This window comes from Euleptes europaea, chromosome 1 (genome assembly GCF_029931775.1).
Source record: "Euleptes europaea isolate rEulEur1 chromosome 1, rEulEur1.hap1, whole genome shotgun sequence".
NCBI classification, from domain to species: Eukaryota; Metazoa; Chordata; class Lepidosauria; order Squamata; family Sphaerodactylidae; genus Euleptes; species Euleptes europaea.
The window spans coordinates 128492330-128563198 of record NC_079312.1 but is presented as its reverse complement, the minus strand read 5'-3'; the positions used below and the strand labels follow the sequence as shown (position 1 = coordinate 128563198).

General features: G+C 44.7%; 4 protein-coding genes across 4 annotated transcripts in view; 3 read left to right on the top strand and 1 right to left on the bottom strand.

The window, feature by feature from the left end:
- The window catches only part of LOC130476475 (E3 ubiquitin/ISG15 ligase TRIM25-like), a 22594-nt gene extending 18659 nt beyond the window's left edge, over window positions 1-3935 (top strand). Inside the window, exon 6 of the mRNA XM_056848423.1 lies at window positions 3397-3935. Within this exon, the coding sequence (XP_056704401.1) occupies window positions 3397-3935 (539 nt within the window). The remainder of the gene's footprint in view (window positions 1-3396) is intronic.
- A 21304-nt stretch (window positions 3936-25239) lies between these two features.
- SLC16A5 (solute carrier family 16 member 5) lies at window positions 25240-44379 on the top strand. Its single transcript, XM_056861746.1, has 4 exons — window positions 25240-25459; window positions 34611-34754; window positions 36438-37292; window positions 44138-44379. The coding sequence occupies exons 1-4, from the start codon at window positions 25240-25242 to the stop codon at window positions 44377-44379; spliced, it is 1461 nt and encodes a 486-aa protein (XP_056717724.1).
- Window positions 44380-60785: 16406 nt separating this feature from the next.
- ARMC7 (armadillo repeat containing 7) lies at window positions 60786-62907 on the top strand. The gene is made up of 3 exons (XM_056863025.1): window positions 60786-60877; window positions 60996-61139; window positions 62521-62907. The coding sequence occupies exons 1-3, from the start codon at window positions 60787-60789 to the stop codon at window positions 62856-62858; spliced, it is 573 nt and encodes a 190-aa protein (XP_056719003.1). The 5' UTR covers window position 60786; the 3' UTR covers window positions 62859-62907.
- Window positions 62908-64224: 1317 nt separating this feature from the next.
- NT5C (5', 3'-nucleotidase, cytosolic) lies at window positions 64225-67995 on the bottom strand. Its single transcript, XM_056863374.1, has 5 exons — window positions 67810-67995; window positions 66798-66898; window positions 66658-66718; window positions 64498-64612; window positions 64225-64400 (listed from the first exon to the last, which is right to left on the bottom strand). The coding sequence occupies exons 1-5, from the start codon at window positions 67993-67995 to the stop codon at window positions 64258-64260; spliced, it is 606 nt and encodes a 201-aa protein (XP_056719352.1). The 3' UTR covers window positions 64225-64257.
- Window positions 67996-70869: the final 2874 nt, after the last annotated feature.

Below are 70869 nucleotides of genomic sequence, written 5' to 3'. Positions count from 1 at the left end.
AGGGGAGCGTTTTATCTTGCGGCAACGCACTACTGTCTTGCAAGATCTGGCTGAGCTGGATACAAGAAAAGGAAGAAGGAAAGGATTGGCTACTGGAGATGAACTTGTTAGCGGGCTGCAGGCTGACAATTACCGTAGCAGCCGTCAGGTGTAGCGGCGTGTCTTGCTCCGGTGCTGGCTTGGTTGGTGGGCTTAGCGCGATCTGTTAGGAAAGTTTGCTGCTATAGTGACTCAGAGGTCATTTTTGATACATGCCACCACTGCTGCAAGACTGGTTTATGCAATGAAATGGAAAACTTCTGAGATACCAGATAAGACCGTTTGGATAGACAAAATGATGGAGCTGGCCGAAATGGCAAAATTAACTGCATTAATAAATCAAAAAGAAAATACTGAATTTTTGCGAGAATGGGAGGCATGGACAACATATTGTGCAACTGAACTTAAATTGGGAAACATCAAGGGATATGAATTAATCTAATTCAACATGTTAGGAGTAATTAAACTACCAAAGTTAAAAAAATGTATTGTAGGATTGACAGATTTGGTTTATTATAATGAATTAGAACTGAACACAAAGAGAGAAACATGGATAAAAGGAAAGGGAAAAAAAGGATATTAAATGGACTGAGGAGGGGAGAAGGGAAGTTATATATACTTGCTTAGAGATAAGATAGAAATCTTTTATAGTATGTACTTTGTGAATTGAAAAATAATTAAGATTGTAAATCAATTTGAAAATAATAAAAAAAAGTTTTTTTTTAAAAAGGAAAGTTTGCTGCTTCAGTCTTGCAGAAAGGCGAGTATAGCCGGTCGTCTAAGTGCCTGCCATTTCCTGTGCTCAGACTTCCCTGCGCCCCCAGCGGCTCCAGCCAGGACAGCATTAAAAGGGAAACAGCTGGAAAAGGCGAGATGCAGCATGCCGCTGGCCCCAGGGGCCGTCCAGCTGACTTGGGCCCCCTGCCTTTTGTCCCCCTAGTCCCCGCCACGCATGCTGTACTGACCTCTTTTTCTAGGCACTTTTGTCATAGGTCACTTTATTTTGCTGCTGCTGTTTGCTTGCAGCACAAATTACAAAGAGCCAACGGGATGTACTAAATCAGGGATGGGGAACCTCAGGCCCGGGGGCCGTATGTGGCCCCCGAGGACATTTTTGTGGCCCTCGGGAGCTCAGGGCCCCTGCTGCGGAGACGGGGCGCAGGGCGGCCCTCCCCAAGGGTGTTCCTGGGGCCACAGCTTATAGGGGCGCTGCGGCGCCCTTTGGACCTCCTCTTGCCAACTGTCAGCTGTTGGTCGGCGAGAGGGGAGGGGGAGGGATGCTTCCCCCAAGGCTGCCCCCTGCAGCCGCGGCATGCAGGAACGCCGCGGCACATTGTAAGCCCCTCTCGCTGCCTGTCGGCTGTTTAGCAGCAAGGGGAGGGAAGAGGCCGGCGGCAGAGCATGCATGCGGGAGCCGATTCGGCTGGGGGGGGCTTTTGTGGACTTGGGGGAGAGGGTATGGGGACTGGGGCCCAGCCGCGTGGGGCTCTGTGCACCACTGGCTGCCCTCCTGCCTGGGAGCGGGGGAGCCCTACAGACCTTCTCTGTGTGGTCTCCCCTGGGGTTGCCAACCTCCAGGTGGTGGCTGGAGACCTGGCAACCCTAGCCTCTCCCCCCCACTGGGAGATCTACACCTGGTATGGCCCCTGAATGATATCATAAATGTGCAAATGGCCCTTGGCAGGAAAAAGGTTCCCCACCCCTGTACTAAATAAAGCACTGGGCTTAAACTAGGAAGAGAAGACACGGGTGGGGGGTTGAGCCAATCGCCATCCATAAGCCTCACAAAGTTGTTGCTGTTGTGATCATAAAAACTGTAAAACTCTATGCTACCCTAGGGTCTCTGACCTCCAGGGTTTCCAACCTCCAGAGATCCGTCCACCTGGAGAAAATGGCCGCTTTGGCAATTGGACTCTATGGCATTGAAGTCTCTTCCCCAACCCCTCCCCAAAAATCTCCAGGTATTTTCCAACCTGGAGCTGGCAACCCTATGCTACCCTGAGCTTCTTGGATAGAGGATAGAAATTAGGTATAAGTGATGAGCAGCTGCCTATGTTGTTCCATAGAGTGACTGATGTATAGACTGGATGTGGTACACTTTGTGGAGCATTTTGCCTCTGGGGAAGGGGTGTGTTACTTTCATATGCTCTTCTAGCCCAGTAACACTATGATTTTTAACACACTTTGTCCATGTCCACTGTAATTAGGGTTGCCAACCTCCAGGTACTGGCTGAGGAAACAATAGTACAAGGCTCAAGCAATCAAATGCAACACGTATATTGGACAATTACAATAGTGAAAGTGCAGTAAGTGTAAAAAAGGAAACTTAACAAATTATCTATCTACAACAATCTTAAAAATTGATGGGTTCATGTCAATAAATATGTTTCAATATAAGGTCAGATGGACTCTATCACAGTTCATAAATAACGTATCCTATGCTTGCGTCAGAAGACCAGTAGACGGGGAGAAGACGGAACGCCGTCCGGATGCTTTGCGTTTTTTGCCGCCCCCGCGGGCGGCTTCTTCAGCTCTCCGTTCAAAACAGAAACAGTACTCCTTCAGTTGTTACTTAACTGGTTCTTATATGAAAACTTCTCAAACAGACTTTTCTTGCTCCCGGCAGGGTTGCTCAGTGAAAATGCATTGCCGGGAGCAAGAAAAGTCTGTTTGAGAAGTTTCCATATAAGAACCAGTTAAGTAACAACTGAAGGAGTACTGTTTCTGTTTTGAACGGAGAGCTGAAGAAGCCGCCCGAGGGGGCGGCGAAAACGCAAAGCATCCGGACGGCGTTCCGTCTTCTCCCGTCTACTGGTCTTCTGACGCAAGCATAGGATACGTTATTTATGAACTGTGATAGAGTCCATCTGACCTTATATTGAAACATATTTATTGACTTGAACCCATCAATTTTTAAGATTGTTGTAGGTAGATAATTTGTTAAGTTTCCTTTTTTACACTTACTGCACTTTCACTATTGTAATTGTCCAATATACGTGTTGCATTTGATTGCTTGAGCCTTGTACTATTGTTTCCTCAGCCAGACTTTTGTTAGTACCAGTGCATATTTATCTCAACCTCCAGGTACTAGCTGGAGATCTCCTGCTATTACAATTGACTTCCAGCCAATAGAGATCAGTTCACCTGGACAAAAATGGCCGCTTTGGCAATTGGACTCTGGTGTTGAAGACCCTCCCCTCTCCAAACCCTACCCTCCTCAGGCTCCGCCCCCAAAAAATCTCCAGGTATTTCCCAACCCGGAGCTGGCAACCCTAACTGTAATATGTGGCATCTTCACTCCTGAACAGAGAGAGATGGGCTTATTTTGACACTTTTTCTTTTTGTCCCATGAAACAGACTACCATAACCTGAATTTTGACGCTGGCACAGCCAACCCAGAGCTCTTCCTGTTTAAGGAGACCCACTCCGTGTTGAACATGGGCATCCTGCTGGAGAACTACTCAAAACCCAGCCAAGGGTTCAACCACTGGCCGCAGCTCTTGTGCAGCCGTAGCCTTTGCGAGGGCTGCCATTACTGGGAGGCTGATATTTCCAGTGCCTGGCTGTGCTTGGGAGTCACCTACAACTACAGGCATAGAACCGAAAAAGGGTATATGTTCTACCTGATTGGCAGGAACAACAGTTCGTGGTGCCTGGAGTGGGATTCTATGAAATTCTCTGTTTGGAACAATAACATCCAAACCGTGGTAAAAGGCAGCTTCTACAAAACCGTCGGGGTCCTGCTAGACTACGCGGGTGGCTCCTTGACATTCTACGGCATCAGCAACACCATGAACCTCATCTACCGCTTCCTCACCACGTTCACGGAGCCGCTGTACCCAGCTGCTATGGTAAGCAGTGGGGCCTCTGTTACGTTGAAGCAGCACCCAGAGTAGAGACCAAAATACCTCATTCCTTATAGAAGGCTTTGCTGTTGCTGATAAATTAACTTCTGCCTCATTACTGGTAATGCAAGGGTCCTTTTCATTTTTCTCCTAAAAAAAATCCCATCCTCACAAGCAGAAATGAAGGATGCACTCGTTGCAGTTACCTGTTTTCTGGGTCTGCTCGGCGTGCCCGTATGAGACATCGGGTGGCCACTACACACTCTTGGACCATAAAATACCTTTTCAGTATTTCCTGCCACCATGTACAGCTTGTAAATATATTAGTAGGCTGCTCTCAGCCAGCCGGTAATTCTCCTCTTTGAACACAGTCTGCATGTTTGAGGGCGGTTTTTCAGTGTGCTTTAGCAATCATTTACAAGTGGATTTTGCCATTTCACACAGTAAAATTGAAAGTACATCACTCAGTGTGTGTAAAAGTGCCTTGAGATAGGGGAAAGGATCCTATCTCACCCTTTTCTCCAGAAATTGGTAGTGTGTGCTTGAGCAGCAGGCTCATGAGGCAAAATAATTCAGAGTATCTCTCAGGCTCAAAGAACAAACTAGCGTTGTCAGGTCCCTTGTTGCCACCAGCAGGAGGTTTGGGGGACAGAGCTTGAGGAGGGTGGGGTTTGGGGAGGGGAGGGACTTCAATGCCATAGAGTCCAATTGCCAAAGCCACCATTTTCTCCAGGTGAACTGATCTCTATTGGCTGGAGATAAGTTGTAACAGCAGGAGATCTCCAGACGCCACCTGGAGGTTGGCAACCCTAGAACAAACGGAAAGGAAAGGTTTGCTTCTTCTTTTTTTAAATAAATTTTTATTGCGTTTTTATAATAAAAACATACAAAGAATACATGAAAGAAAGAAAAAAAAGGTTTGCTTCTATATAGGTAAGCTGATGGGGAAATCTAAGTAGTGAAGCTACAGAATGCACAAAAATAAAAGGGCAGTTTTCTTGCTACCTAAAATAAAAGACGTCTCTCCCCTTTAGAGGCTGATCACCTTTTGCACATCGGCACCTGGAAGAGGGTGTGGCAAAGGAATGACAAAGACTTGCTCCTGGCCAGCACCTGTTTCAAGGAGACCCTACTTGGGAGCAGGGAGTTTCTCTGTGGCCCAATCAGAAAGTGGGATGCTCATTCAAACCTCCCACAAAGAGAGGATTTGGCCAGTGAACTATTTCCCCATGCTCATGTGACACTTTGAATATAGTATCTGTAGTGCAGAGCACACAGGAAGTGGGTGGGGTGCAAAGGAGAATTAATGGGTGTCAGATCAGAGGAAATTCTCCATTGGTTCCCCCGGGTTGACATTTGTCTAGCCATTGGTGGCAGTGGCCACATGGTACGGCTTTATGCTGATTCCACCCCACCCCATAATCTGGGATGCTTGCATGTTTTGCTCATCTCAGTATAAATGAGTTTGTGGTTCAACTGAAAACTCACACAAGACTTGGCCCATTTTCCTTCCCAAAACTTAGGTGTACCATAACAACATCTAACTGTGTTTACAGTTGATATCAACAATGGGAGAGATCTTGACTTGCAGCTCAGGGTTCTTTGAAGGTGGCAGGGGAACCTGCCACCCACCAGTTCATTCTAGCCTTCCCCAGTCATCTTCCCTTTACCCCAGCAAGCTGGGTACTCATTTTACCGACCTTGGAAGGATGGAAGGCTGAGCCAACCTTGAGCCAGCTACCTGAAACCAACTTCCGTCAGGATCAAACTCAGGTCATGAGCAGAGCTTGGACTGCAGTACTGCAGATTACCACTCTGCACCACAGGGCTCCTCACTCTACCTACCCTCCCCCTTTTCATTCTCAGCCAAGTGAGAATTTTAAGATCCCCATCTCAACAGGTTTCTTCTATCTCTAAACCCAAGGGCTTTATCTCATAGTTGATGAAAATTACATATGGCTGTGTGTATTCTGCCATCATCCTGCATCATTGTGGGTTTCACCACTGGATATGGAGAACTATGTCAGTTTACTTGATTTTACTTGTTTATAAAGTTCACTGTTTATACATTTTAGCTTCCTTGTTGTGGAATTTGGACTGTCAGCATCACATATCCATGGATGGGGGAAACCCTAAAATATTCTTTAGTCTCCTGGTTCCCAGTATTATATGTCTAGAAGAGGAATAGGATAAGTCTTGGGACAACACATAAGCCTCTGAATCTTAAAAGCTCAGTTCTGTGTGCAGGAGGATGAGAGGTCTCTGTTTACCACCAAAAAGGCTATCCTGGGGGTCATGGGACCTGCATGGATAGAACTTATGTGAGATGGGGGCTGTAGTAAGGAGGAGCATTGGGTAAGTCTGATTGAGAAAGCTGGCTGGATCCAACTGCTTGCCTATATAACTTACTACTATTAGATTCATTCTGCAAACCCATTCCTTTTCGTTGCGTACTGGACACCTAATGAATAAATTTACCTCCTCTTCATTTTGATCTGCCATGCTCATATATTGCACTGTAGTGGCTGGCACCAGGTTGGGGGGGCACTAAATCCTCAGCTTGAAAAAAGATACCTCAAGCCTGCCAATGAAATCTGGCACTCCACTGCTTGATAGCCCTGTCCTCTAAATCTATGTGAATGGTGGCTGACTATGGAGATTCAGTATTGTAGGATCTGCATTCTGCACATGCTCAGAAACACCCTTCCTTCCTGCCATCCTGAACATTTACAGAGAGAATGCACCAGAATGCACAACATAGGAAATTTCACTTGGAGAAGTGCAGCACTGGTTTCTAAAACACATTTTATATTCTAATAGTGAAGTCGGCCAAATCTGAAGATACTTAAATCTTGTGATTGGAGCTGTGCATAGGCAAGGCAGATCTTTCCACAAACCTGTAAAACACCCCAGGTTTGCAATAAATAAATAAATATTCCCTCAGTGGCTGTTGCTAGGCAACTACAGCATTCCAGGCTGGGTTTCAGTGAGTAAAAGGCAGGAGGAGCAGTCAGGGCCCTTTCCAGGGGTGTTTTGGGCTTTGAGGGAGGACTCACTGGGGCCAGGCCCCTGCCAGAAACCTCTGAATAATTTGATACCACCCGATTTACATGACTCAGCTAGGCCTAGCTGCCTACTACTCTTCAAAAGCAGCCACTCTATGAAAACTAGCGTGGTGTAGTGGTTAGAGCTTCAGACTGGGAGACCCAGGATTGAATTTCCATCTTCCTGTGGAAGCTTACTGGGTGATATGGGGCCAGTCACATACTTTCAGCCTAACCTACCTCAAAGGGTTGTTGTGAGGAGAAAAAAGGAGGAGAGGAGAATAGTGTAAGTTGCTTTGGTCCCCACTGTGGAGAAAGGTGGGGTATAAATGGAGTACGTAGCCAAAGGTGGGAAGTCGATAAAAGGTAGGTTAGAGAATGGATGAGAAGGAGAGAATGAGGAAGGGAGAGGGTATGAGGGTTGCCAGGAGGAGTGAAAGAAGAAATAGTACAGGGAGGAGGATACAGAGGGAAGTGAGGTGCCCGCTCACAAGTCCTTGAGGGTTCCCTACCATGTAAGTGGGCCTGGCCCACTGGTCACCACCATACAGCTGCGTCATAGTTTTCCTAGGTAGAGGCTGCAGGAAGGGGATAGGGAAAGCTGAGGACAAAGGAGCAGATAAACGTGAATTGGCTGATTGATGGGAAGGAGAGAAAGAAACCGGACAGAGGAGAGTATGAAAGCTTTCAGGAAAGGGAAAGAAGAAATAGTAGGGGAGGGGGAAATGAGATGCATCCTGCAAGTCCTTGTGGGTTCCCACTTGTATAATCTAACACCAATTAACCCAGCAATGGAGCACTGTTTGCACTTGAATTTTGTCCTCCCCCAAACATTTTGGTTTGAATCTTTAATGTGAAGGCACACTGCCATGGAGCAAGCCACCCTCTGCAGGCCAGAGAATGCAGTAATTTGCTTATCTTTTGAAAACACAACAGCACCTCCTACTAGATTCTGCCCAGCATTTCCTAATTTACGTCGATACAAGCATATTTGTGCAAATGACACGATACAGAGTTTGAAAGGAAAGGCAAAGACCATCCCCATTCCTAGGGAAAGTCATTGTGCTTCACACCTGTGAAGACATTATTTTCTTGTTGTTCCAATGGCATATTTGATTCGTGTAAGAGAGCTGATCCACCCATTGTGCAATGAAGTCAGCAACATAAGTGGCATTTTGCAGCAGTTGCAATCCTAAGGGCACTTTCCTGGGGCCAGGCCCCATTGATTAAATGGGTCTTACTTCTGAGCAGACTCACTTAGGCTTGCTCTTTAAATGTTCTAGATTGTTACCTGCCTCATTTTGGAGTTGATGCAACACCCATATTTCAAAGATATGTCATGATGTTGTATCACAATTATGGTGTCACACGTTCATTTGTGTCCACTACATAGACAACAAGATAATATATTTTGTTCTTTTTTTCAGCCTCCCCCACCCATGGCCGCTTCAAAAAAAATAAGTGTAACAGCCAGTGTGGTGTAGAAGAAGGATAAGAAGAGTTGGTTTTTATATGCTGACTTTCTCTGCCACTTAAGGAAGAATCCAACTGGCTTACAATCACCTTCCGGTCCCCACAACAGACACCCTGTGAGGTAGGTGGGGCTGAGAGAGCTCTAAGAGAACTGTGACTAGCCCAAGGTCACCCAGCTGGCTTCATGTGTAGGAGTGGGGAAACTAACCCTGTTTTCCAGATTAGAGTCCACCGCTCCAAACTACTGCTCTTAACCACTACACCATGCTGGCTCTGGTAGTAGTTAAGAGTGGCAGACTTTTATCTGGAGAACTGGGTTTGATTCCCCACTCCTGCACATGAAGCCTGCTTAGTGACCTTGGGCTAATCCCAGTTCTCTCAGAACTCTCTCAGCCTCACTTATCTGATAAGGTGTCGTGGGGAGGGGAAGGGAAGGTGATTGTAAGCTGCTTTGAGACTTCTTAAAGGTAGAGAAAAAGCAGGGTCTAAAAACCAACTCTTCTTCTTATCTATAGTGGAGTACACCTGTGTGATCCCCTTTCCATGGACTACAGTATAATGATGAGAGGCCATGGCTCAGTGGTAGAGCATCTTACTGGCATGCAGAAGGTCCCAGGTTCAATCCCTAGTGTCTCCAGTTAAAAGGATCAGGTAGGAGGCAAACCTCTGCTTGAGACCTAGGGTCGCCAGCTCTGGGATGGGAAATACCTGGAGATTTTGGGAGGTGGAGCCTGAGGTGGGCAGGGTTTGGAGAGGGGAGGGACTTCAATGCCATAGAGTCAAATTCCAAAGCGGCCATTTTCTCCAGGTGAACTAATCTCTGTTGCCTGGAGATCAGCTGTAATAGCGGGAAATCTCCAGCCACTACCTGGAGGCTGGCAACCCTACTGAGACCCACTGCCGGTCTGAGTAGACAGTACTAACCTTGATGGACTAATGGTCTGGTTCAGGATAAGGCAGCCTTATGTGATCATGTGAATTCAGACACCAGCTTGCCAAGAACCTGTGGCTACTTCAGAGCCAAGGGCTTGTATCTTCAAAGGCCTTTTAAACTAGCCACAGACTCCCAACTGGTTCCTTGCACTGCTGGATTAGCTTTACATGTCATTACGATCTTCTGACAGGCTCCTTAAGTTAAGCTTTAAGAACTTCTGGATGTTAAATTGCCTTTGTTGGCAGCGATTGCCAGCAATTTGCTTCGCTTGACTGCCCTGGCTGCTTCCCAGTGTCTCCATGGCTGCATCCAAAGGCGCTCCCAAGGCACACTCTATTGCAAATCAGTTTCTACTTTACCATTTAATTACTGAGGGTGGAGTCCTCTGTTGCTTGACAAAACATTTATTAATTTCAGTAGGTGTTCATGTCGAGTACTAACCATATCTTGCTGTTCTGGAAGACAGGGTAGTGATTGGGAGGGTGTCTCCTCTCAGACAGGATCCCTCTTTGCTGTTCTGCAGTACTATCAGACCAGTGTTTTGGACCAAGGACTATTGCCAGAACCATTGTGTAGTTTGCAATGAGATGCAGCATGACTGTTCAAGACCCAGATGGATCTGGATCGTACATTTAGAACCATACTGGGACTGGTTTTGTGAAATGTGTGTCTGATAACCATACAACTAACTTATGGAAATAGTGTGGGTGGGTGCATATGGGCTGATGGGAATGCCATAATCATCGAGTGCTTATGTGAGCCATTTGGAGATGTTGCTTTGTAGCTACCAAATGCAGTATAACAGTCCCCCAGGGGTAACTGGGATCACATTTTGCTATGTGAATGTTCTCCATGTCACCTTTTACTCACTGGAAGGAGCTGTCCTACAGCAAGCTCATGCCCTTTGTATGTGGAACCTAGGGCTAAATTCCTTGCTGGTTTGGTTTCTGGTTTAAATACTAGCTCTAGTGTAAATAAATAAATATTTTTGTTAACAGACTCTGATGGGTCTGTTTCCTATAAGACCTCCCTGTTTGCCTTGGCAGCAAAGAAAATAAGGTCCAACATAGCTGCTAAGAGAGTCGATCCTGTGAGCTGATTTTAAATGGTTGATAACTCTTACTGGTTTGTCGGGATTGTGTTGTAATATTTAGCTAACATTATTTTGCATTTCACTAATTTAGCTAACATAGCTCTGCATTTTACTAATTTGGAATGTTTTCCTTTTTTAATTATGCATATTTATAACTATTAGAGGTAACTGTTGACATGTTTGTAATGGCCTATGGCTACATGCAAATAAAACCTCATTCATTCATTCATTCATTCATTCATTTTTCACAGAAAGCTCAAGCTTTCTTTGATCACCATGTATTCTTGTTCAGTTTTTAGTACTTCCAAAAACAAAGTGCTCCTTGCCCCATCTATGCTGTTAACCAAGTCGTAAATGGCCACTGGATCAGATGCCACTAGTCCTTCTACTATTACTGTGGTACTGTATAGAGCACAATAGAGCTGGAACACAGGCCATCTTGGAATGCGTCCCTTGCCGCAGATTTTCCATGCGGTCGATCTGCGAGGCTTGGAATCGATTTCCCCAACAACAACACCTTTATTGGCATATGTTCACAATAAGTGCAAAGACTATTAGAGTGCAAAACTACGACTAAACAAAGACAAAATTTAAATTCTCAGAGCCTCAGAGCCAGTTGCAAAAATTTTGCTACCCTGTCTATCGTTGCAGGATTTTGTCCGGAAAGAAATAGTTGTACCTTGCACTTGTCCGAAACACCATTCCAATGAACTCAGAGTGGGTTAAGGAGTCTGGCTCGAATGTCAGCATAAAAAGGGCAATACAGAAAAACATGCTGTAATGATTCTACACATCTCAGTTTGCAAGGACAGAGTCCATTTATGTATGGGGTTTTCTGAAACCTCCCTAATAGCACAGCTGAGGGTAGAACATTAAACCTTGCAAGCACAAAGGCTCTACATTGCTGTGGGTTGGTTGGGTAATTTCCACATTTTTTGTCTGCACACCTTGCTTTGCAATGTTGTTATTTGTGTTCCCATATCAGTTTTATCTTGTTTGCACTTTTCCCTGAAAGAAATGTTTTCATGTGGGGAGTGTCACGTCATTCGTGACATCATGGATGATCGTGCTGGAGGCTTCCCCCACTTTCCCCTACTGTTTGTTTTCTCGTGCATGTGCCCTAGCAAAGAAGTTGGCACAAACTGGATGCCCCAACACTGAAGCACAGTCTACCATTAGGGACACCCCCCTCAAAAAACAACTACATTCCCTGTGAGTTTGTGTCTCTTTGGCACTCTTTGGTCATTTTTTCACGGAGGTTTGGCACAGTTTTACCTTTGTTTTGCCCCGCAGCAAATTTTTGATTTTTCATGAACGTTTTGAGTTTTAGCAGAAAAACCGCATCAACTCTGCGTCTTCTCAAACCTGTGTTGGTCCGTTCTTTGTGGTTGCTACTCGATTTTTTTCGCTCCTGGGTTCGGACCAATTGTCCCCACCCATGTCAGCTAATTTCTCCTCCCCTGTGAACGGCGATTGGCTGGGAGAGTTTCAAGCCCAGGGGACAGCCTCCCTCCAAGGCAGGACAGATCTCCCTCCTGCAAATCCAAGCCAAAACTCACGTCACCCTTCTGAAGAGGGGCAGCCAGTCTGCTCTGGGTCTCCCTCCTGCTGGTGTGATCCTGTGTGTGCGTGTTGGGGGGGGCATCCTGAGAGCAGCAAATCAAAGCCAAAACTCCTGTCACCCTTCTGAAGAGGGGCAGCCAGTCTGCTCTGGGTCTCCCTTCTCTATCTGGATGGAAGTTCCTGGCAATGGATGGCCAGAGCTTTACGGGGGGGTGGCACAATGATGACCATCTGTCGAAGTCTGGGAAAGGGGGGCGTGGCCAAGTACAGGGGGGAATGGGGAGCATGGTAAATAGAAAAGTTACATAAGGAAACCGGAGGGACTGGTGCTTTTATTGGCTGGGGCTCTGTCCCCAGAGGTGAACTGCACTGGGTAATCCACTGGGCGGAGTTGGGGGCGGGCATAAACCATGAGCTTTTCAGAAGGGGTCAGACCAAACCGTTGTAGAATACTGCTTGCTTTGTTCCCATGAAAAACCAAAACTACTTCTGGATTGGCAGGGATATAAAAACATGAATTTAAATCGCGCCCATGAAAAATAAATTTAAAACGCTTTTTTTTTTGCTCCGCGGCAAGAGAGCACCAAAATCTTCCATGAAAAGTGGGCCTTTCTGTGTGTGGTACTGAAAGCCCCAATCCCCCCTTTTCTTTCTAATCAGATCTCTTTAATCAGGTTACTTTTGATGCCACAGAGAACACAGGAGACTGCTGCTATTTCGCGTGCCCCCCATTCCACCTTTTAAAAAAATTTTGGAGGCTCAGACCAGCAATAGAACAGTTTATCAATACATCAATCCATTGTTCTATTGCTGCTCTGAGCCTCCAAAAATTTTTTTAAGTGGCTTGAGGGGAAGGGAGGGGACGCAGGTTTGCAGCAGTTGCCTGTGTTTTCTGCAGCATCCGAAAGTAACCTCACTAAAGAGATCTGGTTTAGAAACAAAAGGGGGGATCTGGGCTTTTGTTCTCATGCACAGCAAGAGTGCCGATGAGAGGGTAGAGTATATTTTTCAATTGAAGTGAGGGGAGGAAGCTACAAATGAGAGAATCCCCCCCCTTTTTTGCATTGCCTTGGATCGAATGCAGAAAGATGGGGGGGGGATTCTTGCATTCACGCTGCATGTGATCCAGCAGCATCAAACAAGCCAGGCTTCACTTAAAAAAAAATATTTCAGGGTTCCAAGAAGCACCAGCACCTCGCCACAAATCCCCTTTCTTTTCCCATGGTGGGGGTATTCTAGTGTTCCTTTGCTGGTCTAAAGGTAAAAATGAAAAAAAATTAGGGGGGGAGATGGGGGGTAGGAGGGGAAGAGAGGAAAGACGAGCAAAACTGTGGGCGTGAACAAGGGAAGAGTGTGTGGTGGGGTGGAGACATAAAGAATGTTTCAGGAAGTCCTCACGCTGGGGACAACTGATTCGGAAACGGAGAAAAATTACATTGCAGTAAAAGTGGTTGAGGAAGAAACATAGAATAGACGATGGAGAAATGTTTCCAACACCAAACGGAGCAAAAAAATGTGTGGACAGGAAAACTACAGCAGAGCTTTTTGATGGCATGAGATGTTTACCACTCGTGCAGAAATAGCCACAGTCTCTGCCACAGAATTTACAACATTCTGGAGCTTATAATACTTGGGAATATTATTTGTGTGAATGCTATTGTACCCCGGGCATTGCAACTGGGAAGTTTCCCTGGATATTTAAGGTTGCCAACTCCAGATTAGGAGATTCTTGGAGATTTGAGGTGTTGCCTGAGGAGGGTGGTATTCAGGGAGGGGCTCTGCTGGGGTAAAATGCCATAGAGTGCACCCTCCAAGGAGCCATTTTCTCTAGGGGAACTGATCTCTATAGTCTGAAGATCAGTTGTAACTGCAGGAGATTGCCAGGCTCCACCTGGAGGCTGGCAACCCTAATGCATATTTAACACATCGATATAACTGTGATGCTGGCAACCAGAGGAGCATGCCTATTATATGAGGTGCTTTGGAACACAGGCAGGACAATGCTGCTGCAGTTGTCTTGTTTGTGGGCTTCCTAGAGACACCTGGTTGGCCACTGCGTGAACATACTGCTGGACTTGATGGACCTTGGTCTGATCCAGCATGGCCTTTCTTATGTTCTTATGCTGTACATCAGTTAGACCTCAAAGTAAGGGCCACAGGGTACTAAGGCCTCACTAAATTATATATTGAGTGATTCTTGCTTATACTTTTAATTGTTGAAAGCAACTTTGGGACCTAATTTGTTTGTCTGAAAAGTAAGATAAATAAATAAACGTATTAGCAGCTAATCCACATGCTGGATTGCCAACCTGCCAAATCTAACGATTTAACTGGTCTTTAAAATTTGCAGTTGTCTGAAATCCCAAGACCCTTATGATGAAACTGTGGAAATCTCAGCTTTCATTTAAAGAAATTTTGACTACCATATAGGTATGGGGATAAACAAACAACCCCCCAAGTAACCATAACTAAAATTCAGAATGTTTAAATTGGATTCTCATAATTCACGTGGTTTTTTTCCTTTGACTGATTGGGAAAGTTTTCTTCCTCCACCTTTCAGAAATCATCTTAATAGAGTTTTAACTGGGTCATTCTGTTCATGCACAGAATTGTTTAAAAAGGTTTGGCCTCGTAGGCATATATATATAACGTTATCTATGATCCTGGAACTGAGACTATGGAGGTCTCTCTTATCTTATTCCCTAATTTAATTCATCATATCCTTTTGGCTGACTTCTGTTCCAGTTCTCTAATACTAACTCTATCTTATAGCAAGTAGTTGAAGGTCAGGATATGTTTGCAACAATAAAAACTTAACCCTGAGTGTTCCAGTAGTATTGCACATTTGAAGAGAACTCTAACTCGCAGTTGCCCAATCAGAAGTAGCAGTGCCAGAGTTTCCCAACTCTGGGTTGAGAAATTCCTGGAGATTTGGGGGTGGAGCCTGGGGATGGTGGAGTTTGGGGAGGAGATGAGGCTCAGCAGGAATGTGGTACCATAGAGTCCACCCTCCAAAGCTGCCATTTTCTCCAGGGGAATTGATTTCTGTAGTCCCGACATCAATGGTAATTGTAAATCTGGAGGTTGGCAACTCTAGTGCCATGGTTACCCTGGGGTAAGTAATATCTCTCTTACTCATCATTCAATTATAAACCACACATTACTATTTTGCAAGTACTATTTAAATGCCTTAGTACTGTGGAGTTACGCCGAGGTAGCCATGCGGGATGATTGACAACATGGCAATTCAAGCTCAATCCCACAGGAGATTCTGGGAGTTCTGTGGATTGAGTTCCCAGCATTTTAAATCCAATTATCAGATTAGGGTGGTGGTGGGGGATTCTGATTGAAGTGTGTGGGGAGGGCAAACCTTCCATTCCACACTATTTCCCCACCTAAAACAGCCTTGGAGAGCCAAGGTGGGGAAACTGCATGGGGGAAGGGAAGGCTTAAACCTTCCCCACCCCCTTGCATCACAGTTCCGATTGGAATCAGACCCCTAAGCATCTGAATACTGCATTTAAGAAAATCACTGGAAGCTCCAGTCCCGATATTCTTTGGTCTTGCATGCATGGCTGTTTCCCTCGCCGTCACCCTCCCCATGACTTTGAGTCTTTGTGCAGAAGATTATGCATGCCATTTCTGAACATCAGAAGTCGCCTCACTCTCCCCCTGCATTTCCCCATGTTTTCAAATTCGAGATAAAACAGGTCTCTCAAAACGCAGGCAAAACCCGGGGAAATGCAGAGGGAGAGCGAGGGGACCTCTTATGGTCGGAAACAGCATGCATAATCAACATAAAGACCCTAACTCATCAGAGAGGGGACGGCAAGTGAAACAGCCATGCATAAAAGACATTTACCTATCAAGTTCAGCTAGGAGGCAGACTATTTGGGAATGATTGCCATATTGCAGAACGTTAATCTATTCTTGACCAGAAACTATGGGTCGAATTGCTGACCTTAATGTTGTTCTTCTTGCAATTAATATTTGCATCTGAAAATAAAATGCAGCATATAAAATTATAACGGGTTCTTCTTGATACAAATGAAGGAAGGGTCTTTTGACCACTTCACTACCACTGTAATCTTCAGGGCACCTTTCAGTGAGACCAGGGAGATATCACATGCACACCCATGCTTCAGATAGTCGGCCTGGAATATTCCTCAAGAGTGTCTAAATTTCTGGCCATCTCAGTGCTTCCATATTCAGGACTACAATTAGAAACTGATATACATGCCAAAGGCATCAACCTTTTTGCTTACATAAAGATAATATTGCTGTAATCACTATGAAATAGTAAAAAGTAACTATGATGCTATCTTAAAACACAACGTTGCATTTTAATCTTAAATATATCTAAGAATGTCTCTTAGATGAAACTTGCTGGGAACCTCCCCACCCCCAAAAAATCAGAAATGGTACTCCTAGTGATATTGAACTGACTGTACAGCTTGGTTTGGTGCTCCTTTGTTTGAGTTAGCCCCAAGTCTGTTATTCCATGAGGCTGACATGGTTACAACACTCTAATAACCAATCCCCAACTAACTTTCTCTGAGTCCTCTACAGAAACTTTTGTTGAGTGAGGTATAGAACTGGAGCAGCCAGTTTGGAAATGGGGTGAGGCCTTATCAACTCTTTTATATAAGAAAAGCATTTAAGATGCAACCCATGTAGTTGCACGGGCCCAGATGCAGCCTACACTCTCAGGTCCATGTTGAATAATTGTTCTAGTGATCTGTGAACAATTCTGAGCCCATTATTGATTATACACTATCATATTTGACCAGCCTACAGAACAAAGTCTCTTTTTTCTGTCAGCTTAGCCCCATATCTCTGATTCTGTGTGATGTTTTGTAAATCTTCTGTACCAAAAACCTAAAATGGCCCCTTCCTTAATTTGAAGAAAGCATTGAAGGCTGCCTGGTTTTGAAATATGTATAGTAACCAGAGACACCCAAAGAAATTATATTAATTACTATACCTGGATCAGTTTCACTGACTAATGTGATATATAGCATGTAATGCAGTGATAATGTGGTGTCCACTAGGGTTGTCTGCCTCCATGTGGTGGCTGGAGATCTTCCACTATTACAACTGATCTCCAGGCTCACATGTGAGATAGAAGAGGTTAAATTGGAGAGGAGAAAGGCAGAAGCAGTCCAGATGCTACGATCAGCAAAAGACAAAAGAGACCCCCTCACCTCTGCAGGAGTATATCGTATAACTTGCAGTTGTGGACAAGTTTACATTGGGACCACACAACGCAGCATACAAACAAGGATAAAAGAGCATGAAAGATACTGCAGACTTGGCCAACCTGAGAAATCAGCAGTGACTGAACATGGACTGACCCAAACAGGACACAGGGTCTTATTCCAAGACACTGAAAGACTGGACAATTCTACCAACTATTTTGTCAGATTGCTCAGAGAAGCCATTGAAATTCACAAATATCAGCACAACTTTAACAGAAAAGAAGAGAGTTTAAGAATGAATAAGGCCTGGCTTCCTGTCCTGAAAACCTCCAGACTAACAAAGACTACAGTCCACAATAGCCATGCGAATTAGCTTTGTATTCCACATGTTAACAGATCACTTCAGGATACAATGGTTCCACATTAACATACCACACCCTCATTAGCACATTATCTTGATACTTACAGGACAATGATTAGCACATTACCTTTGATACTTTTTGCAGGACAATGACTCAGCTCAAACCCAACCCCCTTCTGACTATATATTACTCTTCCTACACACTTGACACTGAGAGACACTGTCCTTCAGTGTTACTCCTCTGAAGATGCCTGCCACAGCTGCTGGCGAAACGTCAGGAAAGAAAATACCAAGACCACGGTCACGCAGCCCGGATAACCTACAAAAACCGAGTCCATGTTTGTTTGACTGAATTTCAGTCACAAAGTTGCAAGGTGAAACAGCTCGCTAATTATACTATTGTACGACTGTGTACTATTGTGATTGCTTTTTCATTGTTATGCTGGTCAGTCACTGTATTTAATTTATCTCACCCAGTCAAAAGATAATGTACCTCTTATTCAAGTAGCCATATTTCCTATTTAGGAATAGATGGGCACATCTTAGTATCCCCATATTTTTGTAATTAATATTAAATGTATGGAAGTTAATATTAAATTGAATTCAAACAATGTACCAATGATTATGAATTGATAACTTATTCCAGTACAACTAATAAGGGTGTCAGTTATGCATATGCATTTAATCCAGAATCCTGGAAAGATCACTGTTATGTGCAAGGAAGAGAAATTTAATTGTTGAATGTAGATTATAAAATCTGGACAAGGTTACTGCTCATAGACTCAAATGAATTTCCTTCACATTAGATTAATATTGACCAGACATATTTTAATTAAAGGCAGGCTTTGATATAATACCAGGAAACTGGTTATCATAAATAATGCCCAAACTGAGAGGACTTTCATATTGCTTTGATCTCTAAATACCACTTAGGCCTTCATACAGATATTTATCTCTAATTCCTTGCAACCAATTCGTTGGATAGATAAGAAAGGCAGAAATAGAACATTGGGTCAGAAAGCCATACCTGTTACTTTATTGAAGGCTTGAGTTAAATATAGGAGGAAACAAGTAATAATTTAAACAGGTTGCCATCCTACAACCAAAGAATGGTTATTTAAAACCTTTTAGAAGGTCATCATTGGATAAACTGAGTTTTCATCTGAACCACAAGCAGTTGAGATTGTCAGAAGAGGTAAATGAACTTTTTCTGCTCCTAGTCTAGAAAAAAAAACCCTATTTATTATTGGAATAACAGCTGCAACTTCATTGCCATAGATAAAAACATTTTTGTGTAATCTTGTTGTATTGTGTTGATTTAAAAAAAGAACTGGATAGAATTTTATAATGGTGTTTTACAGGTCTGTTTAGGGTTGTGCATATCAATAAACCTGAACCGAAAATAAACCCGAAATTAGCTGTTTCAGTAATTTTCAGGATTCGGGTTTACCCGATACCAAAACCTGGGATAAAGCCGAAGACAAACAGGTATTCAGCTTTTTGGTTTCGGCTATTCGCCTTGCTCAGAGGCACCGCTCTGTGCTTTCTCCCCTTTTTCTTCTTATTTTTGACTGTTTTTGTTAGGGCCCCATAGTTGGGGACCTTTTGAGGTATGGGTCGTGTAATCTGAGCCAACTTGGTCTGACCATCCAAGCGGTGTGCTGACCTGCACTTTAAAAGATGGGGCTCACCCAGTCCAGAGGACGTTAGTTTCCGTCAGCTGCTCATGGGCCTTCTGAAGAAGGCTCCCTCACCAGTGTGGATGAGCAATCTCCTTAACATGAGCTACCTTGGTCATGACTTCGGCTGGCTCTGATATCATTTCCCCGCACCATGACCATCTCTTGAAATCATACTTTTCATGACCACAATAAAGGACTGCTCACAGGATGTCATTTGCCACCAAAAGAAATGTTTTCCGTGCCTTATTTCTCTTGCATTTAAGCCTTTTCCCTCCGTTTGGAAGCTCATTTGCATGGACATCATGCAAAACAACTCAGAAATTAAGGCAGCCCCCAAACTTTGAGGCGCCAGCGTGGAATTGGCTCTTTTAGCCAGTTCTCGGCAACGCTGAACTTTTGAACCTGAAAACCAATGGACTACTCACAAATGCCTGGAGGATGGGGGCGACCCCTTTGCAGGCCCATAAAATTGGACCCCCTGTCCCAAAGTTCACCAAACTTTGGTGACCATCGAAGGAGAGTCCCTTGCAGCCACACTGCAAATTTTGTGATTCTACCTCCAAAAATGCCCCCCAGGAGCTTCGAAAAAATCCCCATAGACTATAATGGGTCCAAATTCTTTCGGTAAACCCCAAAATAAGCCAAATACCAACATTTACCAGTATGAGTATTCAGCTTATTTCAGGTTTACAAAAAAAAAGTCGGGCCCAATAAACCCAAACCCGCAATTTACTGGGAAAAAATTTTTTTTGCACAACCCTAGGTCTGTTTTAAGAAGATGTTTAATGTCTCTATTATTTATATCACTACCTCTTTGAGTCTTCAAAACAGACTGCAAAAAAATCACAATAACATATATTTCAGCCTATCAGATCTTCCAGGGATCCTTTCTGTTCATAATGAACATTTTACACGTGGATGTAAATCAGGGATGTCTTATATCTTACCCATATCATAGAGGTTATCTTTTTCCTTATCTTTGCAAAAGTTAATGAGGGGGAAAGTGTGTATTTGCTGACATTGACGCGCCTCTTCCCTTTGATAACCAGCAAATCTCTACATAGGCAGATAGCCAGAAATCTACTTGCTGTTATCACAGGTTGTAAGTATTTGCTATGTATGTCCCCTTCCTATCAGTTGAATGAGCAGCTACTTGCTGCATGCTCAAGTTCACTTAATGCAGATCAGTTGTATCCTTTAACTATCCTTTCATATAAACTTGATGATTAAAGAGTGGTAAAAGGCTATACTTAATAACCCTCATGTAACTTGGTCGGTAGCCGGATTTCTTGTAATTGCATTAAGCATGCCACACTAAACGGGACTTTGCAGACAGTGTGCGCTCTCTGATGATGCGCCAGTTGTGTTGATATTTTAGGCTATGCCTGTTTATGTTAAGTCCGCATGGGAAGGATTCATGAGATCAGAGATGGCGTTCAACAACACAGCTTTATTTGATTTCAGCACAGAACTAACACTCTGAACGTGCCCTGCTTATATGCCCCCCTGGCCGCCTGCAACCACTCCCCCCCTGATCCATGATAGGGGGGAATACCCTCTCAGTGACCAATGGGACATGCTGACTTAGGGCCAATAGAATCCGTTTGTTTGACCAATAGGGTGAGCAGGGTTTAGGATCCTTTGTGCAGAACTCAAACTCCTGAGTCCCCCTTGATTACTCCCCAACTATATACGTGTGTGTGTGTGTGTGTGTAGTGGCGTCAAGTCGCAGCCGACTTATGGTGACCCCTTTTTGGGGTTTTAATGGCAAGAGACTAACAGAGGTGGTTTACCAGTGCCTTCCTCTGGACAGCAACCCTAGTATCCCTTGGTGGTCTCCCATCCAAATACTAACCATGGCTGACCCTGCTTAGCTTCTGAGATCTGACGAGATCAGGCTAGCCTGGGCCATCCAGGTCAGGGCAACTATATACATACACAACAGTTTATGCCAGTGTGTGTGTGTGTGTGTGTGTGTAAAGTGCTGTCAAGTCGCAGCCGACTTATGGCAACCCCTTTTGGGGTTTTCATGGCAAGAGACTAACAGAGGTGGTTTGCCAGTGCCTTCTTCTGCACAGCAACCCTGGACTTCCTTGGTGGTCTCCCATCCAAATACTAACCAGGGCTAACCCTGCTTTGCTTCTGAGATCTGACAAGATCAGGCTAGCCTGGGCCATCCAGGTCAGGGCAACTATATACATACACAACAGTTTATGCCAATGTGTGTGTGTGTGTAAAGTGCTGTCAAGTCGCAGCCAACTTAAGGCAACCCCTTTTTTGGGGGGGTTTCATGGCAAGAGACTAACAGAGGTGGTTTGCATGTGCCTTCCTCTGCACAGCAACCCTGGTCTTCCTTGGTGGTCTCCCATCCCAATACTAACCATGGCTGACCCTGCTTAGCTTCTGAGATCTGACGAGATCAGGCTAGCCTGGGCCATCCAGGTCAGGGTAACTATATACATACACAACAGTTTATGCCAGTGTGTGTGTAAAGTGCCGTCAAGTCGCAGCCGACTTATGGCGACCCCTTTTGGGGTTTTCATGGCAAGAGACTAACAGGGGTGGCTTGCCAGTGCCTTCCTCTGCACAGCAACCCTGGTCTTCCTTGGAGGTCTCCCATCCCAATACTAACCAGGGCTGACCCGGCTTCGCTTCCGAGATCTGCCGAGATCAGGCCAGCCTGGTCCACCCAGGTCAGGGCTTTTACGCCAATGAAGAGTTTGAATTGGATTTTCTGCAAGACCTCTGTTTTGGAAAACTGGTTAGCCACGGGGAGGGGGCGGGGGCCCAAGTCGTCAGCCAAAGAGACGGGCCCCGGCCCTGCTTGACGATCCAGGCCATGCAAAACGCTGCCTGCCGTCGGCTTCAAGCCGCGCCGGGGCTTCCCCCTGCTCCTTTCCCCGTGGGCAGGGTCGTCGTCGGGGGACTCGCCCGCCCGCTCGCTCTCTCCCCGCCTGGCCGGCCCACTCTGCACTGGGGGCGTCCCCGGGCGGCTGGGGCTGCCCTCGCCTGGGCTCCCCCGCCGCCCAGTCTCCACCCCCTCCGCCAGGCAGCCACGACGGCTGCAGGGGACCGGCGGAGGGAAGGAACCGGACGGCCCTTCGAGGAAGGCGAGGCGGGCGGGAGCAGGTAAGCGGGGGGGGGGCAGTTTTTTTTTTTGGGGGGGGGAGATAGGAGCTCGAGCCCCTTGGGGAGGGGAACCACGTTTTTTTGCAAAAGAGAAACTCAGGATCCCGCCCGGCCCCTTTCCCTGTTAGGGGGCTGAGCAACGCGAGGAAGATCTGCCGGGGATCTGGGGCAGCATACCTGGGGAACCCTTGAAGCGTCGGAAGACCCCCGGCAGGTTGGTGTTGGGGCTGGATCGCCTGTCTCCAGGCTGGGATCGAGTCCCTCGATTGCTGGTGCCCCCGCGCCTCTTCACCCTGGACCCACTTCCACCCACCGAGGAGACCGCGTTATCATCACATGTGCCCCAAACAGCGCTTCGGACAAGGCAACTTTATGGGCATCCTGATGCTCTGTGCATGCCATACGTGCACAGATGTCAGGCACCCTGTTTGCTGTGTGCCGCTTTGAAAGGTCTAGTGCGGACAATCTAGGATCTGAGTCGGAACCAGCAGTGTAAAACTGCTTTGCTGGCTGTTGAAAGGGGCTGCCTGGACCGAATGGACTGCCTGAAATCCCAGATGTCCCCATTTGCCCCCCCCAAGTTCTGACCCCCCCACCCTGATTTATAGATTGCCCCTTGGGGTTGTTATATGACTCTGATTAAGAATCGCTGGTTTAGAAGATCCTCTCAGTGTTACTGGATAAGTATGTTCTCTTAGAGGATAAACCCTTAAAACTATGCTGTAACGAACATGTTTTTGGGGACCCTATGTACTAACACATTTATTATTGCATAAGCTTTTGCCAGATGCAGGAAGCTCCACTTAGAATTTCCTCTGCTGCCACTTAAAGTCCAAACTGTAAAATCTCAAACCAAACAATCTCTTCTCTCCCTCTGCAAAAATCCAGATGACTTGATTACCATCTTGTTTGACAAAGAACTGAAACGGATAGACCTGAAACGGATCCCTGGAAGTTGCTAAACACCATGGGACTAAACTTTTTTTTTAATGGAGGTTGTTTTTTCTTTAACACAATGATACATAGGAGAAATTATTTACAAAACTTTAAAATACAAAACAACCAGTTGGAACTTTAAAGACCACATAATCTCAAAAGCATATAACAAAAAGAAAGCAGATCCACTCTGTCAGATAACAAATTAAATGTCAAATGGTTCTACTAAGAACCAGATTCTATTGGATGACTATCTCTCTGATATCCCAAGCTTTCTGCAAAGCAGTTAGCTTGACTAAAACCAACACATCCTTTCCAATCTTGTTTTTAGGAGACCGATTTGGCAGAGGTTAATCAATGTAGTAATAAGATACAAAGCAATTTTATAAAATCAGTAGGGGGTGCCAAAAGCAAATGACAAAGAGCATGTCACTATTGTCCAAAAAGAATTAGCCCTGACTCATTTCTACCACATGTGCAGAAAATCGGCTTTGTCTTGTCCACAGAACCAGCAACAACTGGACCGATTTCTATAAATGTGTGCAAATCGCAAAGGGCTTAAATCCCACTGATACAACATTTTTCAACACCCCCCAAGCAATATGTGGATAATATGCTCGTCTGTTTTATAAGATTGCTGAGATATTTTACAACACTTTTAACACTTCAGATGTGCCATATGAATCCTAAGTAGTAATATTAAGATATTAAGGCTAAATATACATATGCACATATATAAATATACATATATACAGTGTGGTGTAGTGGTTAAGAGTGGCGGACTCTAATCTGGAGAACCAGGTTTGATTCCCCACTCCTCCACATGAAGCCTGAGGACCTTGGGCTAGTCACAGTTCTCTCCAAACTCTTTCAGCCCCACCTACCTCACAAGGTGCCTGTTGTGGGGAGGGAAGGCAATTGTAAGCCACTTTGAGACTCCTTAAAGGTAGAGAAAAAGGGGGGTATAGAAACCAACTCTTCTTTTAATCTGAATATTGCAAAGGGTTAGCTGTGTAAGTCTGTTATAGCAAAATAAAACAAAAGTAAAGGTACCACTGGACTTTGTATTCTTAAACCTCTGGATACCAGTGCTAGGAGGCAACGTTGTCCTTGTCCTCTGTGCCTAGTTCTTTAGCCCTCCAGGGCAACTGTTTTGGACACTGTATGAAACAGGATGCTGGACTAGATGGACCGCTGGTCTGATCCAGCAGGGCTCTTCTTATGTTCTTATGTGCCTATTGATCAAAACCTGAGGGAGAAGCCTGAGGACAAATATTACTCCTCCTGTGCTGTATTTGTACCAAATAAAATAGAGGTTTGTGTATGCATATGTCCTGTATTTTAAAAATTAACGGGAACAGAGAATCAGTAATCCAGTACACGTGGGTGTGGTAATGGTTTGTGTTTCCATGTTCCTACCAATGGACAGGAGCCTTCAACTGAGTGATGGTATGGAATGTGAGGGCCCCTATCTAGTGCCTTCAATTCTGTGCTGGAACAAGCAGGGTAAAGGGGACGGGGATGTGTGAAAGTGCTCATTACAACTCAACTACATTTATACTTTCCTCTGTCCTCAGCCTTTGCATGCATTGCCTCCTCTTGGTACAAGAGTTTTATAACATCAGATAAAGGCAGCCAAATGAAAACAGGTCAAAGGGGAAACTAGTAAGGAAACGGTGGTGAGTAATGCTGGCTCCTACCTCGATAGAGGCGTGTCTGCTATTATATCAAGAGACATTCATACTCTTGCAAAAAAGAAGAGGAAGGCGGCTCTCTCCCATGCCAGCTGGTGAGACTGAGAGGTGATTTAGAGAAGCACAGAGAGTTCTGCTTAGGAGCACTGGCTATTTTGCAGCTCTTTCTTTTTCAATGAACCATCTGCTGCTCACTCTCATTTGTTTGCCTTGAACTAGGTTGTCTGAGGAAAAAGTTCCCAGGGACAATGGCCCATGAAGGAGAAGCAGCCCCTCAGATCTCCAGAGTCCAGGATAAAGGATGGGCCTGGGTGGTCTTAGGAGCCACTGTGCTGGCTCAAGGCCTTTCGTTGGGCTTTCCTTCCTGCATCGGGGTCTTCTTCAAAGATCTGCAACGTGATTTCCAAGCTAGCAACAGTGAGACGTCATGGTTCCCCTCCATCATGACCGCTGTGCTGCATGCGGGCGGTGAGTATTTATTGACCTATTTTGTACCCAAACCCTAGACAATCTGGAAAAACCCAGCCAAAACAATAATAATAAGCAAGATTTCAGAGTTATCTTCCTTACCACAAAAGAGACCATTATCCATGAGCAGGGGAAAGTGAGTGGGTGACCATTAGCAAACTTTTAAAATTAATATTCAGCTACAGAGGACTGCTCATAGGGTCACCATGAGTCAGAAGCAACTTGACAGCACTTAACACCCACACACACAGAGGACTACAAATGGCATTAGACTCAATCTGGCGCTCCTATTGGTTCACTTTACTTCAACCACTGCAGGCAGCCATGCGGTGGTAACCCATTAAAAAGGTTGCTTGGTTGATACTAACCCAACATATGGGAGTTGCTGCTTTCAGGAAGGGCACACTCAGATGTAATTACAGGAGAATTACACAACTTTAAGGTTGACAATGAGGAAATTGACATTGTTGAAGACTTTCTATTCCTTGGCTCCATCATCAACCAAAAGGGAGACTGCAGCCAAGAAATCAGAAGGAGATTGAAACTGGGAAGGGCAGCCATGAAGGAGCTAGAAAAGATTCTGAAGTGTAAGGATGTGTCACTGGCCACCAAGATCAAGTTAATTCATGTCATCGTATTCCCTATTACTATGTATGGGTGTGAAAGTTGGACATTGAAGAAAGCTGATAGGAAGAAAGTAGATTCCTTTGAAATGTGGTGTTGGAGGAGAGTGTTACGGATGCTATGTACTGCCCACCCCCCAAAAAAACAAATCAGTGGGTTATAGATCAAATCAAGCCTGAACTGACCCTAGAAGCTAAAATGACTAAACTGAGGCTGTCGTACTTTGGTCACATTATGAGAAGACAAGAGTCACTGGAAAAGACAGTCATGCTAGGAAAAGTTGAGGGCAGCAGGAAAAGAGGAAGACCCAACAAGAGATGGATTGACTCAATAAAGGAAGCCACAGCCCTCAGTTTGCAAGATCTGAGCAAGGCTGTCAAAGATAGAACATTTTGGAGGACACTGATTCATAGGGTCGCCATGAGTCAAAAGCGACTTGATGGTACTTAACACACACACACGCACACCCCGCTCAGATGTATCTCCCTAAATGGGCTGGTATGGGGAGGTTCTGCTATTTGGTGAACTCTTCTTCCTATCTTTTCTAATGACACTTGTACTTGGTTCTGAATTTGCTGCTGGTGTTCATCTCTTCCCCATACTTGGCTCCCCCCCCCCCCAAATCAGGTTCTTGGCATGTTTAGCTACTTATTTGATAGTTTTACAAAAGCATTTTTAAAATTTTGGACACACCTCCAGAGGGGAGGCAGTGGTCTTGTGATTGGCTGGGCCTTGCGGCAATTAGCACTTGGCACAGATGCCTTCTGCTGGAAACCAGAAGAACTGGTTACTCCTGAGCTCAAGTCCTTGAGGAAGGTTGTATCTTTGACCACAATGAGGTGAGTGTGAATTCACTGTAGGTTCACCACTCATTGACCATGCAAAAGCCTTAATAATCCTGGAGGCAAGGTGAGTCAGGAAGCAAGTCAACCTCAGGGTACACCATTGTGACAAATAATTGATTTATGGTGGATACTCCATGCTACCAACTAAGAGTTCTTCTGGACGCATGGAGATACACTGTGCAAAAGACCTCAGGAGTGTCACTGGCTGGACAAAGCTGGTAAATTGTTGAAAGAAGCATAGGAAACATTGACAAGACAAAATCTCATGTTCTCTTACCAGTTGAGCTGACAGCCTTTAGACCGCACACCAGTTATTTTTATTGAATGCATCAGAGAAACAAATAACAACATGCAACAGATGTTTGGCTGTGTAGGTCTTAGAGACAAAAGAGCCCTGCCAGAAAGATGTGGCCATCTCAACTGAATACCCCCCCATGGCTCTCACTGTGCTCTCCTGGTTCATTTAGTGGCTAACCCTCTTCTCTCCTATGACTGCTTATATCCCAAAAGGGAGCACAGGCTAAGGAAAATCCTGGAGTGGGAACCATAGACCCCTTCTACATCAGCACAGATCCAGCAAGGGTCTTTGGTGTGGAGTCACTGCCTCCCCACCATATTCCCAGCGGCAGAACTTTTCCCCTCATCCCAGCCAGTGTGGTGTAGTGGCTAAAGTGTTGGACTGAGATCTGGGAGGCCTAGTTTTGAATCTCTGTCCTGATATGGAAACTTGCTGGGTGGCCTTGGGGCAGTCTTCTCTAGTCAAGAGGATCTCAGATAGCAGGGCTGAGAAGGGCTCTGCATTACCACTTTTTGAGGTAAAACTGGGCTAGATTGACTGACAGAAGTCCAAATTGCTGGATGGCCCAGGCTAGCCTGATCTCGTCAGATCTCAGAAGATAAACAGGGTCATCTCTGGTTAGTATTTGGATGGGAGACCACCAAGGAATACCAGGGTTGCTGTGCAGAGGAAGGCACTGGCAAACCACCTCTGTTAGTCTCTTGCCATGAAAACCCCCCAAAAAAGGGGTCGCCATAAGTCAGCTGCGACTTGACGGCACTTTACACACACACACACACAAACACAGGGTCTTATAAGTCAGCTGCGACTTGACGGCACTTTACACACACACACACACAGGGTCTTATCATTTGAACCAGACATTCACATGTACAAACTGTGCAGTTGTTGAGGGGTGGGGTTGGCATGCTGAGTGGGAGGGTGAACAGATGCGCATTCTCTGCTCACCACACATAGGGGAACAATTGGCAAAAGTATTGTCCGGTGTTATCCATATAAGGCATGTAGGCACATACTGCAGCCCATCAGGTACTTCATAAAGCACACTGGTGTGGTCCCAGGTAGGTCCCCCCAAAAGAAGGGAGAGTTATGAAACATAGCTGGCTTGCATTATGCAGCATGCTGTCTGATCAATTTGGCCTATGCAAAAAGCTCATCTGTTTAGCCAGGTATCTTGTTATTCAAATACTTAGGTGCCTCCCTCAGACTGATGACTTTATTTACAAGGTTCATTCACTATACTGTCTTGCACTCATGCACCTGCTTTAAAGGATTCTGGTGGTCTCCTGGCAACAATGAATCCTGTACATTTGAGAAGTCCCTCAGGGCAGGTGCTAGGTGTGCCTGGCCATTCTCCATTTCTTATCTCATGCTTTGTGAAGTCATGTGTAGAACGCCCTGTTCTTTAGTGAGGAACAAAGTAAATCAAAGCTTTTCTACGTGGGAGGATTACAAGTGGTCAATGAAATGATACCATAGAGAAATACGAGCCTGATGTAAATTTCTCCTGGTCTTCTTAGATGGTTCTTACCTAGTAAAAGCCTGAAAGGACCCTTTTAGACCATACGGCCATAGTGGGTCAGAGCTGCTTGTGGTACTGATTTCTGGTAACTCCATTGAAGGTAAAGTCAGCCTGTTCTCTGTATAGTATGTTCTTTCACAGGCTGCATGACTAGAAGGGTTATATAAACTAATGTTAAGAAGGAAAGGAGATTTAAGCCAAGTCACAACAATTAATCATATAATAGGATCAAATTGAGCTGGGCTGTGGAAAAACAAAGAATTTGGCCCTCCCCAACAATAGCCATATTAAAATTGCAATCTGTTTCTCTTGAAAGGCTCCTGTGCAATTAGCATCTGCTGTGTAGGCAGTTCTTAAAAGCACAGGAGCACTGCTAGAAAAACTTGGCAACCTACCCCTCCAATCCGTTTCCAGAGAAAAATGGGTACCTAGAAGCTGGACTTTATAATGTTTTATATGAAACAGAAGGCTGCTCTGGTTCTTTGTTAGTTTATTAGGTTTGAATTAGTTCCAGAGGGGTAGCTGTGTTAGTCTCTTTCAGCAGAAGTAAACAAAAGTCTTATAACATCATAAAGACTAACTCAATTTTACTCCAGCTTGAATTTCCATGGACTTTCATGGACCATTTCTGAGTAGGTGAATGATAGTCCACGAAAGCTTATGCTGGAATAAAACAAAGCTTTTAAGGTACAGCAATACATCTGTTTATGTTCGAATATACACTGATAATTTCCTTAGCAAAGTGCTGTCTGATCATTCTGGCTTTTCTCCTTATACCAAAGCCAGGAGCAAGATATTAATTATTTGCACTTTGCAAAAGGGCAACTGTACCTTGAATATACTTTTAGGTCACCCAATGAGTTCATAATTCAGCAGAAACTTCAACCCAGGGCTCCCATCTCCAAGCTGAACCCAGTGCTGTCTATTAGACCACATTGCCTCTCATTATACTTGGGTATGAAGGGCTGTGCTATCATGAACACATGAAGCTGCCTTTATACTGAATCAGACCCTTGGTCCATCAAAGTCAGTATTGTCTACTCAGACCAGCAGGGGCTCTCCAGGGTCTCAGGCAGGGGTCTTTCCCATAACCTACCTACCTAGTCCCTTTAACTGGAGATGCCGGGGACTGAACCTGGGACCTTCTGAATGCAAAGCAGAGGCTGTACCACTGAGCCACAGCTTCCCTAGGTATTTTGTTCTTGTGTCTGTAACAGCTAGGTAACAAATGTAAGTTCAGTCGGTGAAGCTGTACCCAGCCCACAGAAGCAGTGAATGGAAAGGCTTTGCCTACTGGATTTTTCTCATGTCCTGAGTTGTTAAAAGCATGGGAGACACACCAGAAAAATACCTTTGCAGTTCTAATTTGAATATCAGTTTAAGGAAGCTGGAGTTAATGGGTTACCTGCCGCCCACTAACATTTGGCTACGCTTTGCCCTGGTGCTTTAAAACTTTGGCTCCGAGCTACTTTTGAGCGGGGAGGGGGGGGAATTCATGTATCTCCATAACACCCACCTCGCCTTGTATTTGCTGACCTTTATTAATCTTTTCTGTGGGTGTTTCTCTCCTGTGTTCACTCTATAAACAATGTGAGACTAGGGGAAAGGGGCCAGTCGTCACTCCGCACTGATCTTGCCATTCACGCACACCAGTGCTGAGGAAACATTAGGAAATTCAAGGTCATGCCAAGGCCATGTGGGAAATAACAGACTGGTGTTTGATTTGCCCCCACTAAACGGCTGGCCCCATGACACCGCTGACAACCTGGTGGGTCAGGAAGAAACTGTACTTTGGTAGAAAGGAGATGAGCCTGGCTAAATCCGGTAGAAACAGAAGGCACGGAGAAAGATCTAAAAAAGAAAGGGAGAAGACACCATTCTCTTAGCTCCTGAGGTGGAAGTAAAAATCTGGTTCAGATGTCATACTTCATATCTGCTTTGCATAGGCAGCTAGCAATCCAGTTTAATGCAAGTGTTGTGTGAGTGCAAAGTCCCACAGGAGAGTGTGTTTGCTTTGCCAGTAATTTGCTGCGTTTTCACTCTTCGGGAGTGAAAGGAAAGATCTTAGACATCGTGCCCTGCCTACTCATACGATGCTTCTCAACACCCGAGTATTTGATTAAAATTAGTATTAACAGCCTTCTTGTGAGGAGTCAGGATAATGGTCTGTCTGTTTCATGGTTGCCAACCTCCAGGTGGTCTAGTAACTATATAACCAACAGCACGCGGCTCATAAGAATGACAGTCAGTAAAAGTTGACGTCATTCTTATGAGCCACGTGCTGTTGGTTATATAGTTACTAGACTTACATTCAGCATAGGTATTTAGTTCAACCTCCAGGTGGTGGCTGGAGGTCTCCTGCTATTACAACTGATCTCCAGCTAGGGTTGCCAACTGCCAGGTACTAGCTGGGGATCTCCTGCTATTACAACTGATCTCCAGCCGATAGAGGTCAGTTCACCTGGAGAAAATGGCTGCTTTGGCCATTGGACTCTATGGCATTGAAGTCCCTCCCCAAACTCCGCCCTCCTCAGGCTCCGCCCCAAAAACCTCCCGCCGGTGGCAAAGAGGGACCTGGCAACCCTATTTCCAGCCGACAGTTCACCTGGAGAAAAAGGCTGCTTTGGCGATTGGACTCTATGGCACTGAAGTCTGGTTTGTCTTTCACCAACCTGTGTGTGTGTAAAGTGCCGTCAAGTCGCAGCTGACTTATGGCGACCCCTTTTGGGGGTTTCACGGCAAGAGACTAACAGAGGTGGTTTGCCAGTGCCTTCCTTTGCACAGCAGCCCTGGTCTTCCTTGGTGGTCTCCCATCCAACTACTAACCAGGGCTGACCCTGCTTTGCTTCTGAGATCTGACGAGATCAGGCTAGCTTGGGCCTACCCTGCCAGTAAACTTTAGCCTAAACTTTTGATTTTCTTTTCTTTATTAAATAGAGGGAGTCCAAAATAACTAGCCCATGTTGTTATATCCATCTGTAATATGAAGCCTCTCGGCTTTAGAAAATTGCCTTCAGCAATAGCAGCAGTTTTTCAAGAGAGTGTCAGAGGGGATATGTTTTTAACAAGGCTTTTTTGCGGGGGAGGGTTGGGGATTTATTTCCTTACACCAGGGGTCGGCAAACTCATTAGTCAAAAGAGCCAAATATCAACAGTACAACGATTGAGATTTCTTTTGAGAGCCAAATTTCTTAAACTTAAACTATATAGGTAGGTACACTGTTTATTAACTTAATAAACTTTAATTAAAGTTTTAAGTCTTAATTAAACTATAGGTACACTGAATAAAACTTGATATCATACTTAATAGTGATCTTATTTATTGATAAAAATTAAATTGTAAGTCCCTGCCATTTCCCCCTCCCCATCTGGAGTCCTCGTCTGGAGGCCTGGTCTACCGCCATAAAAGCCTATTGGTAGACCTGGCCTCCGGCTGAGTCCCATTGGGAGGCCAGGCCTACCCATTGGCTTTCTTGGCAGTAGACCTGGCCTCCAGAGGCCCAAAGAAGCCAATTGGTAGACCTGGCCTCTGAAGGGGGACTCCCCCCCCCCTCCTCGGAGTCCAGGTCTACCACCAAGAAAGCCAGTGGGTAGACATGGCCTCCCAATGGGACTCAGCCGGAGGCCAGGTCTACCAAAGGAAGCTCGCCCCGCCCAACAGCTGATAGGTGGGGGGGCAGGAACCGCCGAGCCGCCCGCCCAGCAATCGCATGGCTAGAAGGGAGGGGAGGCTTTAGCCTCCCAACAATTGAGGGCAAGGGAAAGGGGGACCCGGCCATTCTCCACTGCGGGGGCGGGGGGAGAGACAGTACGCCCGCTCTCTATCTCTCTCAGGCGCGCCGGCTCCGCAGCCTGGCTGCCGGCGCGAGCGGGCACAAGAGCAGGGGCTCCGAACCAAGTTCGGAGAGCCGCACTCAACGGGCCAAAGAGCCGCATGCGGCTCTGGAGCCGCAGTTTTGAGACCCCTGCCTTACACCAAAAAGGCATCACAGTCACAGGAATGAAGAGCTCAAAAGAAAGTGACATAAAAATAGTAATTTAAGCCAGGTAGAAAATCACCACAAAGGACACATTCTGCTTCCTGTACACATCTCCTGCATTCCTGTAGCTGCTTGCTGAGAAATTCATGCCTTGAGGGGAAAAAATGAATGTAGTTATTACTCTGTGAAGGAATTCATTTTACCAGAGGGGCACCTCTTAATTGTTTCTAGAACAAGCCATGGTATTTTATGCTGCTGTAATTATAATAGGTAGGGTTGCCAGGTCCCTCTTCGCCACTGGCGGGAGGTTTTTCGGGTGGAGCCTGAGGAGGGTGGGATTTGGGGAGGGGAGGGACTTCAATGCCATAGAGCCCAATTGCCAAAACGGCCGTTTTCTCCAGGGGAACTGATCCCTAATAGCTGGAGATCAGTTGTAATAGCAGGAGATCTCCAGCTAATACCTGGAGGTTGAGAAAACCAGTACAGGAGCCATGCTGATAACAATGCCAATATATTATAGCTACATATACACTTTACAGTATGTGGTAATGAAACCACCAACAACACATACATTCAGTACGACAGTGGATGTGCAAAAGTTCCACAATTCATTTGAAATATAAATTCTATCAGGTAAGTATCACGTAAGTCCTTTGAAATAACAATCTTGGTCTTTTCTCAAAACATTCAAAGAATATTCTTTGAAACCTGGTATCATGGATGATGATATAGGATTGCATGCATTGCATCTTTTGAAGGACTGATGAAGAACTGAGCCTTTGTGCTCCGAAGCGATCGTATTCTCCTTGACTGTTCATCTTGCAGCATCTGTTTTGAGAAAAGACCAAGATAGTTATTTCAAAGGACTTACTTGATACTTACCTGATAGAATTTATATTTCAAATGAATTGTGGAACTTTTGCACATCCACTGTTGTACTGAATGTATGTGTTGTTGGTGGTTTCATTACCACATACTGTAAAGTGTATATGTAGCTATAATATATTGGCATTGTTATCAGCATTGCTCCTGTGCTGGTTTTCTCATCCTCCTGATAATAGTACAGAGGTGTCTTTTTTTCTCCTTCAGTACCTGCAGGTTGGCAACCCTAGTCATGATGCATACCTATTATCACCAGGATCAGAGGAACATCCCTAATAGTAGGCCCCAAGAGTGATCCAGGCTATGAGTGATACAAGGGTTGCCAGCTCTCAGTTGGGAAAATCCTGGAGATTTGAGGGTGGAGCCTGGGGAGAGAGGGGTTGGGGTGGGGCCTCATCAGGGTATAATGTCATAGAGTCCTCCCTCCAAAGCAGCCATTGTCTCTGGGGGAACTGATATCTGTTGTCTGGAGACCAGTTGTAATTCCGGGAGATCTCTAGGCCCCACCTGGAGGTTAGCAAGCCTAAGTGTTACTACGTTTGCCAGGTTCCTCTTCCTAACCGGTGGGAGATTTGGGAGCCTAAGGAGGGCGGGGTTTGGGAAGGGGAGAGACATCAATGGCATAAAGTCCAATTGCCAAAGCGGCCATTTTCTCCAGGTGAACTGATCTCTATTGGCTGGAGACCAGTTGTAATAGGAGGAGATCTCCAGCTAGTACCTGGAGGTTGGCAACCTTCCAAGTACTCATAATTTCTCTAGTACTTTAGGACAACTGCAGACTGTTGCCGAATATTCTTCTACCCAAACACCACATTACCTTGGTTTTGTGCTCTTGCCAAACAAATTGTATTTACTCAGATTATTTTCTATCTCCTTCCCAGAGTGGCTTATAATATATTGACTCCTTACATCTCCAGTATCCAAACCCAACATTTTGTTCTCTGTATTGCACTGAATACCTGTATTCTTAGCTGTGACACTTGGTATAATTGCTTTTCAGGGCCCCTCTGCAGCATTGTGGTGGAGCGATTTGGCTGCCGGACTGCTGTCATGTTGGGAGGCCTCCTCAGTGGGGTGGGCATGGTGGCCAGCTCATTCTCCCAAACCATTAGCCAGCTGTATGTAACAGCTGGATTTATCACCGGTGAGTATACCGAAATGCAGGGACAGGTATGCCAGTCTTGATCTTGCATCCCACACACACCTTGTTCATCTGTTCCAAGGGTGTGCACGCTAGACATGTTGAGAAGAGTGGGATTATGCCTTTGGTCACAGTCCATCAGGAGGGGCCATGGCTTAGTGGTAGAGAATGTCATTTGCACACAGAAGGTCCCAGGTTCAATCCCTGGAAGTTCCAGTTAAAAGGATGAGGTAGTAGGTGATACGAAGGACCTTGGCCTGAGACCCCTGAGAGCTGCTCCCAGTCCTAGGAGGCAGTACTGACTTTGATAGACCAATGAGCTGACTCAGCATATGGCAGCTTCACATGTTCATGTGGGCCCACCCCTGGTTGCCAGGACATATGGATTAATGTCTGCAGGGAGCCTTACATGAGTACAAATGTAGCTTTGTACTCGTGACCTGCTTTTTATAATATTTGGGAGTAGAGTGGGTTAAGATTCTCAGCAGTGTTTATAGACCTATCCTTGGTTATATTCACATCTAAATTGCAAAAAAACAAACAAAAAAAAACCCAAAACCCACACACACACACCAGAAATGTAGTTTGAAGAACACTTATTGAGGTTGCTTTATGATAGCTCTTAAAGGTTATACCAAAGTTATCAACACAGATCAGTAAATCTCATTTTTAAAGCAATGAGAAGGCATAGGTAGTGTTTACAATAAGTGATTGGGCTTTTTTTCAAGTCAGGTGGCATATGGTTTCTTTCCAAATAGTTTGACTGAAAGGGGGATTCGAGCGGTTAGCTCTTCTTTACTGTGGTGCTCCATTGCTTTCAAAAGAGCCAGACAGAGAAGGTGAAAAGCCAGTGGCTCCCTGTTCTTTCACTCTGTCCTTTGTACCATTCCTGATGGCTCCCACACAGAAAAAGAGGAAACATTCACTAATTTTTGAAAAGTGCAATGTAATCGCAGGATGAGCTGTACTTCTGCATAATACTGATCCAACAATTAACAGAGGTATCATGTAGAAGTCAACTGCAATTTATATTGTATCAGTACAAGCAGGCAGGATCTAAAAGGTAGTAGCGATCTGGAAGCTCACGGGGTTTATTGTGTATAAATTTGAGCTTTTTGTTACAAAGCCAAAGGCTTTACCTCTTGTGTTCCATTCTCTCTTGATCTCCCAGTATAATTATTTTGCCTTTTCATCTCTGTCTCTGTCTGCCAACTGAGGGTAACATTTCATGCAACTGCTGATCCGTGGAAGCTTATGCCACAATTAACTTTTTAGCCTTTAAGTTGCCACAACACTCCTTTTTGTTTTGCTTGTCAACAGATTTAACTGGGGAAAAGGTGGTAACCACAGAGTAGAATACAACATTCACAATCTTAGATAAGGTGAATGACATATTAACCCTTTATAGACCAAGGGCAACTAAAACGAGCATGGAATTAACAATGAAACTCTGCAGTCATTTGAATATATAGAACAGTACAATACCAACTTGTGGACTCCCTGTCTTTGTAATGACTGCAAAAACTGTAGCAGATCCAGGTAATAGTAGGTGAGTAGAAGCAAATAGGTTCCCTCTGAATGGGATGGTAGAATACCAATGCTGAGCAGAAAGGCCTCTTTGTTTCTAACAAACATCTGCATTGCAAGTTCATATTCTTTCATGTGTCTCTTTTTCTCTCTTTAAAGGACTAGGGGCATGTTTTAGTTTCCAGGCAGGAGTCACTGTGCTTGGCTATTATTTTACTCGCCGGCGAGCTCTGGCTAATGCGCTGGCCTCCACTGGTGTCTCCATGGGTTTCACACTGTGGCCACTGCTCTCCCAGTACTTGCTTGATGAGATGGGCTGGAGAAACACTTTCTTTGTGTTTGGAGGAGTCATGTTGAACTGCTGCGTTTGTGGGGCTGTGATGAGACCATTATCAGCCAAATTGCCTGCCCTGTCACTGAAGTCCAGTCCTGGACATTTAGCTGAGGATGTACATTTATCCAATGGAAACACCTTGAGTCATGAGGTGCACCTGCGTCGATCCAGGTGTGACTCTTGCATCCAGACACTGCAGAAGTACCTGGCTTTTGATGTCTTCTGCAAGAACAAAGGCTACAGGATCTACACCATTGGAGTGGCCTGGATGGTGATGGGTTTTGTGTTGCCTATGATCTATCTGGTGCCCTATGCTGTCTTGAATGGAGTGGAGGAGCGCAAGGCAGCCCTCCTCATCTCCATCATTGGATTCATTAACATCTTCATGCGCCCCATGGCAGGCCTGCTCTCTGGACTCAAGATCTTCACTGGCCGGAGGATCTACCTCTTCAGTGTGGCTGCAGCGTTCAATGGCCTGAGCAACCTCATCTGTGCTATCTCCACTGAATATAGTACTCTTGTCCTCTACTGTGTGGTCTACAGCATCTCCATGAGTGTCCTTGGTGCACTTATCTTCCAAGTGTTAATGGATGTGGTAGAAATGAACAGGTTCTCCAGTGCCTTGGGCCTTTTCACCATCTTGGAGAGTATCACCATTCTCATTGGGCCCCCTCTTGCAGGTGAGATGTGATTCTGATGTGACAGGTATTATAGAATTCCTTGCAGGAAAGTGACTACAGCCTAAGAATGCCCCAAAGGTTGTTTTCATCTTCATCTGTTAAGGTGCAGGCAGTGTTCATGGATGACTAGGGACTAAGAGCAGCAGCTTGCAAATAACCTCCTTAATAGCCAGTCCATCCTCCAACTTTCCCATTGGCCGTAGGGCCTTGGCCCTTTCCTTTCTCTTTACCCCAATGCCTCCTGTATGCCAGTTCCACCCACTCAATCCTTTCTAAATAATCTATGTCCTACAGGGCAGTTCTTCCTTTGGCAGAATTATGCAAAAGGAACAATACCATCTAATTAATTTAATTTCCAAAGAAGCATAGAACTCAAAGCAATGATCTTGCCCCATCCCCCTTTGTTATGCTGTTGGGATGTCTTGGAATTCTCACTCTGTAAGAGGGAAAGGGTACTAGGGTTACCAGGTCCCTCCTCACCACTGGCGGAATGTTTTTGGGGCGGAGCCTGAGGAGGGCGGGGTTTGGGAAGGGGAGAGACTTCAATGCCATAGAGTCCAATTGCCAAAGTGGCCATTTTCTCCAGAGGAACTAATCTCTATCGGCTGGAGATCAGTTATAATAGCAGTAGATCTCCAGCTAGTACCTGGAGGCTACAATAACAATAGAAAACCTGTGCCGTATATAACGTCGTTGTGGAAATTAGCAGCACGAAAGGCTCCAAATAAAATCCAACTGGAATTACATCACAAAACTATATTGAGTGAAGCATTACATCATGCTAAGTAAAACAAAATCAAGCATTACATCATGCAGAGATAACAAACATATGCGGCTAAGACAATAACCCCAGTGCAACAAGCTGGTAAAGTGGGGCGGGACAAATCCTTCTACTAGCCACGCGTTCTCCTCTCCTCTGCATGAACTTTCTCCGTCCTGCTTACTTGTTGGTTCTTTGGACTTGCGACTTGACCATCCCAGACAGTAGAAGGATTTGTCCCGCCCCACTTTACCAGCTTGTTGCACTGGGGTTATTGTCTTAGCCGCATATGTTTGTTATCTCTGCATGATGTAATGCTTGATTTTGTTTTACTTAGCATGATGTAATGCTTCACTCAATATAGTTTTGTGATGTAGTACCTGGAGGCTGGCAACCCTAAGGAGGCAGCCTTGAGCACTGGTGAGCTTAACAGTGCAGTACATGTGCGCATAAATGGACTGGATGAATGTGTACATGGAGGTTTGTACATGTGCAAGTGGTTTGTACATGGGAATGTGAAGTGTTTGGAGTGCATGTGTAGTGTAAATGGAATTGGGAAATGGTTTCAGATAAGTAGTGTAAACAAAAATTCATCTGCAAATTTGTGTGAGATTCTGTCCCTTTTTTCTGAACAGGATTCCCCCAGGCTAGATATCTGTGGTAAAGAACTTTGAATTCTGCAATTAGGGTTCTGTGAAACTCTAAATCTTGCATACATTTTCCACAGTTGTTTGGGAAGGGCAGAAAACCACAAAAAGTAGTACAAGCTCCCTTTCTCCTTATAAAAGCTTCATCCAGCTTGTTATGGCTTCTCATTTTTTAGCAGACCCTCACCAGATGCTTAAAAGTTTCCTCCTGGGAATAATGAAGGTTGGAAATGGGCTTGCTTTTTTGTTTTAAAATAAAACAGGGATTTTAGATACCATATTACAGTACTGGTGAAATTCCATATAGATTTCTATTTGCCAGTCATGGTGTTTGGTTCATAAGAAGAGAGGCCAAAAGAAGGCTAACTTAGAGATGATTCTCCAGGGCTATCTACATGTACAAATGTATATTTAAGCCCAGACCATTATTTTGTTAGATAACAGCTTTGAGAGGGAAAGATTAAGAGCGACACTGCATCCTTTCTACACCTGCCATTGCCCTCCACCAAACTGCATGCCAGGCAGTTTTTCCAATGTATGTTTATTTGAAAATTATTATTAAGTAAAAGGTAAAGGTCCACTGTGCAAGCACAGGGTCATTCCTGACCCATGGGGTGACGTCACATCCCGACGTTTCCAAGGCAGACTTTGTTTACGGGGTGGTTTGCCAGTGCCTTCCCCAGTCATCTTCCCTTTACCCCCAGCAAGCTAGGTACTCATTTTACTGACCTCGGAAGGATGGAAGGCTGAGTCAACCTTGAGCCGGCTACCTGAAACCAACTTCCGTTGGGATCGAACTCAGGTCGTGAGCAGAGCTTTTGACTGCAGTACTGCAGCTTACCACTCTGCGCCACGGAGCTCATTTATATCCATACTTCCCCAGGACTCAGAACTGTGAAAATGAGGATGATCCCATTTGATCCTCACAACAATCCTTTGAGGCAGGCTATGCTAAGAGAAAGTGACTGGCCTGAGGTCACACAGTAACGTCCATGGCTTGTAGGGATTTGAATCCAGATCTCCCTGGTCAAGTCCAACATTCTAGCCACTAACTGGTGGTCGAAAGCAATGTCAAGTCGCAGCCGACGTAAGGTGACACCATAAGGGTTTCAAGGCAAGAGATGTTCACTGGTGGGTTGCCATTGTCTGGCTCTGCACAGCAACCCTTGTCTTCTTTGGTGGTCCAAGCACTTACCAGGGCCAACCCTGCTTAGCTTCTGAGATCTGACAAGAACAGGCTAGCCTGGGCTACCCAGGTTACTAATAATACTAGACAAACCCTGTAGGGGGAACAGCCATATGGAGCATGGAAATGGGGGGCACAGATTAGGCCCCTTTCCACAACAGGTTCTTTGATCTCAGCTGCTCCCTCTCAAGCTGCTTTTCTTTTTAAAAAAAATCCAGGGCTTTAACATGTACAGTTATACATACTGGCATATATTTAACCCATGCAAGTTCTTCCTATAGAACAGCATTTCTATTTGTGGAAGAGAGGATAGTGATTTCTGCTGATTTCCTGCTCTGGACACAGATATTCCAGTTTGCCCCTGTTGCTGTTTCTGACCCCTGCCAACAAAATTTTGTGCAGTGGGCTGCAGCAGGAATGAGAAGCACAGAAGTCCCATCTCTAGAGAGACAGCTGGATACATGTGCCAGTGTGTAGTTAGCTCTTTATAAAGTGGCTACCATGTGTCCTATTTCCCCCCCTTCTCCACAGTCTGTTTACAAACATGCAACATTCTTTCATGGTTGCAATATTGTAACAGACACCACATGATATTGTAAGCGTAAGTTTTTATGATATTCACGGCAGAAATACCAAATCTGAACAGATCTCTTTCGAACACGCGGGAGCAACTGGGAACCTTCCAATCTATAAGTGATTCTAGCATCTTGCTGTCTGTTTTTTTCCTCTAGGTAGCAGGAGGTGGGTGGGCCAGCGAGGGGTGACAGTGATTCAGCAGAAATGGGACCGGACGGGATGTTGCGTAACTAGAACTGTTAGCAGATTGTCCTGCCAAACAGGATTGTCCCAACTGTTGTTTCTGTGCGAAGTGTTTCTCCTGTCTGCCAAGTCACTGTGTAATTGCAGAGGTTGTGGGAGAGCTTTTTGTTTTCATATAAGCCTCTGGTGATGAGGGGCAAAGGCTTTGCTTTTCCTTGTCAGCAAGGCAAGTTGGAAGGAATATGTGAGTGAACCATTGATTCAGGATCTCAGATTTCTTAAAAGCAGCTGGGTGGAGACCCAATATATATGTGTCCCCCTCTGACTGCGTAAATTGAGTGTGTGTGTGCGCATCTGATTTTAAAGAAACCTGTGAACACGGCTGCCATAATGTGACTAATTTCCCAAATTCTTGGGAACTGCTTTCTTTGTAACCTTTAGGAGTTAGAATTTCAAGGCATGTTTTTTTTGCCCCTTTGCTGGCTCCTTTGACCCTGTGCTGGGCATATGATCATGCAGTAGAAAGAAAAAGCCAAATTATGTAAAAATAGTCACAGGAGGGAAATGACAAATTTCCGGCCGACGTTAAGATCTGAAAATATTTGGGTTCTGTTCTCAACAGGAACCAGATAAAGTTCTCTGCTTGGAAAGAATCTGAGAAATAGTTAGCTGTGTGACACTTGTGCAGGATTGTGTGTGTGTGTGTTATCAAGTCACAGCTGACTCATAGTGACCCTGTAGGGTTTTCAAGGCAAGAGACGTTCAGAGGTAATTTGCCATTGCCTGCCTCCATGTGGGCTGAGAGAGTTTGGAGAGAACTTTGACTAGCTCAAGATCACCCAGCAGGCTTCACATGGAGGAATAGGGAATCGAACCTGGTTCTCCAGATTAGAGTCCGCCACTCTTAACCACTACAGAATTATTGTTGTTATCGTGCAGGATTATAGACATAATCTAATGAATGAATTAGGGGGGAGTTGAAGCTTTTCATAGAATGCTGGAAAATGACTTCACATGGTAAATAACATGTGGTTGTTGAAAGTGGAGCCAGGTAACCGTTGCTAACAATCTGGAGGGAAAAGGTCCTGTTCTCTCAATAGAATATGGGATGTTATTTGTGTGTGTAAAGTACTGTCAAGTCACAGTTGACTTATGGCAACCCAGTAGGGTTTTCATGGCAAGAGACTAACAGAGGTGGTTTGCCAGTTCCTTCCTCTGCACAGCAACCCTGGTATTCCTTGGTGGTCTCCCATCCAAGTACTAACCAGGGCTGACCCTGCTTCTGAGATCTGACAAGATCTGGTCTCCCATCCAAGTACTAACCAGGGCTGACCCTGCTTCTGAGATCTGACAAGATCAGGCTAGCTTGGGCCATCCAGGTCAGGTCAGGATGTTATTTACCAGGTGATATTATTTTATCTACACGCTATGAAAAGCTTCAACTGCCCATTTTCACACATTAAGCCTGTATTAAAGGGGCAGGAGATTTTTTCCCTTCAGGCTGTTGCCAGTCCTAGATCCAGATGTACTGAGTAGTCCAGGATGGGATTCCTGGGTGTGCCACTCTCGTAACATCTCTGATACTAGTGATAAAAAGAGTTAGGAATAGTGGAGTCGATTTGGAAGTGTAAGGACCGGAGGAGAGTTGGGGCCACAACAGTTCTGATTGGGGTAGCGCTGACAGGCACGGGGCTCAGTCAGCACAGTTCTCCCAGCAGCAGCAGCATCCTTTCCCTGCCCTCTTTTGCCCTCTGGAGAAAACTCTGATTGATCCACACAGCAGCTTCCAAAATTCCTTGTGGGATGCTCATAACCATGTACATAGAAAGTATTCTGTAGAAAAGATTCAGAATGAAAGAAGAAGAGTTGGTTTTTATATGCTGACTTTATCTACCACTTAAGGAAAAATCAAACCGGCTTACAATCACCTTCCCTTCCCCTCCCCACAGCAGACACCCTGTGAGGTAGGTGGGGCTGAGAGAGTGTGACTATCCCAAGGTCACCCAGCTGGCTTCGTGTGGAGGAGTGGGGAAACAAATTCAGTTCACCAGATTAGCCTCCCCCGCTCAAGTGGAGGAGTGGGGAATCAAACCTGGTTCTCCAGATTAGAGTCCACCGCTCCAACCCACCGCTCTTAACCACTACACCATGCTGGCTCCTGGGTCAGGACAGTGGTTCCCTTAGTCCTACAGTGGTCAGCTATGGCTCTGAGAAGATGGCAGGCAGGGCATGAGTCCCTTGGAGCTGTCCCTGAGAATAAAGGGCCCATTTTAATCAGCCATGGCTAGTAGCCGTTGAAAGGTCTGCCCATTATGCGTTCATTTGCCATCCTTTTTAAACTCATCTGAACTAGAACTGATCACCACATTTTGTAGTCATGAAGCCCATAACTTAATGTTGGCTTAGCGAGCAATATTTCTTCTGTAGTAAATGCAAGAAGGCTACCACTCACTGAATACAATCTGTGTTAGCCTTGGACCTCATAGCCTGTGCAGACAGTAGTCCCAGGCAGTCTTAATCTACCTGCACATCTGGACTATGGGAGTTCCATGTTCTGAACCTGCTTGATATCTAGAACTACAGCAGCCTGACAGTGAAATACTTCTCACCCCACACCCACTCATCCTTCGGAGATTAGGCTCCAGAGCATGTTAAGTCACATTAAAAAAAAAACATCTTTGAATAAGGAAAGCATAGAACCTGAGTGATAAAATGGGACAGAGTGAAGACGAAGATGAAGGAGCAAGTGGGTGGGGGGAGAAATAGCAAGAGGGACAGAGAGGCTCTCCTCAGACAGCAACATTTAGTTATATCTAGTCTGCAAACAACACTATGAGATAAGTGCTATTATTCTGTTTTTAACAGCAGGAGAACCAAGGACAGAATGGGATTTGCTTGGGTCCACATAGCAGTGCCATAGCTGAGCTGGGATTTCTTGGGGGGGGGGGATTCCACTACCCAATCTGATGGACTGTATCATCTCAAAGCACAGCGATGTTCTATGTGGTTAGAAATCATGATACAGTGATTGACAGCAGTCCATGGCCTTGTAATGAAGACTAATTACTTTGGGACATGAGGATCGGGGCATATATAAACCATCAGTTTTGTTTAATAGTCATCCTTCACCCTGAGAATTGTAGATTATTGGAAACTGTAGTTCTGCGAATGAATGCAGCTAGGATCTCTGGCTAAGAATTCTTTGTACCCGCAAATACAATTCCCGAGATCATTTGGTGGAAGCCATCATTTGGTGGAAGTTAAATTGGTGTGTAATACGCTAAAATAACACGTTTTCAGTGCAAATTTCAGTGAATGGGGGAGGGGTGGAGTGGCACATTCCTTGAGTTTCCCTATAGAGGCATCTGTATTCTGTATTGAATGAGGTCATCCATATGTTAGTTTGCAGTGCACTTTGAAGAATATATGGATGATACCAGAATGTTGGCCACCATTGGCATGTTGACTGAACTTTTAACTTCTTGTGTTGCAGGTCTTCTTGTGGACCTTACAGGCCATTTTAGATATGTCTTCTACACTTCCAGCTTCTTCATGGTGACAGCAGCTCTGTTCATGGGGTTTAGCTTTTGCACCATGACAGCAAAGAATAAATCGAAAGAGTCTCATAAACCAACTCCTGAGAACACTTCCCGGGGCAAATATACAGAAGTGCCAACAGAATTGGGGCCTGAGAAGAATGGATCTCCTGCAGTCATTTATGTGACCAGCATCTGAATCCAGAGGAGCTGGGTGTTGCTTCCCTTGCTAATTCAAGAGCTCTGAAAGCAGAGGAGCAAAAACCAAAACCCCAACAGTTCCTCCTTTCTAAGATTCCAACCTCCTCTCTGTTGTGACAGTCTGCTCAGCTGTGTTGAGCTCTGATTTCTAGACAAAGGATCCAGATCAGAAGATATACATTGAAGGGCATTCAGAAAGCCAAAGAGCACTTTGCAGCAACAACAAAATTACACAGTGCAAGCCATGGGTATGGCAAAGGTAGTCACTGTCCCATGACATCTGCATTACTTGAAGCTTAACCATTTTTATTATCAGTTGCTTCTGATGTATTTCAGCTTTTTAAGAATGGAAGGACTTCTTCACCTATTGGTTTATGCACTACAAGTTTCCTGACAGAGTAGCGTAAGCCTACCAATGAATGAATAATACCACTTTAGTCATTTTGGTACTGCTAAACTCACAATGAAGTCAACTGGTCACTTCCCATCCAAGCATAAGGGAGGACATCTTGTTTACTTACCGTTGCGCTCTTTGAAAATAGCATGGAAATGTTTATGCTTCCTGCACCGTTCCAGGCAGGCTGTTGTGAAATAAGTTCCATACGTTTCTACTTTCAGCGGCCTGATAAAGGACAGGTGGGTCATATGTGCCAGTAACTAAACAAAGTCAGTTATTTCTACATTTCTAGAGTATTTTCAAGGACCATAAAGGCTCAAAACTGAAGCCACAAAGCATAGCAAACCTGGGCTACTCTAAAGTGCCTGCATATGGATCACCAATGGTGTCTTAAACCTCTTTTGATCTGTGCTGCAGAAAATAAAGGTTCAGGGCTGATCAAAAGGAATGACCATTTTGTTTTGCCAGGAACACCTCTCAAGCCTACCAAACGGTGGCAATTGTAGGAACGCCAATAGAGAGGTATGGTTAGGTTTGTCTTCATTGGGGTATCTGCATTCTTGAAAGTCCTCAAGGCTCTATCTAGAATAAACTCAGAAGACTTACATAAGCTATATGAAGGTGATAATTACATGTGGGTAATTTGGTCGTCTGTGTGTGTATGGTATAAAGGAACATTAAGGATGACCAGTGCCAGCCTTAGATGCAAGCACACACAAAGCAAAACATCAAAATGAAGACAGACTTTCCCTGCTCTGGTCTGAAGGTCATAGTTTTTTAAGATAACCTACAGAAGTAGGTGGTTAGGGAAATGGCAACCCCCTCTAGAATCTCCTTCCTGTGGTGTTCAGGCTAAGGCCAATCAATCAATCAACAGCTTTATTGGCATAAATGCTAAGGCCAGTCTTTAAATCACCTCAGGATGTTTGCTTAGTTGGCTGGCAAAGTTGTAGCTAGCTTTGCCAAGTCCTCCAAATTTGCTTGTTCCAATGCTTGTCAAAATAGTGGTGTTTGAACTGGAACAGAACTGTGCTTTAATTCTCCTTTCCTTGCTTTCTCTTCATGATTCGAGCCCCTCATCTTACATTCTTTTCTTACAGTTCGGCTATCTCAGAAAACACCGACCTGAAGGTTGTTAGCGTGTTTTAAATTTTTTAGAAATATGAAAGTCTGAAATGGTTTCAAATGGCATGGAACACTGGGTAGGAATTCTAGCATTTTCTAAAACAGAAAGCAGTCATCAACGGCACAGAAGGATAGCTCAGTCATATAGTTGTAGAGGTCGGGCCAAATAGACCTATATTAATCCACTTGAGGGCCAAATTGGGGGCCTATACCTGCAGAGCCAACCCAAGAAATTTTGACATTTGAGGCAGAAAATCCCAATGGGACCTCCTCAATTAATTAATACAAAGCGTAATCTACTGGGATTTTTTTTGCATAAACTTCATTGACCTGACTGAGAGTTACACAAGAACATGGTTGTCACATTCTTTTCAATGGGGTGTATACAGAGGAGTTTCTCAGAAAATTACACCCCATCCATCAGATCCAGTTGCCTCCCATTATTACCGCCCTTAGTTATGCCCAAAATACGTGTATACAAGCAATCACTGTCAGAGGAGATGGAGCAGCATCAAAGGCAGGTCACTAGTCACCCTTTTCTACTTGGGGAGGGACTTCTCCTCAAAGAGGGTGGATCAAAATCCATTTTGCTTCACAACTATATCTACAATGAGACCTCAGCAAGCTTGCCTTAAAGCTGTTAGAGAGGGGGAAAGAAACAACTTACGTTCCCATTATTGATTCAGGGCTTACGTTGAAAAGCAGGGGGATGGCTATAGGCGCACACTTGCAGATAGGTTTTGTATAGATGTATGTTATAGATGGCCATCTGTCAGCAGTGCTGATTCTATGACAGGCAGATGATGAGAGGGAGGGCATATTGGGCATCTTCTGGGTATGGAGTAGGGGTCACTGGGAGTGTGTGGGGGAGGTAATTTCCTGCATTGTGCAGGGGGTTGGACTAGATGACCCTGGTGGTCCCTTCCAACTCTTATGATTCTATGAATTAGGTATGTGTTATAATTCGGTAATAAAGCCACAGTGCCCTGTTGGTTTCCCAGTAGCTATATACCAAGCAGAACCCTTCAGGATTATTCTGTGCTTCCAATCATTTTGAGGGTGAAATAATTTGCCAAGTCTGGAGAATTTATCAGAATATAAATTCAGCATATATGCATGGTTCTGGAAGCTTCTGCTTTCAATAGCCAAACCCCCAAACCTTACAAGACCCTGGATATTTTCATAAGTTACTCTAAAAACACCTTTGAGTTTCTCTTCTGTAAAAGCTTGTGATTGTTTTCCATGCCAGATAAAAAGTGGGAGAGAACCATTTAAAAATAAAAGGTACATTCTAGAATAATTTCTGATAGTGGCAGGGGAAATACCAAAACAGATTTACAGCTCAACCCAATGCATGCTTAAGTTGCTTTAAAAGGAGTTAGACACATTCATGGAGAATAGCTCTAACAACAGCTGTCAACAAATATCGCTCAGTAGAACGTCCCAAGTCTAGAGGCAGTAGATTTCCGATTACCAAAGCTTGGGGACAAACAAGGACTGCTGCCTTCATGCATTGATTGTTAGCGTCCCAGGGGCATCTGGTAAGCCACTGAAACAATACTTGATAGGTCCTTGGTAGGGTTATCAACTCTGGGTTGGGAAGTTCCTGGAGATTTGAGGCAGTGTCTGGAGAGGACAGAGTTTGGGCAGGGAAGGGAGCTCAGCAGAGATGTCACTCCCAAGACTTCTGTTTCTTCCAGACTCCATGCTGCCATTTTCTCCAGTAGAACTGATCCCTGTAATCTGGAGATCAGTCGTAATTCTGGAGGAACTCCAGGCTCCATCTTGAAGTGGGTAACCCTACCCTTTGGTCTGATGTTGTAAAGGTTTTCTTGTATTACTTGAAAGTATGTCACAAAGGGTTGCCACCTCCGGGTTGGGAAATACCTGGAGATTTGGGGGGGGGTGGAGCCTGAGGAGGGTGGGGTTTGGAGAGGGGAGGGGTTTCAATGCTATAGAGTCCAATTGCCAAAGCAGCCATTTTCTCCAGGGGAACTGATCTCTGTCGCTTGGAGATCAGTTGTAATAGTGGCCGATCTCCAGCCACCACCTGGAGGTTGGCAGCCCTAATATCCCACCAAGTCCCATGGGACTTCCTTTTGTGTGTGCATATCATTAGAGTCCTAAGCATTGCTAGCAAAAATGGTCTCAACAGGCTCAAACTAACAGTGGCTTCCTAAACAGGTCTATCTAGAATCCTATGCAAGTCTATTTAATGGGGCATATTCCCTACAAAGTGTCCTTAGGACTGTATGGCAAGTTTGCCTGTGAAAACTGAGTACGTTAGGGCCCTCGTCATGTTACTCCTACTTCAGTAGCAAACTTACAGTACTTTAGTGCTGAGGATTTGCAGTGATTGTGTTTAAGCCATTCTGTTCCTTTTGGTTCAGTAGCTTTCAACAAGCAACTCTAGATGCACTGTGCTTCCTCAACACACCGTGAGGCAGATGGATGCACTTATTCTCATTCATCCTCCTTTCTACTAAAACTAGGCCCCAAAGTGGAATTCAGGCAACCTCCACGATCTTGAGCACTGGGGAGCCCAAGGATGAATTCACAGCGTGAATGTTGATGCAAGTTGCTAGCAATTCCGTATCAGTTAATTAGCCTTCTGCAATGGGGTTCATGGAACTGAATGGGACCCAAGGAACAAGTCTTTGTAAGGATTTAACAATGGACCAAAAACGTTAAATTGATAATAGGCTGCTACCCGCAAACTGCTTCCAAAGGGCTGGTTTCAGGGCTGTGGCCAATTTGTTACTGTTTGTTCTCAAATAATATTGCTGCAGAACCTATGTGTAGTTGTCTTTTTATGATACTTTAAGGTCAAATGCACTTTTGTAAAACTGACAGCACTAAAGTGAACTGACACTTAAGACCTTTGAACTTGTAATGCACACAAGCTTTAGTGCTTTTGGTTTCTGGTTAAGGGAATGCATTATGGTTTTTCCTCTCAGAACAAAACATTTGAGAAGGGACCTTAGCACTTTTCTGTCTTTTTCGAAATAAAAACAACCCTAAGTAGTAAAGCATCTTTTCAGAGAGGTTTTTTTTTAATGTAATCTCTATTATAAATTTATTTCTATGTCTGAGATTTTCTGTTATTTCTCTGTAACTTTTCCCGTGGATTTAAAGGAAGTATTCCTCCATGAATAAGGTTTTACATTGGCTTGGATCCTGACTAAATTTTGCACTCATGCAAGGCACTTCTGTCAGAGGAACAGAGCATTCTGGGAAAGTACAGGCTAGTTAGCTAAACATCTTTTCCAGGTAAATTGATGGAAAGCATTATTAAAGATAAAAATGGTCAAGCATATAGAAAGACAAGCCCTGCTGAATAAAAACCAATGCGGCTTCTGCAAAGGTAAGTCCTATCTCACGAACCTCTTAAAGTTCTTTGAAAGTGTCAATAAACGTAGACAGGAACAAGCCGGTAGACATTGTTTATCTGGATTTTCAGAAGGCTTTTGACAAAGTCCTTCACCAAAGACTCCTGAGCGGTCTTCAGAGTCATGGGATAAGAGGACTTGGAAACTGGCTAAAAAAAAAACAGGAAGCAGAGAGTAGGAAGAAATGGTCAGTTCTCACAATGGAGGGACGTGAGCAGCGGGGTCCCTCAGGGGGTCTGTATTGCAATGGGTGCTTTTCAACTTGTTCTTAAATAGCCTGGGGTTAGGGGTGAGTAGTGAAATGGCCAACTTTGCAGATGACACCAAATTATTTAGGGTGATTAAGTCAACAAACAGATTGCAAAGCTCTCCAAAAGGATCTCCAAACTGGTGGAATGGGCATTAAAATGGCAAATGAGATTCAATGTGAGGAATAGAGAAAAAACTACTGCTATCATATTGCGCTTATATATAAATCTATGGTGAAATCACACTTGAAATATTGTGTTCAGTTCTGGTCATCACACCTGAGAAAGGATATTGTAGAGCTTGAAAGGGTACAGAATAAAGCAATTAAAATGTTCAATGGGGTAGAGCAGCTACCCTATGAGGATAGGTTTAAAACACTTAGGTCTATTAAGCCTAGAAAAAGGCAGTTAGGGGAGATACCCTGACCTCGATAGACCCAGACTAGCCTGAACTTGTTAGATCTCAGAAGCTACGCAGGGTCAGCCCTGGTTAGTATTTGGATGGGAGATCCCCAAGGAATTCCTGGGTCGTGATGTGGAAGTAGGCAATCGCAAACCACTTCCTAATGTCTCTTGCCTTTAAAAACCTACAGGGCCACCGTAAGTCAGCTGTGACTCGATGGCACAATAAATGGGGAAGACATGATAGAGGTTTATAAAATTATGCATGGCATGGAGAGGGAGGACAGGGAGACGCTTTTCTCCTTCTCCCGTAACACTGGAACCCAGAGTCATTCTTTTAAGTTGAAGGGGGAAGATTCAGGACAGAAAAAAAGGAAGTATTTCTTCACACAGCGCATAGTTAATTTGCGAAACTCGCCACAGGATGTGATGGCCGCCGGTTTGGAAGGTTTTAAAAGGGGAGTGGACAAATTCACAGAGGACTGGGCTATTCATGGCTGCCAATCATGATGGATATCTACTCCCTCCAATACCAGAGGTAGTATACCTCCTTAAATCAGTTGCTGGGGAGCACAGGCAGGATGATGCTGTCACAGTCTTCCTGTTTGTGGGCTTCCTAGAGGTAGGTAGTTGGCCACTGTGTGAACAGGATGCTGGATTGAATGGACGTTTGGTCTGATCCAGCATGGCTCTTATGTTCATTTGTGCCCTACCCTCATTTCCATCCCCAAAAATGCTGTTCCCAGAGGACGGGATCCCTGAGGAACAGCATGAGGTCATTTGGAATTGGTGGAAATTATCCCACTCCTTCCACTAGCAGAAAATGTAGTCTACATCCAACCCATTCTAATTAAATATCTCTGCCCTCTTTTGCTAGGAAAATGAATATGGCTTTGCTGAAACCCATAAAAAATCCTATAGTTGATTATTTTTCTACTTGTCCTGCTTATGTTGATCAATTTAGCAATGGCAATGCATCAAGCAGGGAGGGCTGTGGCTCAGTGTAGAGTATTCGCTTGGCATGCAGAAGGTCCGAGGTTCAATCCCCGTCATCTCCAGTTAAAGGGACCAGGCAAGTAGATGATGTGAAAGACCTCTACCTGAGATCCTGGAGAGCTGCTGCTGGTCTGAGTAGAGAATATTGACTGATGGACCAAGGGTCTGATTCAGTATAAGGCAGCTTCATGTGTTCATGTATTTAATGTCTTAGTTGCCAAAGCAGGCACTGATTTTCCTGGCTTCATGATTAGTTGGTGGGCACAGAGCACTCTTGTTTGATACATTATCTCACTTTAAATTAAGCATAGTAGATTAGTTATATTTAGGGTCTTCCTGTTTCCCATTGACCTGTAGTTCCCTAGTCTCACTCGTAAAGTACTACCAGCACTCTTATCCTACCTCGCTACCAGTCACCACCACATTTAACTCTGACTACATATCTCCCTTAGTCCCCCCCCTTTTCTTTTCTAAAAGTAAGCAACAGGAACAAGGTGATGTTCCCATAAATTGTCACCACCAATTCTATTATACATGAACAGGATATTGTGCTGCTGGTGCTGGATACGTACTAAACATCTACATCACTAAAAGAATAGTTCAAGTTCTGTTCATACTTGGCAAGGTAATAAGTAACAAAGATTTCTTTCACTGGAATTATATTGTTACATTATAAAAGGAAGTTCCTGCTTGATCGCTAAGCCCTGAAAAGGAACTGGATTCTTCAGAGTTTCTAGGAGGAGGGCAGGGAAATTAAACTTTAATCAAAAGTAATAAGCAGGGTAACACAAACCTAACTAATTTTACTATACAAGATTATAAGCTGGCAAAGCTAGGAAAACCGGCTAATGGTCACTCCCTGCTGCCGTTGCCTTCTTCCAGTGTCACTATCCTTTTTCAAAGCTATCGTAGGTGGTGTGCTGTTTCAAAAGACATGTTTAATCACAGGGCTATGACAGACTAAAGCATTAAGTTTTTAGATTACTTTAGAAGTGCAGTGAAATTTTAAAAGTCCCACTACTCCTTAAAGAATATATATTGCTGTATAGTATTGCAAATTAAACCAATCGCTCAAAATAAAGAGCCTGCAAGTCAAGGATAGTCGAAATCAATTTATTTTAACAATTCTCAAAGTAAAGTGATATCTTGCCCTTTCCCCCAACAAATTGATGCCATGTCTCTCCCTAATGAGTAATTATTAATAATATTTCCATTTATATCCCACCTATCAAAGAACTCAAGATGGTCTCCCACCCCTAAAATGACTAGAGCCCAGGTTTGCTTGGCTTTAACAAGGTTACTAGATCATAAAACCACCACGTATATCTTGGGTACTTTAATTGTACGCATCATCCACACACAAGCAAATTAAAACTGAAATTCTAAAAGGACCCTACAAATTATGTTCTCAGCAGAGCCAGCTCAATGAAATGACATTATGACTGTCCTCAAAACTTAGTTCACATTGTCCCAAAAGTCTGGGATGGCAAGGGACGACCAATTTGAGTTCCTCCAAGGTATTTTCCTTGATTAGCCTAGAGCCAATGAAATGCAGTTGTTCCACATAACTGCTGATGCTGCCATCATCAGTCTTCTCTAAAGCAGCTACAAGACCATTTTCCCCCAAATGCCTTCCTCTTGTTCCAGGTTGCAGTACAGACCTAGAGATGTGAAGGCCCAGAAAAAAACCCCTGAAAAAACTGGGGGGGGGGGGGAGAAAGACTTTCCCTTGTTTTCTCTAAGGCCTTTTTTCAATTTTTCCTATGGGAAAAATGGAAATTTGAGGGAGTACTGGAAAAATCTATGAAATATTTTCTTTTTTATAATGAGTGAAATGTTTTTGATGACAAGGTGGGTATACCTAGAAGGACACATAATCTTTATGAGGGGAGCATGCAGGGCTCTCATTGCCTCTCAACAGTTTTATGCCTTCTGTTGTTCTTTTGCCCTTGTACAAATCTATGGTGAGACCATTCTTGGAATACTGTGTACAGTTCTGGTCACCACACCTAAAAAAGGATATTACAGAGCTTGAGAAGGTGCAACCAAAATGATTAGGGGACTAGAGCAACTGTCCTATGTGGAGCGGTTAAGAAGCTTAGGGCTGTTTAGCTTGGAAAGAAGGCGGTGAGGGGAGACATGATAGAGGTCTATAAAATTATGCATGGTTTGGAGAGAGTGGACAGGGAGAAGTTTTTCTCCCTCTCCCATAATACTAGAACACGGGGTCATCTGCTAAAGCTAGAGGGTGAGAGATTAAAAACAGATAAAAGGAAGCATTTTTTCACACAACGCATAGTTAAATTGTGGAACTCCCTGCCCCAGGATGTGGTGATGGCTGCCAGCTTGGAGGGCTTTAAGAGGGGAGTGGACATATTCATGGAGGAGAGGGGTATTCATGGCTATTAGTTAGAATGGATACTAGTCACGCTGCATACCTATTCTCTCTAGTATCAGAGGAGCATGCCTATTATTTTGGGTGCTGTGGAACACAGGCAGGATGGTGCTGCTGCACTCGTCTTATTTGTGGCTTCCTAGAGGCACCTTGTTGGCCACTGTGTGCACAGACTGCTGGACTTGATGGGCCTTGGTCTGATCCAGCAGGGCCTTTCTTATGTTATGACCTAACATGGTTGACATTTCCACATCTCCCTCAAAAAACTGACACATTTACCAATAGACTAGGTAAAAAGTAGTTTATTGCCCTACCTTGCAGGAGTGAGAGAAAAAAATCAGAGGTGGGAAAGAAAATGCACTAAAGCCTGAGGAAAACTGATTGTGCATTCCTGAAGGGGGGGCAGAGTCGGCTTAGGAGCTGACAGCGGAGTAAGTGCCCAGTTATCTGGGGGTAACGGGCACTTACTCTGCCATGGAGGGCATCACAACTGGCCCTGGGACACCATGCTGCAGCCAGTGGAGCCTTCCGCTGGGGTTCTTCCGGTGCAAATCCCTGCGCCAGCATCCCAGGAGGTGTTCTGGGAGGGCAGAGATGCATTTACGCAGCTTCCAAACCGTTTTCACTCTGGGAACACCTTGTGGGATGCCAGCAGTCTTCCTGCGCCACCTTTTTAGTGAAAAGGGTTTTAGGTGGCGCAGATGGGCTTTTCCCCTATGGGGGAAAAAAACTTTTTGTTTTTATTTTGGAAGAAAGGCTTTTTTCCCCGCTGTGGTGCCGGGAAGCCTCTAAGGAGTCTTTTCAGCTGTGTCCCAGCTGCCATGGTTCGCCCCCACCCCTCCAGGAATGGGCCGCAACTCTCTAACCAGACAGTAAACATTAAGGTACATGTGCTGAGTTAGCATAGAGTGCATCAGCTTGCAGTTTTCTCTCAAGTACTGGGTATATTTTCAATTTTGCTTGTACAAAAGGCATTTATAACTTTTAAACTCCATAAATGTGTCAAATATTGCAATTTTATATGCTAAGCAAATTCTAAATGATGTGTTTTATGTTGTTAAAGCGGTAAAATCATATTAGATTTGATAGGACAGTCAGTATTGGATATATTTCAATTTTCCCCCAGAAAATTTCCATTTCCTCCAGAAAATCAAACAGGAAAAAAAAAAACATTTTTTCATTGCTTCAAAATTTCTGGAAATTTTGCATCTCTGAGCAGACATTACATATATAGAAGTCCTTCCTTCTTTGTTGTTTTTCATTTGCATCCATTCCCCTTTTCTTTATCAATCAACTGTCTTTATTTGAGGCCCAATCAATTGGGAAAGACTCTTACACAAGACCACTGAAGTAAGTGGGAGAAGTAGACGAGCATGGTGATGGACTTGTGCAGTTCTCATTCACTTTAGCTAAGTATGATCTTTCCAGTGAATTGCACACTTGCTAGCCTTCACTCTTCCAATGCACTTTCTTCTTATACATCATGGTTCCTGCAGGATCGGGAGTCCATATAGTTCAGAATCCTATTTCCAACAGAGGCCACTCAGATTTTCCAGGAAACCAACACACAAGGCAAGAAGGTGACAGTCTTCCCTCATTGCCCCTCCCCCCCAACTAATTTTCAAAGGCATAATCCAGATGCACTACCTTTTACAAATGGTGGGAGCAAGATAAAATACCATTACACCATGATCTTAAATGTATTACAATACGTACATATTGCTAAAATATAGGGGGAAAGGAGTGCAAAGGGAAGGGATTCCCCACCGGAATCAGACATTACCTATACGCCTTATCCACATGCAAATTTGATCTCTCTCATAACCATCATTAGCTCATCCAATAAAACCTTTCCCAATGACTTCATTCCCCCCACTGCCCTGCTTTTGCCCCCCTCCCCCAGCATCTCCCCCAGTTTAAGTCCTTTGAAAATCTCAATCCTAGAAGCAGAATTTTTAGCCCCAACTGAATTACTGTATTTGAACTCATAAATATGCAGAGGTTGTCATTTCATCTGTGAAGAAAATGTACACAGAAAAAATAGAGTTGATTTATAAAGTAAACTTTTAAGTTTAACTTATAACTTAGTTTTATAAATTTAACCTATATGTTATAGAATTTGTTTCATTTACAACTGAGTGTCTAACAAATGAGAATCCTACCCATGACCAGATCTTCCCAGTGTTACTAAAAGGTGAACAGAGACTGCATGGGGCCCCAGTCTGGGAAAGCTTGAGGAAAGGAAAAGTCTTTAACCCACCTTCACACAGAAAGGATAAAAGACAGACACCCTTCTCTTTTGCTTCCCCCCCCCCCAACATAAAAGCACTGGGGTGGCAGGTTTGGCTGAGAAACTACACAAAAATCTAAATAATGCTTAAAAATTAGTAACTGTGTTCCAAACAGTGATTTTAAAAAACACATACAGGAAAGTATGCACCAGAACAGTCACTTAGGCACTTCTGCACAGGCACTAACTGTGTTTTGTACTGATGAAAAATTTCCAAAGAGAGGCTTCTACTATTCATTGCAACCCTGAATATTTAAAAATCACAATATTGTCTGACAAGACAATTTATATTACCTTTCATGCTCAAAGTCACGTAAAAGAAGTCAATAAAACAGCCAAGAACAGATGTCAAGTTTCCTCATTCCCCAAGCCCTGTTTTGTTAGACCAGTCATACCATCCAGTGAACTGGGCAAGTGCACACAGCTGCTGGAGGCCAAACTCCCCCCCTCCCGCCGCCAAAGGCTGTGGGTAGGAGTGAAATCCCACCTGGTCCATTTAGTCAGCCGGCCAGTCAGGTCGGTTTCTGTCAGCAGTACAGGTCCACTAAGAGGCACTTCTTTTCTGTGCAAGCTCAGCCAATTGCTTCTGGCGCCTCTGCAGCACCTCTTGGCGCTTCTCCTCATTGCGATGATACTCCTGGGCACGAAGCTCTTCTACCTCAGGGAAAAACTGATGTCTATGGTAAACACAAAGAGTTCAGTAAGCTTTCCTATCTTACTACACAGGTTTCCCTTAACTTCCCCTTGCCCTCATCAGTATAGATGAGTATATACATTCCCATCAACTGGGATATCTGCTTGGAAAACCTGTAAAGCAAAAGACAAGATTTTGCAATGAGCGATACTGAGCTTCCATTAACTGTTGGTCCTGTTCCCTCTCTACCCACATACATCAGGTGTATGAGGCTAACCTTTCATCGGATTCCAAGGTGCAGCTATACAGCTTTTCAGGCATACTCCAGTTTCAATTCCAATTCAAGTAACATTGGTGCTTGAGTATTTGCTTGACCAGGCAATGCTTCATGGGTGTTCCCCTGAAGAAGTTTATGGGATGGGAGTCTTAGCTGGGTTGGTTCTCCAGCCTAGGTCACCCAAGGGTCTGCTTGGGGTGGCACAGTGAGGAGAGTGCCTATTTGGCTGACTCCTGGCTACTAGAAGCAGGGCTCCTGCTGCCAGACAGGTCCAAACCAGACCCTCCAAGTTAGGGTTGCCAGGTCTCTCTTCACAACTAGTGGGGTTTTTTTGGGGTGGAGCCTGAGGAGGGTGGGGTTTGGGGAGGGGAGGGACTTCGATGCCACAGAGTCCAATTGCCAAAGCGGCCATTTTCTCCAGGGGAACTGATCTCTATCGGCTGGAGATCAGTTGAAATAGCTGGAGATCTCCAGCTACTACCTGGAGGTTGAAGAAAACAGCAGCACCAAGGCTCTTAAACTAATCACAATATTTATATGGACAAAAATGAAAAACAAAGATACAGGCTAAGGTAAGTACTTAACTTGCTTGTAAAGTTCCAAATTGGTTACAAGGACATCAAAACTAATCCAAATAAGCATGAATGAAAAGTCCCAGTGCCCGGTTACTCCACCTGTCAGCACGTGATGTTATAGTTAAGCACAAGGTCCTTTGTGAAAATCCAATTCTACAGTCCAGTTGGTTCAATATAAATCAATTCCAAAGCCAATCCAAGGTCCAATATATTCAAGAATAAGTCAAATCCGAAAGTAAATTCCAAAGAACAAAAATCACAAAATCAAAACGACACTTCCGGATTGGTGTGCGTTTTGCAATCCGGTTGCTTCTTCAGTTGATTATAGTCACCTCTTAGTTTATGTTTTTTCCGTCTCAATATTTTGTATAGGGTACAACGACCTCTGAAAAAAACATAGTAATATATGTGGACCCATACAGGATTTTATAAACCTGAACATACATCTGAGCCGTGTTCATACTCACCCACAATGACCAGCCGACCCTCAAGGTTCTGAACTAATTCAGAAGGCTGGTATGTATGGTCAAAATAAATTCTCATTTTCACAATCGTCTAACAGCTGCCTCTCATCAAATAAAGAATTCACCTCACAAATGTTTGAGGAAGTATCTCGTAACTACTTACAAAGGGATTATCTGAGGAATACACTTTAAAGAAAAGTGGGACTTTTCATTCGTGCTTATTTGGATTAGTTCTGATGTCCTTGTAACCAATTTGGAACATTACAAGAAAGTTAAGTACTTACCTTAGCCTGTATCTTTGTTTTTCATTTTTGTCCATATAAATACTGTGTTTAGTTTAAGAGCCTTGGTGCTGCTATTTTCTTCAACTAGTGTTTATTCAGCACACGTATCAATTAATTCCGGTTTAACTACCTGGAGGTTGGCAACCCTACTCCAAATGGACCCAAACAGCAGCAGCCTTGGCCCATAAGGGAATCAGTGTACTTTGCTTTGGAGTGACAAAAGACCACCAGCCAGTCTTTTGGGGGATTATTAGTGCGTGCTTTGGGACCTGAGGGCCCTTTGCAAAGCTAATGAGGGATACTTTCAAATATTCATTTTACAACCAGGGCGCCCGGAAGGCACCATTTAGATTATTTATTAGCTGCCGGTGCACATCAGCTGTACTTCAATAATATCAATAAAGTAACGTGTGTGTGTGAAGTGCTGTCAAGTCGCAGCCGACTTATGGCAACCCCTTATGGGGTTTTGAAGGCAAAGAGACGAACAGAGGTGGTCTGCCAGTGCCTTCCTCTGCACAACAACCCTGGACTTCCTTGGTGGTCTCCCATCCAAATACTAACCAGGGCCGACCCTGCTTAGCTTCTGAGATCTGACGAGATCAGGCTACAGGGCAACAGAGTAACATAATCAGGAGTTGACAGAGTCACACGCCCTCCAACCTCAACAGCACCCCCGCTTCAATACGGCTACCCCTCCCTCTGGATTCTCCCGCTAGGACAACCGCCCCCCCCTCCCGTTGGCCTTGCACCTGTACACGAAGGCGGTCGCCAAAGCGCAGAAAACGCTCCCAAATAACAGCGGCTTAGCCAGCCGCCTCTGCGCCGACAAGCCCGCCATGACTGCCAGCAAGCGCAGACCCTTCCTCCCCTTCCCTCCAACCCTCGGGGGCTTCCGTACGCAAAACAGTGGCGCGCAACCGGAATTTCCGGTAGAAACGAAAACGGGCCACAGGCTCTGGTCCTCTATGGAGGCACAGGGGGCGGCGTTCTATCCCTTGTCGTCTCTATGGTTGGAAGCCTCGTCTACTCTTTGCGTTGGAAGCGAGAGTGAAGCGCCGGTTCCATTGGAGACGGGAAGTGTCGCGAAAGACTACCCTCGCCCCCCTCCCATCTCTACGGTACGGCAAGTACAGCCGCTTTGCCGGCTGTTCTGATACGCAACTTCCGACCTGTAGGAGAGGGCAGCAAAGGGGATGCTTTTCCGACTTCCGGTTTAGTTCTTGCAGGATGGCTTGCGCAGCACAGGCTGGGCCCGTGATGGTGGGGGCAGTTGGAGTATAAAGTGAGCGGAGGGGGGGGGGTTAAAGCCCTCCCAGGAGAGCAGGTAACAGGGAGGGGTCAGGAAGTAAAACAAACAACTTTACAGTGGGTAGCCGTGTTAGTCTGTCTGCAGTAGTAGGAAAGAGCAAGAGTCCAGGAGCACCTTAAAGGCTAACACAAATATTTTTGGTAGTCTTTAAGGTGCTACTGGACTCTTAATCTTTTCTACTAAAAACAACAACAGTGGAGGGGATCCGTTTTGGAATGTTATAACCTCGCTTTAAAACAAAAGGAATTTTGTGGCCCCCTTTACGATTATCAGATTTTTTTTGGAACATAAATTTTTGTTGGCACCTTGCGTCAGGTGCATCTAGTCTTTTGAGGAGCCACAAGAATTGCTTTTGCTGCAACATACTACGCCAGCTGCTCCAAAGGAATCTGTAATAGCCAACTACTCCCGCCTGTTTATTCCTATGGAGCAAATCCTTGTTGTTATTGTTGCTAACCTTTGGTCTGGCAGAGCTCCTAATGAATAAAGAGAGACAGGGGGAAATGTTTCTCATTATACCAGAACTCGAGTACCCCTGTAGGATTGCCAACTCCAGGCTGGGAATTTCCTGGCGATTTGGGGGTGGAGCCTGGGGAGTGTGGGGTTTAGGGAACTCAGTGGGGAATAATGCCATGGAGTCTACCCTGCAAATCAGCCATTTCCTCCAGGAAAGCTGTTTTCTATAGTCTGAAGATCAGTTGTAATTCCAGGGAAATTGCCAAAACCTGGAGGTTGGCAAACCTAGTACCCAGTGAAATTAATTACAGTTGGGTCGGGACTGCATGGTGATGGTAGCTAGTAGTTTAGACAGCATTTTAAAGGAATTGAAAAACCAAAGGATATCTCTATCAATGGCTAAACCCAACCATCTTCAGAGGCAGTGTCATGAAATTCAAGGATAAACAGCAGTGGAAAAGCATCACTTTTATGCTTGCTTTTGGGTACCCAGAGTTTACTATTGGAAACAGAATGATGGATTAAATGGACCCTGGTCTGATCTAACAGGCAGTCTTTATGTTCTTATTCCTTTAAGAGCATAAGACTCCTAAAGTTCTGGCTGTTGCATTGTGCATCAGGAAAAGCTTTACATGCTGAATTTCTGTTGCCTTATGTTCCAGACTCAGGAGCCCTGCCAGACACTGGAACCCTGTTCATCATAAAAGGGGTTTCCCATAGAGGATGTGAAGGAAGGGAGTTGCATCCTCCTGGGTCATCATTTGTGTACTGCATGGCCAGAATTGGAAAAGTGATGCTTTTGAATCTCTGAAGTTCTCTTCAGGTGGTGGTGTCTTCCAAATTTGCAGAGGCAAATGACATTGAGATCTTGAACAAAAGCACAACATAATTGGGCAGTATCCCCACCCCAAAAATAAAGCCTGAGTACTGCTGTATTGACTGGTCAATGTTATAAGACAATGTCAGCCGTTTAAGGGGTAGCCTTTAGGCTCTGCTTTTATCCGTTCATAGCATGGAATGAAGCCATGTGTTAATATGATCTTAGCTGTTAATATGATCTTAGCGGGGAAAGAAAATGAAGCAGAAATCTTATACCTGTTAGAACTTTTCGTCAAACCTACAGTGGTATGTACTTTATGAAGCACCCCCTTTTTCTCCAGCATCATGTCCCAAAAACAGCAGGAGCTGCAAGGACTGGGTCGGCTTGAATACCTGCAAGCCCTAGTTACTGAATTCCAAGTAACAGAAAGTTCTGGTGAGTATATTTTATTGGCTCTTCTCTACTTTATCCCTGGGTTTATAGATGCATTACCCAGTTCAGTTGCTTCTTTCTTCATTTCAAGGGTGTTGTTGTTGTTGTTGTTATATTGCAGAAGCCAAGGAGCAAGTGCTGGCAAATCTAGCTAATTTTGCTTATGATCCCAAGAACTATGACTATCTCCGGCAGCTCAAGGTCTTGGATCTGTTCCTGGATATGCTCACAGAGGATAATGACACCCTTGTGGAATTTGCACTTGGTAAAGCTTTAACTTAAATCAATACTTTGAATTATGTCTTTTCCCAAAAGCGACTGGGCATATAGGAGATACCAGGATGCCAGCCTCTGTACTTGGAATTAGACATCCACATCAGTTCAGAGGCAAGGCAATGTGTCAAAGTTTGGTCAGTATGAAAGACTTGTGTAAGAAGTAAGGTTTTTAGCAGAAATTGTAGAATGCATGCTACAATGTCAAAATAGTTAAACATAAACTGAAATTGCAACACTTGGATGACACAGTCAACTTTGCAGGACGGGCACGCATTGAGTTCCCAGCCTGTGACACTTTAGATGCCCCACTGCTTGGTCTTGCTTCGCCATATTGCTCAATTTCCATTAGGGCCCCACATTTTGCAAGTGGTATATTGATTCCTGAAAATTTGTGGAATGAGTACAATTTGTACTGATTTCAGAATTTGACTTTTCTGATTCAGGAGACTTTAATATATAAAACGATACTTCCAGTTATCTCCAGGTCTTGCTTGGGTTTCATGATTTTTGTGAAATCTGACCAACAGAGTGAATGCAATAATTTACCAAGTGATAATTTACTATGTGTATGTAGACCATATGATTAAGTAGTCATCCGCATGGTCCTTTCAGGTAGTGAGCAGAAACTTGCCACTCTTGATTCTTTGGACCTCTGCAGACTTTCCTTACAACTTGGCAGAATCATACTAATAAGCAGTGTACCAAATGATTATATACATGCCATTGTAAGTTACCACTTGACCAAGCATTCATCTGTATTTACCCAAAACATGTGCTTGCTCTAGCATCCCACTGTAGGACCCTCCAAAATGGGTGGTTTACCTTGCATGCATCTTCAGAGGAATGTTGTTTATAGTCAAGGTTAACACTTAACAGTTTGTTCTTCTGGATGTTTACTTGGGGTTCAGTGAGAATCACTTCCTTGTTAGCATGCTTGGAATTTCAATAGGGATTCTTCGAAGAGGAAGCAGGAATCCCTGTTAGCAAGAGACCTAACACATCACAGTGATTAGTGTCAAGGATGAGGGGACCCGGGTTCAAATCCATCCTCAGCCTTATGCTTACTGGGTGATCTTGGACCCTCTGCATAGCCTATCTCACAGGTTGCTGTGTGGCTGAAATGGGGGGGACCCTCTGCGCATTCACATTTTGGGTGAATCAGCTTAATTCATTGTAGGAAGGGCAGGATAAAAGTGACAAACAGGCAAATGAAAAGAGATTAACAGACACTTGTCTATATTTAAAATGCACAAGTTGCAAGCACACTGAAACTGCATAAAGAAAGAACTGAAGAACCAACTTACCTTAAAACATGAGAGAAAAATAGCTGACAGAACGAGGTAACAAGCTTTTATTCTGTCATATTTTAGGCGGCCTTTGTAACCTGTGCTTGGACAAAATCAACAAAGACTACCTCTTGGAGGCTGATGGGGTAGCAGCTGTAATCAACTGCCTGTCATGCTCAAATGAGGAAACCGTGATGTCTGCGGTCACCACTCTGATGTACCTGACCACACCCCAGTCTTGCCAACAGATCACGGCTCTTCCCGTAGTGGAGTGCATGCTGCGTTTCTCTCTCTCAGCCAACAGGAGGCTATCCAACCTGGCAACTATCTTCCTTGAAGACTACTGCAGCCCTCTGCAAGTAGAGGAGGCCAGGAACCTGACCAAACACACCGCTTTAGGGATCCCCCTGCCAAAGAATTAATGCACTATCGAGGCCTTTCTTCCTTGAGAAGTGGCTCATCTTCCTAGCAGAGTACTGGAAGAAATCATTACAGCAATACAAATCATTACAGCCTTGCAAATAATTGTTAGGTATTTGGGTAAGTATTCCAGCCCTAATTTTCTGTCATTTTAGGGGCTCCTGCAAAATCCACACACTTTCCAGATATGAGACATATGTTTTTCAAATGCCACTTGGAGGTTTAAAAAGCTGTCAGAGGCCTTAATAACTATTATACTTGGCCTGATATTTGAGAAGAAGTGGAGGAAAGACAGGTTTTTTTAGAAGAAGTTAGGGTTTTTGTAACATGACACAGTACAGCAGGAGGTGGCAGATTATTGTAACATAAGCTTTTACAGCAGGGGCATTTACCCATTTGAGTTTCAAGGGCCAAACTCCCCACCCAACAGACACACTCCCCAGATCACAGATCTCCCTTTCTTTATGGCTCTTTCCACTGATGCCACTGGGCATACCTGGTTGCATCATCTGACAGTACTGACTATACCTGAATTGGCCCTTCCACACACAAGGCAAGGAAAGGAGAAAAGGCGAAGCTGGGTGGGAAAAAGAGATGGAAATAAGGCGAGGAAGCAAGTAGGTGAGCACACTGTTGGCTCCATGCAACACTTAAGTCATTCATAGCTGAGGCAGTGCGGCCATTCACTCAGGTCACCTGCCTGCCAACCAGAGAGGGCACATGAGGTGAGCAGGAGAAGCACCTCTGTGCTGTGGTGACCTCAAGAGAGCAGGAGGGAAGTCACCTACACTACACTAGCGTGGTGTTTGGAGCAGTGGACTCTGATCTGGAGAACCAGGTTTGATTCCCACTCCTCCACATGAGCAGTGGAGGCTAATCTGGTGAACTGGGTTGGCTTTCCCATTCCTACACATGAAGCCAGCTGGGTGACCTTGGGCTAGTCACCGCTCTCTCAGCCCCACCTACCTCACAGGATGTCTGTTGTAGGGAGGGAAAGGTGATTGTAAGCCGGTTTGATTGTTCCTTAAGTGGTAGAGCGTCAGCATATAAAAAACAACTCTCCTTCTTCAGTCAGGCAAGGCTTTGCTTCCTCACTCAGCACAGCGAAAAGCTGCTGCCTGACTGGCAGCCTACAGCTGTGGACTGGTTGATATTTTTTTGTGGGCCAGATATTTGACACCTCTTTGACAGTTTTGCTTACTTACAAATGATAAAGATCCAAAATCAGGATTTAGTATTTTAATAATTCTTTAAAAACAACAAGGATTAGGGGTAGGATACTATTGTATTGCAAATTGGGGAGGAAGACATAATTTGATTGGGTGAGCTATGCCTCCATCCAGCGGAACTTAGTCATTGGCTGGCATCCCAGGTGAAGTGTGTGCCCCACTCTTTTAGACATCACTTGGAGCGTTTGCTCTCCAGTATCGCCCTCCAGTCATCGGTCCAAGACTCCAGTCGCCTTCGTGGAGGCTGCAGCTTTAGATGCTTATTATGACAACAAGAGAACAAGATGTGTTCCCAGCTTGGATTCGGCTCCACCCCTGAGAAGAACCAGAACATTGCAAGGTCAACCGTTTCGCCATCCAAGCAATGGTAGAGCCCTTTGATGCAAAAGCCACACCTTGTAGATTTTCATACCTGTAACCACATCCTTGTCATCAAACAGCAAATCAGCCGACACAACTGTCTTATCTCTGGTCAGGATTATTCGTTCCACAAATCTGGGACCCAAGTGCTTTTCAGTCCAGCTGTACTATCAGGCGAGGAGAGAATAGCAGTAAAAAAAACGTTTTAAGTTCTAATAACAACTTTTTTACTACGGCTACTCGACTGAGTGTGATATTTAATCAGCAGTACCTGTTCTCATCAGATTTTAGAAGCTAAGCAGGGTCGGCCCTGGCTGGTATTTGGATGGGTGACTTCTAAGGAATACCAGGGTGATGACACAGAGGCAGCCAATGGCAAACCACCTCTGAACATCTCTTGCCTTGAAAACCCTACAAGTTCGCCATAAGCAGTGACTTGACAGCAAAAAAACAAAAACCCAACCTAACGTTTGTGACAGAGCTCATCTGAAATGCATTTTGTGAACCTGCACTGATGTATACATTATTGCTTTTGCAAACAAATATAGAAACAGCTGAAAGGGACTGCAAGTGTCATCTAGTCCAATCTCCTGCACCACACAGAAAATTCACAACTCCCCCAGTGACCCCTGCGTTATACCCAGAGGAAGGCAAAAAATCTCTAGGATCTCTGGCCTGGAGGAAAATTAATTTCTGACCCCAAAGTGGTGATCGGCATTACCCTGGCCAAGTAAGAAAGGGCCACGAGAGCCAAGCACTGACTCAACCCTGCCTGCCCTCCTTCTCATGACCTGCCTAAGTTCACAGAATTAGCACTGCTGCTGGGGGGCCACCTAGCCTCTGCTTAAAAACTTTCAAAGGACAGCCCACCACGTCCTGAGGAAGCCTGTTCCAACAAGGAACTGCTTTAATTGTCAGGAAGTTCTTCCTAATGTTTAGCCAAAAGTTATTTTAATTTCAACTGGTTGGTTCTGCTCCAACCTTTTGGGGCAACAGAAAACAACACACCATCCTCCGTATGACAGCCTTTCATGTAATCTGACTCCCTGTACAGATCCTGATGACTTCCTACAGAATCTTTTTAGGGAGATAAATTGTTCACTTTTACCCAGAGTTGGATCCTATGAAATGTGTGCAGGAGGTGGTCATCTTTGTCACCTCTCCCTTTTCTGTGTGGACCTCCCCTCAAGGCCTCCACAAAGTTGGTGCTGAAGGTTGTTGGACCCACCTGGGCAAAAAGGCACATAAGCCTTGCGGCTGACCAAAATAATTCCCACTTCAGTCTTGTGCCAACAGAAGCACCAGTATTCAAAGAGGAATATGAGGGTGGGTTTGGCCAGTTCCTCAGGTTGGGTGGCTTTTTGTTCACACAAATCCTAGGGGAAAAGGGAAGGTGGGAAAGATCTGTGACCACTGGTTCTTGTAGGTTATCCGGGCTGTGTGACCATGGTCACACAGCCCAGATAACCTACAAGAACCAATGAACTCTGACCGTGAAAGCCTTCGACAATATCTGTGACCACTGTTATGCTAATATTTTACAGAATCTAATCCATATTCCTTTTCTCCTGTGATCTCTTTACTGGGAAAAAGGCTTGAAAAAAGTCTTTAATCCTGCCCCCCAAGAGGTAGCAGTAAACAGGTCCCATTTTCATGAAGACATCTGATTCCATAAAGAAATACAGTGTGATCTGCATTTTTTTTTTACCATCAACTCACAGCTGGTTTAGAAAACCCATGCTTTTTTCTAGGCAAGAGACAGAAACACCCTTTGTAGCAGAAAATGCTCCTTTTATTCATCCAATCTATACCTGCAATGTATTATTCACGCCCAAAGGATATTAGCAGAGGATGAGGATTTTTTTTAACGTGAGAATACACCATGACATGTATCCTACCTTTGGCTGCAGGAAGGCTTCAGACTTAAATTGGTGTGGTAGGATACATGCTGATATTCATGAACTGTAAGATTAAAATTCTAAAGTCTAAACTGACCCCCTAAGAATTTAGCTCACTGGGCTGTGGCAGGCTAATTAAAGCTGATGAGCTAATAGCATAGTTCTGCTGACAGCACAGTCCTACCATGACACCAGAACAGATCAACCAATAGTAGCGCGCGATGGAGGCAAGCAGAGGAGAGAGGCCAAGAAGGAGAAAGCAAAAGATCAGGAAACTTCAGCAATAAGGCAATATGAAAAGGAAGGGTGCCAACCTTCTCTGGGATGCAGTACTGATATTTCCGTAGAGGGCTTGTGCAAATAAAAACTTCAGTGCTGAAAAGACAAGTGTTATTAATCACTACGAGAACATGGCACTAATCCGGAAATGTTCTGTATTTTAAATGGGTCTTACTTTGGCATTTGGATCATTTCTTGCATTGCTTCAATAGCTCCTGGAATAGGATCCAAGCTCAGAAAGAAGCCCGGGGACTCGTACACATTGGCTGCCTTATCCTAAAAACACACACACACACAATTAGAATATCTTACAACTCTGAATGTTTAAGTTTGAGCTTTGACGGATGAATAGAAAAATCAGAAGAGGTCTCCTGACGATCCAAAGACCCCAAGAATCGTGCTGATCTTCAAAACCATAAGGTCTCAATTGGCCTCAATCAAACAGCACTAGAGGTTTAGTAGGGGAATGGCAGGGCTGTGATTTGTTGTTGATGGAAGTCAAGACTTGGGAAGTAGTTATTTTCTGCCTACTTAAATTGGCAATATAACCAACCTGCAATCACCAGAGTGAATCACCGGTAGTTATCAGGACTTGTTTATATATGCTTTTTCTCCTTCCACTAATAGAATATGATCTACTTTGGTTATAGAAACAAATGTTTTAACACAAGTTTTACTGGGCATTGATTATTCCTCCCCCCTTCCTGTTTTTGCTCACTTAAAACAACTGCATTGTGGCTGATTTTAAGCATTTAGAATGCTGATTATAAAACTAGCACCGAAATGCCTGAAGTTGATCCAAAGCAGGGTGGTTCCCCATAGATTCATCTCGGAGGGCAAAAATGCTATTTTTCTTTCTTTCTACTTCTAGAGCCTTTAATATGCAAAAAAAAAAAAATTCAATTCGGCTTTCCCCGGAAAAAGGGCATCTTGTTTTAATTCCAGAGGGATAGTGAGCTCTGACTCTGGAATAAATGTTAATCTTCAAAGTACCACCGGACTCCTGTTTCAGACAGCGGCTTTGCATGAACGTCGCTCTCATGCAAAGAGAAATAAAATAAAAATAAATAACTCAACGCATATAATTGGGCAGTTCCTGGCAAGCTTCATTTTAGATCCTTCTCCTCCTTTCCCCTCCCCGGAAACACTACGGGTTCCGATCTTGCTTCCCTGCTACCCGGGCTCACCCCCAGGTCCTCCCGCAGGCAGCGGTACTGCTCCCGGGCGGAGAAGCCCCTCCGCTCCGCCAGTTCCACGTGGGGATCCCCAGGGTAGGAAGCGAGAAAGCCCCTCCGCAGCCCGCCCTCGAAGTCGGCCAGGACCCCGTCCAGATCCACCAGCACCCGGAGCGGAGGAGCAGCGACGCCGGCCATCCCCCCCGCCAGGCAGCGCACGCACGTGGGCGGCCGGGACCGGCTGCCCCCACTGCGCAGGCGCAGGCCCCGGCAGGTGGGCGGAGACGGAGCCTCGGGATTGGTCTTTGGCGCCCGTGACGTTCGGAGGAGTCGCTGCCGAACAGCTGGAGAGGCGGGAGGGCTGCTGACTGGCTGTGATGCGCGGAAAGCGCCCGGTGGAGTTGGAGGGGCTCTCCCAGCCGCCTTCCCCTCCACCCCCATTGCTCCGGCTTGCTGGGAGAAGTGGCAACAAAATCTTTGACTCCCAGGACGAGGTACTCTCCCCTGAATCCACAAGGCAAACTTTTAGTTAAGGTAGACTTTCTCTGAATGTGGAGGATCACCCTTAAGTCTTGTCAAAGGTTTTCACGGTCAGAGTTCATTGGTTCTTGTAGGCTATCTGGGCTGTGTGACCGTGGTCTTGGTATTTTCTTTCCTGACGTTTCGCCAGCAGCTGCGGCAGGCATCTTCAGAGGAGCAACACTGAAGGACAGTGTCTCTCAGTGTCAAGGGTGTAGGAAGAGTAATATAGTCAGAAAGGGGTTGGGTTTGAGCTGAATCATTGTCCAAGACCACGGTCACACAGCCCGGATAACCTACAAGAACCACTCCCCTTAAGTATTTTGGCTTAGTAGTTTGTGATCATCTTTTCCCCTTTCTGTAAATGTATTGAGATAGCAAGGGAAGTCTGTTGCTGGGCAGGATAACTGTGTGTGAAGGCAGTGGGTGAAATGTCATGGCGTGTCAGAGTGAACGATAAACAATGATAGGAGAAACTGGATGAAACTGCAACTGTCCTGAGTCAACTTTCTGTCTGTAATCCAATCAGATATGCATAACTTGTTGATGTATCGTCATAACTTGAATTTGGATAAATCTGTCTTCCCCAGTATAATCGGGACTCAAGAGATTTCTGCCCATTAGGGCCTCTGAGTCAGCAGCTGCAAATAAACTGTTTTCTTGATAACGATCTTGGGTCTCCCTCTCCCCGCGAACCCGTTCTACTGCATCACTCCAGTCGGATTAATGGGGAACGACAGGGAGAGGCTGTGGCTCAGCAGTGGAGCCTCTGCTTGGCATGCAGAAGGTCCCAAATTCAATCCCCGGCATCTGCAGTTAAAGGGACTAGGCAGGTAGGTGATGTGAAAGACCTCTGCCCGAGACCCTGGAGAGCCGCTGCCGGTCTGAGTGGACAATACTGACTTTGGTGGACCGAGGGTCTGATTCAGTATAAAGGCATGTGTATATATGGTTAAATGCTTCCCTATGAAACCAAATCACTACTCAGAGGTAAGGAGTGATATGATAAGGTTGAGCCAAAGTGGTGCAGTGGTTAAGAGCGGTGGCTTGGAGCAGTAGTCGCTGATCTGGAGAATCGGGTTTGATTCCCCACTTCTCCACGTAAATGGCGGGGGCTAATCTGGTGAACTGAATTGGTTTCCCCACTCCTACCCACGAAGCCAGCTGGGTGACCTTGGGCTAGTCACACTCTCTCAACCCCACCTACCTCACAGGGTGTCTGTTGTGGGGAGAGGAAGGTGATTGTAAGCCAGTTTGATTCTTCCTTAAGTGGTAGAGAAAGTCAGCATATACAAAACAACTCTGTATAAGGAGTATATTTCACGAGTCAAAATAAATTTCAAGTGGCTCCAACTTAATTGAGGAAGCCTGGTTACTAAAGAATGGCCGAGTTTGTCAGCAGAACAGAGGGGTCAGTAGCAACTGCATATTGACCCCACATGTACACTGGTATCTGTGTGGTGCAGCTTCTTTTAAAACCTGTGAAAGAAAGGGGGGGCCTCTTATAAGAACATAAGAAAGGCTCTGCTGGATCAGACCAAGGCCCATCAAGTCCAGCAGTCTGTGAACACAGTGGCCAACAAGGTGCCTCCAGGAAGCCACAAACAAGACGAGTGCAGCAGCACCATCCTGTGTTCCACCGCACCCAAAATAATAGGCATGCTCCTCTGATGCTAGAGAGAATAGGTATGCAGCATGACCAGTATCCATTCTAACTAATAACCATGAATACCCTTCTCCTCCATGAATATGTCCACTCCCCTCTTAAAGCCCTCCAAGCTGGCAGCCATCACCACATCCTGGGGCAGGGAGTTCCACAATTTAACTATGCGTTGTGTGAAAAAATATTTCCTTTTATCTGTTTTGAATCTCTCGCTCTCCAGCTTTAGCAGATGACCCCATGTTCTAGTATTATGGGAGAGGGAGAAAAACTCCCTGTCCACTCTCTCCAAACCATGCATAATTTTATAGACCTCTATCATGTCTCCCCTTAGCCACCTTCTTTCCAAGCTAAACAGCCCTAAGCGTCCTAACCGTTCCCCATAGGACATTTGGCTCTAGTCCCTTAATCATTTTGGTTGCTCTTTTCTGCACCTTCTCTCCTTCCACCTTAGGCCTTGCAAAAGAAATCCAAATTAAATAAATTCTATTGCCAAAATAACATCCAGTTGACTATTTCAATGGAAGAACTTTTATTGTTACATGACTTTTGTAAACTTCAGTTGTGCTAAAAGTGACAAAGGGGGGGGGAAAGAGTCCATACAGGTAGCTGAGCACCCAGAATGAGAAAGATTTCACTACACATGTAGTGCAGCTGTTCTCTTCACGGGATCAAGATAAAGTGTACATTATGCTGAAGTCCACTGGATACTTAGCCCACATAACCCAAATATCACCATAAAGACTCAGGAGTGATCACATTTGCATACACTTACTTCTACAGAATCTAACTTCTACAGAATCTGAGTTTTGAGAAAATTTTGCAAGACCGAGGTTTAATAGCACAACAGCGGGGGAGCACGCATGCGCTAAATCAAGCCCGTCGCTGAACTC

What these genes read in the sequence shown, in the direction of transcription:
- ARMC7 (XM_056863025.1), top strand. Translation starts at nt 60,787, where the DNA reads ATGTCCCAAAAACAGCAGGAGCTGCAAGGACTGGGTCGGCTTGAATAC. An exon ending in CCAAGTAACAGAAAGTTCTG is followed by an intron (nt 60,878 to 60,995) that starts GTGAGTATATTT and finishes GTTATATTGCAG; the next exon opens with AAGCCAAGGAGCAAGTGCTG. An exon ending in CCTTGTGGAATTTGCACTTG is followed by an intron (nt 61,140 to 62,520) that starts GTAAAGCTTTAA and finishes GTCATATTTTAG; the next exon opens with GCGGCCTTTGTAACCTGTGC.
- NT5C (XM_056863374.1), bottom strand. Translation starts at nt 67,995, where the DNA reads ATGGCCGGCGTCGCTGCTCCTCCGCTCCGGGTGCTGGTGGATCTGGAC. An exon ending in GAAATGATCCAAATGCCAAA is followed by an intron (nt 66,719 to 66,797) that starts GTAAGACCCATT and finishes TTGTCTTTTCAG; the next exon opens with CACTGAAGTTTTTATTTGCA. An exon ending in TGACAAGGATGTGGTTACAG is followed by an intron (nt 64,401 to 64,497) that starts GTATGAAAATCT and finishes GGTTCTTCTCAG; the next exon opens with GGGTGGAGCCGAATCCAAGC.
- SLC16A5 (XM_056861746.1), top strand. Translation starts at nt 25,240, where the DNA reads ATGGCCCATGAAGGAGAAGCAGCCCCTCAGATCTCCAGAGTCCAGGAT. An exon ending in CGCTGTGCTGCATGCGGGCG is followed by an intron (nt 25,460 to 34,610) that starts GTGAGTATTTAT and finishes ATTGCTTTTCAG; the next exon opens with GGCCCCTCTGCAGCATTGTG. An exon ending in AACAGCTGGATTTATCACCG is followed by an intron (nt 34,755 to 36,437) that starts GTGAGTATACCG and finishes CTCTCTTTAAAG; the next exon opens with GACTAGGGGCATGTTTTAGT.